Source organism: Tamandua tetradactyla, chromosome 2, assembly GCF_023851605.1.
Source record: "Tamandua tetradactyla isolate mTamTet1 chromosome 2, mTamTet1.pri, whole genome shotgun sequence".
In the NCBI taxonomy this organism is placed as follows: Eukaryota; Metazoa; Chordata; class Mammalia; order Pilosa; family Myrmecophagidae; genus Tamandua; species Tamandua tetradactyla.
The window spans coordinates 84,827,050-84,892,432 of record NC_135328.1 but is presented as its reverse complement, the minus strand read 5'-3'; the positions used below and the strand labels follow the sequence as shown (position 1 = coordinate 84,892,432).

Genomic DNA, 65,383 nt, shown 5'->3' with positions numbered 1-65,383 from the left:
GGATGGATTTTTTCATAACTTCTGTTTTTTATATATTAGTTGAACTTGAAAGGAAAGGGCCAGACAAATTATATCAGTTAGTTTTAAATTACTTTTCTTTGGTCATAAAGAATTACCGTAAATTTTAGATCCTAAAGTTTAGGATGTTTTTTATTTGACTTAAATGAAGAAATGAATTTTGCCTTTTTCTATCCCTCTCATTATTCACATTTTCCACACACACTACTAATACCAATCTCCACAGCCTCTTATTTTATTATTTCTAATAATGCCATGGAACTGATAACGTATTAAGCCCCTGTCCTAGTTTGCTAGCTGCCAGAATGCAATATGTCAGAATCAGAATGGCTTTTAAAAAGGGGAATTTAATAAGTTGCTAGTTTACAGTTCTAAGGCCGAGAAAATGTCCAATTAAAACAAGTCTATAGAAATGCCCAATCTAAGGTATCCAGGGAAAGATACCTTTGTTCAAGAAGGCTGATGAAGTTCAGGGTTTCTCTCTCAAATAGAAGAGCACATGGTGAACACAGTGTCATCTGCTAGCTTCTTCCTCTGGCTTCCTGCTTCATGAAGCTCCCTGGGGTTGTTTTCCTTCTTCATCTCCAAAAGTTGCTGACTAGTGGGCTCCCTGCTTCTTGTGGCTATGTCATTCTTCTCTGATTCTCTCTGAACCTCTTTCATTCTCCAAAATGTTTCCTCTTTTGTAGGACTCCAGAAGCTTATCAAGACCCACCCAAATGGGTGGAGACATGTCGTCACCTAATCCAGTTTAACAACCACTCTTGATTAAATCACATCTCCAGGGAGACAATCTGATTACAATTTCAACCATACAGTATGGAATAGGGATTATTGTGCCTTTATGAAATGGAATTTAGATTAAAATATGCTTTTCTAGGGTCCATATATCCTTTCAAACCAGCACATATATATATATTTAATAAAACATGGCTTTTCTAAGGGACATACATCCTTTCAAACCAGCACAGCCCCAAATGTACTAATAGGCAGACTATTCCTAATTTTCTGTCTAGTTTCCATTCATTAAAATGAATTGCTAAAGAAAGAAAAATAACCAAAACATTGAAAGAGATGGTTATGTAAGTCAGTCCTCTGCTGTTCCCTTCCACAAGAGCTAATGTATTTATAAATGCAGCTTTAATAAACCATGGGACACCGAGGCATGCATATCAAACACATTGGCTCCCACGATGTTAGACGTAGCCATATCTCCTTTCTCTGCAGAAGAAAAGCATGCTGTCAAAATGTACATAACGATACTGTATTTTATTAATAAGCTCTGTTAAGAATATATACTGAATCTTTTTTTTTGGTTATTCATTTTGGAAACTTGTTGTATTAGAGTAAAAATCTTATTCAATTTATACATTTAATCGTTGCTGGGTTAGTATTTAAAGTTTTAACATTTATTTATTCAATAATATCTTTATTTATAAATTTTTTTCAATAAGATACACAGATTTTCTTTAAAGTAAAGAACATTCATAAAAACTTGAAGGACTTCCTATTGGATTTCATGAACTTCAAAATGTTACAATACAGTCATCCTTATACATGAGATTTTCATACTCCTACATTAGATATAAAGTAAATTAAGAATGCAACTTGAGCAGGCAATGGTGGCTCAGCGGTAGAGCTCTTGTCTGCCATGCGAGAGACCCAGGTTTGAATCGCAGTGCCTGCCCATGTCAAAAAAAAAAAAAAAAAATACAACTTGGATAAAAAAAGTTTAGATTATTTTAGGTTTTGATCTAATTCTTTTATATACTAACCTATTTTTGTGAACTAAGTGATGGGTTGAGGAGATCCACAGAGTTATCTTGTGGCCTCCAGGAGCAAGCAACCTGCTCACTAATGCAGTTAGCTTTCCCCAACCTGTGCTCTTGAATATGTCATTTCTAGTTTCTTGCTAAGTCATCCTGAGCTGTTCCCTTTCTATTTGCATGTTCTTTCACATTACCCAAAACACATCAGAATTATCTGATGATCTTTATTGGTGAGTACAGTTTCTAACAATGTTTAGTTAAAAAATAAATTCCAGCTGTCTTTCAAATGGACAAAAAGGAGGTATTGGATCCAAAGCCCTAGGAGAGTTCTCTGATCAGAAGTATTTAATTTCTGGTAATGTCTATTTTATTGCAACTTAGTGAAGAAACTTCTAAAAATCAACAAAACAGTCTGTTCCATGTCTCAATGGAACAAACACAACATTTTGTAAGTCTTTTAATATTTGTCTCTGTATTATATGTGAAAAGGAGTTACAAATGCTCATCTAGGGGAAATGTGATTTTTACCAACATCTGAGAAAACCCATAATTCTCTGAGTCTCTTCCTTAGTGGAGGGTCATTAAGAGATAATAATTAGTTTCTTACAGTTGGACGTGCCCCTGTTTCTTTAGCCCATGTGATTCCTAAAGCAGTTATAGACTAGACTAGGACTTGAGTTTTACTGCATTTTTCAGTTGGCTTCCATTTGTCTTATGGGCCACTGAGATACCAAACCCTTCCTGTGCTTCTTCCTCAGTGAAGGCAGCAATCATGGTATTAGCTTGTCTTTAGTGATTAAACAGTCACACATAATACCCATTGCAATTATACATTCTAGTAACAGCAATAGAAACACAGAATATCTTCTTGTTATCATAGCAGCCACTGCAGTTCCCCTGCATCAATGCTGTTATCAGCCCTTTGGTAGCAATCCTGGCCATTTCCTCAACAGCCCTCTGAATGAGTCCAGGTGGACTCATTCTCTAAGACAGCTATCATTCTTTTCTCCCATCTTTTCATTTCTTTCCCCTTTATTCTACCTTTCCTAACATTACCTTTCTTTTGGATAACCCAAATCTTTTTCCCATTATTTAACCCTGTGCAAGATAACTAAACCAAAATCAGTGACTGCCTCCTGAATATTCTCTTGTCCATCCAGGAACAAAGTTGCAAAAGGTGTCCAAGTTTGGGGATCAACTCTCCCCACTCTCCCATAGCACAGAAGCTCTCATGGTGTATATAAACAGTGTTAAATTAGAAGTATCTCCCTGATCCTTACATAGGCAATCCAGAGTTATTTGCACCCATAATAGTCTTTTTTTTTATTGTACCTATAATACTCTGACTGTTGAGGAATGAGCATTTCAAAGTTGATCTTAGAGAGGGTGGTAGGTAGTAACCCCTCTAAGTTAGGACAACTCACTCTCATTGCACCAGTTAGTTGTCATAATGTCTGGAAGAGTTTGCTTATGGAAATTTGCATTACTCGAAGATCAGTCATCAACCCAAACAATCCTTCCCATTCAGCAGCAGCTAGCAGGGATTCGACAAGCTTCAGTTATGCTATGGAACATGTTCTACTGATCAATAAAATGGAAGGAATATGAGCCCTGTCACTTGGAGGAGGGTCACTACAATAAGAAACACCCACTTTGAACTTAAAACTACCAAGAGAAAATGATAATTAGGATGTATTCTAGATCTTTAACAGAATATCTCATAGATTTCATAATTACCTGGCCGTGACTCATAGTTACTGATAGGCTTTCAGGTAACCAATGGCAAGAAGTAATTTATTTTCTGAGTCAATGTAAGTCTGTCCAGATATCCACAGAAGGATAAGTAACTGAATATGATGTCTGATAACTGAACAAACTGATCCTACTTCTTTCTCCTCCACTATTATACAACCAACTCTTTGGAGATCAGATTTTCACCAGGTCTGCTAATAATGACAGAGTTTCTTTTTGTTTGTTTCTTTTGTTTTCTATTGTCTTCTACTCAGCAGTCTCTGCCTGATTAGCCAAAAGTCAATTTCCTCCTAATTAATATTGGTATGATTTGTCTTTCACAATCCGCTGTGGGTAGGGAGCCATTCCAATATCAAAGCTTCATCATGTTTTTCAACTCCCTTTCTTTTTTTGCCAAAAAGTTGCACAGCATTATGATTTGTGCATCTGAAAGTCAATGCCACCAATATATATTAATACGAGTTGATATGTCAAAACAGACTGGCTGAATCATAGATCTTCTCACCACCAATTTTTACAATGATTAGATTTATAGGCAAGAGCCAAACCTTGATGAAATAATCTTCCGCTAGAGGAGTCCAAATTACCAGATGCAGCTCCCAAAGTGTTCTTTCTCTTTCACATTAGAATGTATTTAGTGTCAGAATACCCAGTGAGTTTTTCAGCAATATATGCAGAAACATTGCTCAGTATAGCCTTTGGGTATTTCTAGTGTCATTTTTTACTCTAAGTACACTGACAGAAAATGCTCATGTAGGTAACCCCATTGTTCCACCACCCAGACTTCATAAATTCATAAAGTTCAGGTTACTTCAAATAAGCAGTATTGACTGACCAGTTATATCTTGCTAATAACATTTTACAGATAGTTGATCCCCTTTATTTTTTGCTACTAAAAGTCATTCATATATTTATGAAGAGATCTGATCAAGGTTTTTGTTATGTTTTCAAGGAGGTTTCTGGTTGAGGTCATTCATTCTAGGAGTCCTAAAGAGGAGGTAAAGGATTACAGGTTTTCTGTCAACTCTTTCATTTCTAAAATCCCAATGCCTTCTGGAACTAATGCATTTCCTATGATTCTCATAGAATTCTTAGATAAATGGTATTACACAATAGTTTTCTCTATGCTCTAACCTAAAAAAGAGCCCTGATCAGATATCAGTCTGCTGTGATCTTACTACCCTTCACCAAATTTCCATTTCCTTTGTAGCCATGGTTAGACACTTTAGCAAATATATTTTGAATAGAATCGTTTTACCTCCCCAGCTAGATATAAACTCATTGAAGTAGGGAGCCTGGCCCTACACTCTTTTTATGGGTGAGGCACTGACTGGTATTTTAGGAATTTTACCAATTAGATACATCCATTCATTTAGGAACTCTGTCGTAGACTACTTCCAAAGAGTGGCTCAAACATAGGTGAAAGGAAAAGGAATCAGGGACAAAACAATCACTAGTGAGATTCAAAGCAAAAGAACAGGATGAATTCTTCATTTGCAATATTTATCAATATATGTTTATAATTATTATGCTGGCCATTTGGGGGCTTTCAAAATAGCCTGTGGTTGGTGAATAGGACAGAGACTACTAAATAATCAACAAACCTATTTCTTCTTTTTTCTTGGTAAATTGCTAGACTACATTTCCCAACCTCCTTTGTAGTAAGGAGGGGCCAAATGATGACTTTCTAGTCATGACATTCTATAGACGTGGTATGGGCCATTTCCAGGTACGGTGCACAAAAATCTCCCACAAACTGATGCTCTGTATCCTTCTCCCTTCAGTATCTTGATGCAAATATGTATGGTGTCTTCAAAACCAGATGTTGCAGTAGAAGATCCATAAATGGAAGAGAAATATGAGTCTTCTCACTTGGAGAAGAAGTGCCTGACACACATTTTGGGTGTCACATGAGCAAGAAACTAATAATTAATGAATGTAAGAATGACAAGATTTACTCTAATATAGTCAGGCATCTTTCCAGTTTTTACAAGCTATCATGTTGTTCAAAGAAGAGAAGAAATAAATGTTGCCCCTCAACTCTGAACCTCAACTCATTCATGATATTAGACATATAATAAAGAAGCCATCATTCTCCCTTATGTCCTTAGGTAAGGTAGTGTCTCAAAATAAGCCTGAATATCTACTTTACATGGACATCAAATTAGAAACAGAGACTAGTTCTAGAGTCTAATTTATAAAAAAGATAAAGCGGTCACTTCTAAAACCTGTGTGCACATACATATAATTACATAATATATCTATGTAATATTAAATGCTTACATTATATATATGAATATATACAAATTAAAGCCACATCCCTTACATTAGATTTTTCACATGCTTAATGAGAAAAACCTTGGTTTACTATTCATTCTCTATACATTGATTATTTTTGACAATAGATTACTTGTGCCTTCTAAACACTTCTTTTGCAAGTAAAATCTATCACTAACCTTAATACATTGTATATTTTGAATATTAAAACAGACATTAAAGCATAAATAATGTCAACATTATTGATATAGATTATTGAGGTTGATATTTTGCTCTTTCCTACATATTCTCAACATATAATTTAAAAAGTAAAAAATTGTTAAAATGAGCAGTGTTAAATATATGTTACTACAATATTTTCTTTAAAAGGTCAAACGTGGAATTACCATATGATCCAGCAATTTCACTCCTAGGTCTATGCCAAGAGTATTGAAAACATAGATCCACTCAGAAGCTTGTACACATTGCTTATAGCAGCATTACTCATACTAGATATAAGGTAGAAAACCCAATAGTTGAGAAATTAGGATTTGACAAAGTATTATGACTACTGGCTCATTATATAGGTATTTATTTTTAGTTTCTAGTATATCCGAATAGCCAGAAGGAAATACCTGAAATTGGTTGAACTGTAATCCTGTAGACTTGATCTTTGATAATGATTGTACAACTATATAGCTTTTATCATAGGACCATGTAATTTTAAAAACATTGTGACTGACATTCCCTTTATCCAGTGCATGAGTAGATGAGTAATAAAATAGAAATGCATGAAAAAACTCAACAGTCCATCAAAATATGAAAGAATAATCAAAATGTGGGGTGTACATGCAGTGGTAAAAAGGAATATTATTCAGCCTTAAAAAGGAATGAAGTACAGATACATGCTATAACTTGGGTGGACTTCTGAATATTATACTAAATGAAAAAGCCCAGTCATAAGAGGACAAATATTGAATGAGGCCTTTTATATAGTGCATCTGGAATAAGGAAGTACAGAGACAGAAAGCAGATTGAGATTTGCCAGGTGACTGGGGGAGGGGAAAGTGTAGAATGATTAATTACTAAGTATTGGGGTGTTTTATGAGGTAATGACAAATTTTTGAAACTAGTGAGAGTTGGTGGCTGCATAAATTGTGAGTACATTAAACACCCCTGCATTTTGCACTTTAAAATGGTTATTTGGACAATATGTGAAATATCGTCAATATTTCAATAAAAAAATTCACCTTAAAAAAAAAAAAACGAGAAATGTAAGCCAATCTCCGTGTGTGTGTGTTTACCTAAATATCACTTCATAAATTCTAGGAGTATAGTGGCTGTTTCACCTATCTTTTCCAAAGCTAAGCAGCCCTGGTACAGGCCCTTGCATACAATAGATGCTAAATGAGTGGTCAATGACAATGATGAAATGATGTTATACAGATGTGTTGAGAAATACTAAAACTGAAACTTTGCCTGTTGCACATATTATAGTACAGACCTATTCTTTGGAAATGAACACAGTAATGTTAACTGCACAATAAATGCACTGCTGAATTCCACAACAAACACCAAGTATCTTTGATTATATTGACTTGCTTGATGCCTAACACATGCACAAATTCAGAAAGTCCTGCATAGGGAAATTTCACAATGTCATTTGCTAAAAAACAAGAAAGCAGAATTTAAGTCAACAGTGAAATAAAAATATTTGAAATACTTTATTCTTAATTAAGAAGCAAAGAATTTCACTGAACAGAAATCAAATTATTGTAACTGGCCTTTCACCAGCCTTTGCAATATTGTGTTGAGTTTTGAAAGCTCAGTTAGAATTTTGTGGCACATTTTTTTAAGAAACCTCAACTGCAAAATGTTCTGCCCTAAAATAAAAATATTATATTTGATCGAATCTCTGCTCAGTGACATGAAAACACAGGCCTTACATTCTTACTGTTTTCTTTCATTGAATTTAAGCTTCACCCTGAGGTAAAACACATGACTGGCATAACAGATGACTCTGAGTTGCCTTAATGCCTGTGGAATTCTAGCCACTAATCTAGGCTTAGTACAAATAGGGATATACTTTAATAGCATGTAATCCAATTAGATCATGAATATATTCAGTATCATTTGCCACAAATGTTCACTAAAAATATTAATATTCACTTACCATTTAACTGGAAAAGTAATGTAGGCATTTAAATACTCTTTTCCCTCTCTTCTCTCCAATTCCTGGTCTTTCTCATTTAGATTTTTTATTAATTCTTTTCTATATGACAATTATAAGACTTGGGAAAAAGGGGGCAATCAGTTCTTTTTCCTGAAACATAATTTTAACACCAACTATGAACACCAATGATGGTTACTAGTAAGGCTTGTTATGCTGTCAAGGTGTATATTTCTAAACAGCCCAGTTTATTTAAAAGTTGCTGAGTATTTTCAATCATTAACTGGTAATAAGAAAAATGATTCATTGTAGAGATGAATGTATTGTTTGGCTTGTGCTACAGACAGGTGTGTGTAAACAAATGCATTCAGATTTAGCACACTGTCCAATCATAAGGCAATATTGCTCTAGAAAACTTAATTTCCATGAATGAAATCTTTGAAAGGATATTTACAGTGGACTGAGGAATTTTACACAGGTATTTTAAACATTCATTTCTGACCTATGCTGTGAATAATTATAATAGATCGTGGCATTTTAACCACTACACGATATTCAGTCAAATTAATGATTTGTACACATCTCCTGCATTAAAAAAACTCGTCATAAGCTGAGGAATGATGTCAGTATGCGTGGTAGTTACTCTGCTGGTGGTCTTTTTCCAGGTTGTCATAATTAATAAAGGTCACCATCTCAGCATATTCTCTTTCTTCATTCTTTGAAGTTCTTGTTTCTCAGAACTACTCATAATGTTGTTTGGATATGTGATAAGGCAGAAACAATGAAGACATTTGTAAAATGCTTCCAGTCTAGTAAGATAGTGATGGATAAAGTATGAGCTTTAATATTTTTCATCTTCTTTAAAATTTCTAGCTCTCACTCATTTATTCATTCAACTAGTATTGCCTGGTTATATTGTTATGTATTTTCATATACACTTATTTATTTATGGTATTTTATAGTTAGAGGAACTGAGACTAAGAGAAATAGAAGCAATTTTCTTGTAGAGGCAAAGCAGGAATATTTTCTGACTCCAAACACAGCACCCTTTCCATTCCCCAGACTTCTCTTCTTAGAATGTGATATATATGACTCAAAGCAATGCTTGTAAAGGACAGACATCTTGGAACCAAAATAACTCAGGTTCAAATCTGATGGTAGAACTTTCAAATTACATGACTTTAGAAATGTTTTTTAACCTTCAGAAACTTCTGCTTCCTCATCTGTAGAACAGGAATAAAAGTAGTATTTTAATAAGATTTTGAAAGAATGAGAGCTACTATATGTATAGCAATTAAGAAAGAATAGGTCTCATCAACAGCAGCTAATAAAATATTGGAGGTAGGTGATATCTATTCTTGTTTGTAGTACTAGGTTATAAGATGGAAGAAAAATCATATTTATGAAACATTTTTGTTTGAGATAAAGTGTACAAATGAGTAATTGTTGGCTTATTTAATTTGGAAAGAGCCACCCCTTGCTACACCTCCAAATAAACACTGTTTTTTTCAGACTAGAACCCAGGTAATGACTTTCATTCCACTGTTCTTTACTGGACTGCACTACTAAAGACACCACCAGGTACTTTTTCCTTCCTGATCTATCATCATTGTAATTTAAGTAAAAACACTTATTCTACTATTATACATAGATGAATGATAATTATTTTATACACTCCTGAGCTCCAAAAAAAAGAAAAAACAAAGAGTTTTCCTCATCAGTCATTTTGTATAGCTCCAACACCACTGCCTTAATAGTTTCTCTAAATTAATCTTATGTAAATTTGGGGATATTCAAAATTAAATAAGTCTGATTAAGACAGAAATCTAAGAAGCATCCTGCATCCCCAATTCCATGCACTGGGAGTTCTGTTACGAGGTAGCAACCATCTGTCTCAGATACAGACACAGTTATATAACCCACAGGAGTTGAAGAATCTTCTACAGTACTTTATGACAAAAATAAGCACATTTGCTGACAATGACTGAATCAAAACTCTGAAATAAAGAAGCCATACTGTAAACAGTATAGATTATTAATACTAATATCTAATTTCTCCCTATTTCAAAAATTGGTGAAAATGATCAAGGGGCAAAACCAAAAACATAGTTTTGGTCATGGCCCAGATTCTACTTCTCTACATGATCACATGTTGAATGGTCTCTTTATTCTTGACTCATGACAGTAGAACTGAGGCTATAACATGGTCTCACAGCCCTCATAACTGGAGACAATCTCTACTCTTTGTGTAGGACCGCATTTGAAGCAATTTTCTTGTAGAGGCAAAGCAGGAATATTTTCTGACTCCAAACACAGCACCCTTTCCATTCCCCAGACTTCTTGTCTTAGAATGTGATATATATGACTCAAAGCAATGTTTGTAAAGGACAGACATCTTGGAACCAAAATAAGTCAGGTTCAAATTTCATGGTAGAACTTTCAAATTACATGACTTTAGAAATGTTTTTTAACCTTCAGAAACTTCTGCTTCCTCATCTGTAGAACAGGAATAAAAGCAGTATTTTAATAAGATTTTGAAAGGATGAGAGTTACTGTATGTATAGCAATTAAAAAAGAATGGGTCTCATCAACAGCAGCTAATAAATTATTGGAGGTAGGTAATATCTATTCCAAAAGCATAGACTTTTTGGAGACTTTTCTTTGGTCCAGTGTGTTCTATTAAAATGTTGGTTACATCCATGACTTGTTCTCTCATGTTCTTTTGTCTGTGTCCTTGATTGCAGCTATTTTCTCTAACTTTAGGGCTCAGTACTTGGGACTTTCTCTGGCAACTTAGATTTTTTTCTTATACTCTAAGAAGAATAAGATTAGTCTTCCCAGTTTGATGATAAGAGTTGCTTCCTTGGTATCACAACTGAAAAGCTATCCATGTAAAGCACAATTTCACTCAAAAATCCTCCTACCATCTTGAACACAACAGATCACTTTGTAAGCATCATAATACAATCAACATCTGTACTCGTGTGGTTTTGGTTCTGTGCCTTTTGGGGAGGACATTCCAATCCTCTCTGTGATAGTGAAGCATTTAACAGTTTCTGTGACATTAAATCACCTAAAAGACAGTCTGTAGCTAATTCTACTGTTTTGCCCTTTTATCCTCTTAAATCTTCACTTTCCCTTCAAGCATTAAATGGTTCAGTTTAGACAAGTCATTATAACAATATTATATGAAAGTAAAATTGTCAACTCAGTATAATAAGAATTATTAAGAGTAAATGTGCCAGATTTCTAGTTGTAATTTATTTCAAAATTAGCTTTATGACTCCCTGGACTTTATTTTTCTTATCTGCATTTTTACTGGAAAGATCAGGTTAGTATTGAAAAGAGACAACTCTTGCAGAGACCTGAATGAAATGTAAGGGCAAAGCATGCAAAGGGAAATAGTAAGTATAAGGCACTGAGGCTGAAATGAGCTTAACAGAGAACAAAGAGTAGCAGGGAAGACAGAGAGAGGATGGTGCGAGGTTGTCAAAGATAGTATGGGGCCAGATCATATAGGTTTCTGAAGAATGTGGATTGTTCTAGGCAGGAAGCTGTTGGGGGGTTTATCTGATCACTGATAATCTGTTATCTGCAATCAAAAACTCTCTCAGACTGCTGTACGGTTAAGCTTAGAAGGTAAGGGATAAATTAGGAGATTACTGCTGTGAACCAGGTCAGAGAAAATGATGGCTTGAAGTTAAAATCAGTTAGACCAACCGATGGATATAGGTTGCATATAACAAAAAGAAGAAAAGAAGACTCCTGTGTTACTTTCCCTTAAGCAATGGAGTGGAGAGATTCTATTTGCTGAGATGGGAAACACTGAGAAGCAAATTTTGTTAATGTCTTATGAGCTTGTTCAACATCTGTTTTAACTTGTCAATACTGCTGGAATGCAGTACACCAGAAATGGCCTGGCTTTTATAAGTTTAAATCTTGTAAATTTAGTTACAAATTTACAGTTCATTGAGGAAAGACAGCTGGCTTTTCTATGGTTTTCTCTGGAAAATGGGAAGACACACAGTGATGTCTGCTGGGTTTCCCTCAGGGCTTCTAGGTCCAAACAGCTTTCCCTGGGGTGATTTCTTTCTGCATATCCAAACATCTGAGTCTGTGTTGGCTCTGAGCTCTGATCTGAGTTGGGCTGGGCTGTGCTGAGCTCCTTCTCTCTTTCATGACCTTTCCTTTTCAGTCTCACTCATTGTGGAAGGCACTCCCCTTAGGCAACCACAGATGTAATCAGCCATAGACGAATTTCACATGCTGATGATTTAAGGCCACAAAGCAACAGAACTGGATACCATCACGTGGCCAAATTGACACCTGAACCTAACTACTACAAGTGTCCACCCCTTGTCAACTTGTCAACTATACGCAATCATCTTAAACCATACTTAATCTCTAAAAGAAAACAATAACAGACATTTTTTGCCTAACAATGTTCATCTGTCTTGTGTACCACACACTAAATCTTTTCATATACAAAATACATTCATTTCATTGCAATATCACAAAAGCCTTAAACCATTTCAGTAATGATACAAATAAAGTACCAACCCAAAAATAGTACACAATCTCAAAAGTCAGTTATAGGCATGGTCTGTCTGAAAGCAGTATTCACCTCTAGCTGTGGACCTGTGAACTTGGAGTAAGTTATCTGTTTCCCATATGCAAAGGAGGGACAATCATAGGATAAATGATCCATTTGCCAGAGGGAGAAATTTGAAGAACAACAGGAGTCACAAGACCTAAACAATTCTGAAAATCTGCAGGACAAACTCCTTTAGATTCAGAATCTGAGAGTTATTCATCCTCAGGGCTTTAGAAGGCAGCTGTCCCATCCTCTCCAAGGGCCCACACAGTGGCCCTGTTCTCTCTCTGAACACTAGGATGAGGGGTAAAAATTGGGGAACATTGGGAAGACCACCTTTTTCTCAGCCCCACCCGCCTCAAGCATCTGGATGGCACCCAGATTCTTTGCCATCTCTGAGGCACTAGCTCAATTCCTTCAGAACAATGGGGTGGCAGCCAGGCTCCACCAACTCCCCTGGAAATGTGCTCTACCCTCTCTGAGGTCTGGGACATGAGAACTCTTCTTGAACATTGAGGCAGAAGGCTGGCCCTCTGCCTCTGGGGAAAACTCACAACTCACCCTTTCTACATGCATAGGAGGATCCATTCTCCCAGCCCGAGGTTTCTTGGCTTCAGAACTTAGCTTCCATGGTTCTACCTCTGAGGTTATAATTCCTTCTATTTTCTGCCCACTCCAGTCCAGACTGGCAGTGTTTCTGTTCATACAGGCCTCATAAAGTATTTGGTGACTTGGAATGTATCATACAGGGATCAAAGTCATCAAATAATCCTTTCTGGATAACTCCATCTCCAATTCTGGCTTGTCCTGTATTGACCAACTGGCTCCATGTTTTTTAAAATCCTTATGTGGGGCACTATTCTCTTGGGTCTCACTTTCTGGAAGCCCAGAATTCTCCAGACTATCAATTTCTGGTTTCCTTTACCCAAGAGTTCAGTTCCTAGCTTATCCTTTTCTTGTCATATTTTACCTTAGGCTACAAGGAGAAACTAGGCTATATTTTCTATATTTTGCTTGGAAATTTCCTCAGCCAACTCTCTCAGATCATCATATTCAAATCCTCCCTCCCATCCAGCACCAGGAATTAATTTTGCCAAATTTTCTGCCACTTCAAAACAAGGGTTGCTCTCCTTCCAATCTGTAATGGAAGTATCTTTGGAGTCTTTATTTCTACCAACAGTCTCTTCAAAGCAATCCAGGCTTTCTCTATCAAGCCCCTCACAATTCTTCAGAATCTTCCCTTTATCCATTTAAAAAGCCATTTGAATATGTTTGTACTAGCAAATGCAGCAGCAAGCACCCCTTTCCACTGGTACCAAAGGCTGTTTTAGTTTGTCAATGCTGCTAGAATGCAATATACCAGAAATAGGCTGGCTTTTATAAAGGGAACTTATTTAGCTACAAATTTATAGTTCATCAGAGGAAAGGCAGCTGGTCTTCCTGTGATTTTCTCTGGAAAATGGGAAGGCACATGGTAATATTTCTTGGGTTTCCCTTCTGGTTTTTTGGGTTCAAAAAGCTTTCCCCAGGGAGATTCCTTTCTGCATATCCAAACATCTGGGTCTGTGTCAGCTCTGAGCTGAGCTCTGAGCTGAGTTGGGCCGGGCTGGGCTGGGTTGGGCTGGGCTGAGCTCCACTGAGCTCCCTTCTGAACACTCTTTTTAAGTCCCATTTCTTGTGGAAGGCACTTCTCTTAGCTGATAACAGATGTAATCGGCCATAGATGAGCTTCACAGGCTGATGATTTAAGACCAGAGCAATAAAACAACTGGGTGCCATAGCCTGGCCAACTTGACACCTGAATCTGATTACCACAACATCAAAGAGGAATTAGTGAGTAGGCACTTCAAAGCATAAGTCAGAACCTTGGAGGAGAAATTGTAATTAAAGTTATTATTTTGGGATTCATCAGCTAATTGATGAATTCAATGTGACTGGATAATATCACCCAGGATACTGGTCTCCAAGGGGGGATTCTCACAGCCTGTCAGTGCACAAAACAATCCTTTAGGGACCAGAAAGAAAATATCAGAACATCATTTTATATTTATTTTCAGGTTTAATTAATATTGTATGGTCTGACATTGCCCTCACGTGTCCCTTGCCAGTCATTCATGTATCAAACTGCATTCAGGATGACTAAGGTAATGATGGGACTATATGACAAAAAGGTGTCCGTGGGACAGGTCTCACTCTTGCTTGCTTTCAACATAATATGACCTAGTATAGTTTACTTGTCCATGTGCATATGGGTGGATTATTTAGTATTTTAATAGCTTTTTAAAATAAACTTTATTTTGGAATAAATTTAGATGTACAGAAAATGTGCAAAGATAATACACCTATATTCAGTTTCTATATATCCCTAATGTTGACATCTTACATTGCTTGGTACATTTGTAAAACTAAGAAATGGCATATAACTATTAACTTCAGTCAGAGAAAAAAATCTACAGTTATCTGCCAAGCAGATGGACTAAAAAACTCATGGCTACCAAGGAGGCTATTTAAATATTATTATTTCCATTATTTTTCACAATTGCCTTTACCCTAAATGGTTTAGAGCCTTGAAATATTGGTAAATGAATACATGTTACCTTTAGAATTAGCAAGACATTTTAAAAATTCAAGACAAATACAATATTTCAGCAACATTTAAATCTCTGTGATATTAATCTCAAACTTTATAAAAATTACTGAAGTTTATGCTTAGAATCTCTTTGATATAGTACAGCATATGTAACATAAATTTATAAATGTTTATGATCTTCCTGCTGTTTGTTTTAAAAAGTTCTTTTTATCATGGTTCACTTTAAGTTTCTTTATAACTTGATCAACTTTGAAACCTGATTTCAACCACTTTTAGAATGTGTTTGGTGACAAAAATAAATCAAAGTAAATTTACTTCCACTAAAAAACAGTAGGTTGTCTTCTGTTTTTCATATTTATATAGCAGCCTTCAGACAAAAGTCTCTGACAAAAACTTGAAGGTAAAATCTTATTTTCAAGATGAATCTTTTTACTCTGTTCTGAGTCCAGCAAACCCAACTACACTTTTAGATTTTTCTTATATTCATATCAACACATCATGATTGTCCAATGTTTAAACAAAATTAAAAGGTAAAAAATACATTTTAAAGGAAAAAGAATTATGCTAAGTTAATAGTACTAAATACCCAATTGTATATGCTTTCAAGAGTAAATACACATATAAATATATAAACAGGAGTACAGGGTGATTTTTTGATAGGTTTCAGAGAAAATAGATTCAGCTACATTTTGAAAACAAAGAGACACTTTGTGGAAACATATTTATAGCATCTTGTGGAAACATATTTATAGCATCCCATTAAGAAACACAAAAGAAAAATACTGAAATACTGACTGATTTTTATAGGAGAAAATCAGCCATATATTAAACATATATAATGCATTAAACATTAAACATAATAATGCATTAACAAACACAATTATATAATCTCAACAAATTTTTTAAAGACTGATGTAAACTTACAACATATGTTTCTAATAGTTTCAAGAAGGTAGAAAACTTCAATATCTCTTTCCAAAATAAGATATCTTACCTTAAAGCAGCCTAGTGTAGCCAGCTAACAGGTAAAGAGATCATCAGTCTGTGATAGTTAGTTTCAGGTGTCAATTTGGCCAGGGGATGATGCCCGATTGTCCCACTGCCATGGAATTAAATCATCAGCATGTGAAATTCACCTACGACTCGTTACAGCTGCAGTCAGCTAAGAGGACTGCCTTCCACAATGAATGAGGTTTAATTTAATTAGCTGGAGGCTTAAAAGAGATAGGCCATAAGAGAGTTCAGCAGCTCAGCATACCTGATCTCAGCACTCTGAGCTCAGACTCAGATATTTGGAGATGCAGAAAGGAATCACCACAAAGAAAGCTATTTGAACCCAAAACCCAGGAGGGAAGCCCAGCAGACATCAACTATGTGCCTTCCCATGTGACAGAGAAAACCAGCTGCCTTTCCTCTGAAGAGCTGTAAATTTGTAACTAAATAAATCCCCTTATTAAAAGTCAATCCACCTCTGGTGTGTTGCATTGTGGCAGCTTTAGTAAACAAAAAGAAGTCCAGTTACTCATTATTGACTATTTTATCTTTCCTATTCACCACAATAAATGCCACACAATGGGTAGGCACAGCAACAGGAATTAAGGCTCACAGTTTAAGGACCAGAAGGCTTGGTTTTTCCTGGGATGGGTAGCATTCTGGCTGGCAAGCAACATTTCTGTTCCTTGGCATTCCCATAACATGAAGACATTCTCTCGATGCTCATCCTGGTTTCATTAACTTCCTGCTTCTGGCTCCTCCTAGTGAAGTTCTTTTTTACCCCTTTAATTTAATGGGTTTTTTGTTTGTTTGTTTCTCTATTTTAGAGAAGTTGTAGGTTTACAGAAACATCATGCATAAAATAGAGTTCCCACATATTAACACACTTGCATTAGTGTGGTACATTTGTTGCACTTCATGAAAGCGCACTTATAATTGTACTAATAGTGATAGACCACTGTTTACTATAGGATTCACTGGGTTCTAAAAGTCTACACTTTTCATTTTCTTAAAATATTTATTCCAGTAATAGGATTAAGACCCATCCTGATTCAGTTGACCACATCTTAACTAAAAAGAGCATCTTCAAAAGGTGCTATTTTAAATAGTTCATACATATAGGAATGGATCAAGTTAAGAACACTTTTTCTGATCTTTAAAAAACTAACAGAGGAGACGAGGCAAGATGGCAGCATAGTGAGGTGTAAACGTTAGTTCATCCTTTAGAGCAGCTAGTAAATAGCCAGGAATAGTACAGAACAACTGCTGGGGGAGCATCAGTGACTGGACACACAATATACACAAGTCTGGACCAGGTGGACAAGCTGAGATTCCACACAGAACTGTAAATCCCCAAAGTCTTGGAGGCTGGTACCCCTCATGCATGGTTCCCTGAGGGAAAAAGGAAACAGAATTACCAGTAGCAAGGATTTAGCTCAACCAAGCCCCAATTGTGGTATTAATTACCAAATTCTGACTCCTCAAAACAGGCTCCCAGCACAGATAAACCTGGAATAAACACTGAAGGAATTAGGAGTTCTTCCCCAGCAGAGGGTGGTGGGGGGTCACTATGGAAAAAAAAGAAGCAGAAAGCTTGTGAGTTGGACAGCACAAAATACTGGGAAAAGGCTGGACCCCAAGAAAAGGGGGCACATAGAGCCTGAAGATTCATAGAGCCACACACCAACTCAAGCTCTTGGTTGGCAAACCTGAGGAGACAGCACGCAGTTCTGAAAAGGCTTTTTTGCTTCTTTGTATTTCTTAATAGGTCATTAGACAGAACCAACACCCTCAGTCTCCAGCATTGACTCAGGCAAGGGCAGAACTAAGGCATATCTGAGATACAAAGTGACTAGTCAGGTGAAAGGGGTAATTCCCTAAAGTGCATATCTTCCCCAAGAAAACGGGGATGGAGCCCACCTGAAGTGAAATTCCTACTTCAAGGAATTCAGTTCCTAGGGAGTGGTAAACAGAAACAATCAAAGCCCTCCTACTGCCTCACCTCTGTCTCAACCATGTCTGTGGCAGGGAGAGTGTGCTGAAATTAAAGGCATTGCATCACTTTAAGCTAGTGGGAAGCCACAGGTAGACAAGTGCCACAAGCTTTGCAGGATAGGAAAAACATAGAATCTAGAGGTTTCATAGGAAAGTTTGGCATTAGGTCATACCCTCAGGAAAAACTGATGCTGGTTACTCTCTTCTCCTGAGACATGTCTAGTCTGGGAAAATTTTAATGAGATCTATATTTGAGGAGCCCCTCAAAAAAAGGCTCCATGTAGGCAGGGCAAGAAGCAGAAAAACGAGAACTGAAAATTTTCAATCAGCTAAACAGAACCTATGCTAGAGGTCTAGAATAAGTTGAACTTAATGTCAAAGAACAGATAGAGAACAAAGCCATCCAGCAAGGAAACCCTAGATAAGAGATTTAAAAAAAAAAAAACTCTAGAACAAACTAATTAAGAAAATCAAATGCCTAGATGCCAGCAAAAATAATAATAATAATAATAATAATAATAATAATAATAATAATAATGAGTTATACCAGGAAAATTGAAGGTATGACCCAGTAAAGGAACCAGTAAAGGAAGAAGCTGACATTTCAAATGAGATACAGGAGTTGAAACAACTAATTCTGGATGTTAAAACTGCAAAATTTCATCAAAATCAAATCAACAAGTTGAGGGAGAACATAAAGAAGACATTGAGCTAACATAAAGAAGAACCTGAAAGTCTGAAAAAACAAATCACAGAATTTATGGGAATGAAAGGCACAGTAGGAGAGATGAAAATACAATGGAAACCTACAGCACTAGATTTGGAGAGAAAAAAGAAAGAATTAGTAAACTAGAGGACTGGACATCTGAAATGTGACACACAAGAAAATATAGGGAAAAGAATGCAAAAATATGAGCAGTGTCTTAGGGAATAGAATGACAAGATGAAGCACACAAATATATGTGCAGTGGCATCCCAGAACGAGAAGAGAAAAGAAAAATAGGAAAAAGAGTAATGGAGGAAATAATCACTGAAAATTTCCCATCTGTTCTGAAAGACATAAAATTACAGATCCAAAAAGTGCAGCACACCACAAACAGATCCAAATACATATCCTTCAAGACACTTACTAATCAGATTGTCAAATGTTAAAGACAAAAAGAGAATGTTGAAGGCAGCAAGAAAAAAACAATCCATCATATACGAGGGAAGCTTGCTAACACTATGTGTGGATTTCTCAGCAGAAAGCATGGAGGCAAGAAGGGAGTGGTATGATGTATTTAAGATTGTGAAAGAGAAAAACTGTCAATCAAGAATTCTATACCCAGCAAAACTGTCCTTCAAAAATGAGGGGAAGATTAAAATATTTTCAAACAATCACTGAGAAAATATGTGACTAAGAACCAGCTATAAAAGAAATACTAAAGGGAGCAGTTCAAGCAGATGGAAAATAGCAAGAGAAAGAGGTCTGGAGAAGAGTGTAGAAATTAAGATCATCAGTAAAAGTAAAAAGAAAAAAAATGGCTATGACATAAAAAATCCAAAAGACAAATGATAAAAGTACTGACTTTTTAGTAACAACATTTAATATAAATGGATTTAATGCCCCAATCAAAAGACACAGACTGGCAGAATGAATTAAAAAACAGGACCCATCTATGTTGTATACAAGAGACTCACTTTAGATGTAAGGACAAAAAGAGGTTGAAGGTGAAAGGTTGGGAAGGTATATTTCATTCAAACAACAACCAGAAAAGAGCAGGGGTAGCTATACTAATATCTGACAAATTAGAATTCAAATGTAAAATAATTAAAAGAGTCAAAGAAAAAGACACTGTATTAATAAAAGGAACAATTCCAAAAGAAGACACAACAATCATAAATATTTATACACCAAGCCACAATGCTCCAATATACATGAAGAAAATACTGACAACATTGAAGGGAGAAGTAGATACCTCTACCATAATGGTTGGAGACTTCAATTCCCTACTGTAATCAATGGATAGAACATCTAGACAGAGAATGAACAAGGAAACAAGATTTTGAATAGCATGATAAATGAACTAGATTAAATAGATATTTACAGAACATTACACCCCACAAAAGCAGGATACATATTTTTCTCAAGTGCTCATGGATCATTCTCAAGGTTAGACCATATGCTGGTTCACAAAGCAAGTCTCAATAATTTTTTTAAAAAATGAAATTATACAAAACACATTCTCAGATAATAATGGAATGAAATTGGAAATCAATAGCAGGAAATGGACCTGAAAATTCACAAATATACAGAAGGTGAACAACACACTCTGAAACAACCAGTGGGTCAAAGAAGAAATTGCAAGAGAAATCAGTAAATATCTTGAAGCAAATGAAGATGAAAACCTAACTTATCAAAATTTATGACATGCAGCAAAGGCAGTGCTGAAAGAGAAATTTATTGCCTTAAATGTCTATATTAAAAAAAGAGCAAAAATTAAGGAATTAATTGTTCACTTGTAAGAACTAGAGAAAGAACAGCAAACTAACTCCAAGCTAAACAAAAGAAAAGGAATTATGAAGATCAGAGCAGAAATAAATGAAATTGAAAACATGAAAACAACAGAGAAAATCAACAAAATCAGAAGTTGGTTCTTTGCAAAAATCAATAAAATTAATGGACTCTTAACTAGACTAACAAAAAATAAAAGAGAGGGGATACAAATAAATAAAATCAGAAATGTAAGAAGGGACATAACCACTGACCCCACAGATATAAAGGAGGTAATGATAAGATAGTATAAGTAACTATATGCTAATAAACTAGACAATGTAGATGAAATGGACAACTTTCTAGAAGGGCATGAACAACCAACATTGACTTGAGAAGAAATAGATGAGCTCAGCCAAACAATCACAAGTAAAGAGATTGACTCAGTCATCAAAGCTACCAATAAAGAAAAGTCCAGGGCCAGATGACTTCACATGTGAATTCTACTAAGCATTCAAGAAAGAGTTAGTACCAATCCTGATCAAATTCTTCAAGAACAATGAAGAGGAGGGAAACCTACCTAACTCATTCTATGAAGCCAACATGACCACAATACAAAACCAGACAAAGATATTACAAGAATAGAAAATTACAGACCAATCTCTTTAATGAATATAGATGCAAAAGTACTCAACAAAATACTTGCAAATCAAATTCAGGTTGATTACATTGGACTGCTCCCTTCATAGACAGGGCAGCGATTTGTTTGAACTGGAATAGACACATACTCTGGATCTGAGTTTGCTTTCCCTGCATGCAATGCTTCTGCCAAAACTACCATCTGTGGACTTACAGAATGCCTTATCCATCATCATGGTATTCCACACAGCACTGCTTTTGATCAAGGAACACACTTCACAGCAAATGAAGTGAGGGAATTGCGCATGCTCATGCAATTCTCTGGTCTTACCATGCTCCCCATCATCCAGAAGCAGCTGGATTGATAGACCGGTGGAATGGCTTTTTGAAAACTCAATTATGGTGCCAACTAGGTGGCGATACCTTAAAGGGCTGGGGTAATGTTCTGCAGGAAGTTGTATATGCTCTGAATCAGCATCCGCTGTATGGTGCTGTTTCTCCCATAGTCAGGATCCATGGGTCCAGGAACCAAGGGGTGGATGTTGTGGGGCACGCCAAAAGAGAGAGCACACAATTCAAAACTGCAAGCCAATTTGGAGTCTTTATTAGCTGGCTGACGACTGCCTCAGAAACTTCCAAGAAGAAAGATTCAGAGAGCAGCCCCCAGAGGTTTTCAAGGTATGCTTATAAAGGCTAAAATCATGTGGTTTTGCAGTTGCTAGCAAGAAGCATGATCATAGAAACAGAAAAATGCCATTAGCTGTTGCCAAAACACATCCCGTTCCCTCAGTTCCCTAACATTGGTTATTGTTTAACTCTTGGGGACATTCTGCCCCCATGTTGTTGGGACTTTCCCTGCTTGGGCCTGATTGATTGCTCCTGGCCCTCCACATTCCCCACTGGTTTTATGAGAGAATCAAATCATTGTTTCTTCATTTTGATTATAAATCTGTTGATATTGGGTTTTAAGGACTAATAATTTAACAGTTTGTATTATTATTTTTTTTTGCACGTATGAGGTTAGACAGTTGATCACACAGGGTCCAAACATTAAGCCTAATAATCTGAGAATTAGGGGCCCTGCTATGGCGATCAAGAGCATGGTTAGCCATGGATACCAGGAAAATAAGTTTTTGTACCAGTTGGTTTCAGTTTTTTGGCATTCTTCCTGCTCTTCTAACCTTCTTCGGACTAGGAATAGTCTATTTTTAATTATTTCAGAATGATTGGCGCAGAAGTAGCAGGTTTCTCCAAGGGCTATGCATAACCCCCCTTGTTTCAGAAATAGGAGATCTAAGCCTCTGCGGTTTTGGAGGATGGTTTTGGCCAGTGAATTTAGGGAGTTTTCCAAATGACTGACGGAGCTTTCTAATTCACTAAGATCCAGATCAATTTGTTTGCTAAGGGTTTTAAAATGTTGGTCCCCAGTGAGAAGGGCTGAAGTTCTGACTGCAGATGATCCTGCGATGCCCAGTCCGACAAGGAGGCGCGCTAAGATTGGGGCTTGCTTGGCCTGGTAAGTGGTTTCTAAATGTTCCCTACCTCCTTCCCCCAAATAACAATATACTTGGGAGATAATATGAATTAAAATACAAAATTCCTTTTCGACTGCCATTGTTGGGGGAGTTACACAGGGGGTGATGCTGGATGTGCAGGCAAACCAAGTACCATTAGGGGCTACAAGGAGGCAGTCCCTTCCACCTGCGGTTGAAGTTAAAATGTCCTTTAGTGACATGATGAGACCTCAGGAGTCACTATAGGGGGATTTGGCTAGATTAAAATTCTCAGAATAAGTACAGATTCCCTGCCCTTGGAGATCTCCTAGGGTGAGTTTCGGTTCCTGTCCCCACCTGCACAGGTGTTGACCTTGTGCTTCCTGGACTGAGAGGTTTCTGATATGGGTGTCTGTGAGGCCTAGGGAGATATAAGCTCCTATTCCTATGTAATAAGGGGGTTCAGGGGTTAAGCAAAGCCAACAGTTTTCAGTAAAAAGTGGATTGGTTTGATTCATAAACTGGAAAACTGAATTTAACAGTTTTTTAGGGGAGGGAGAGGAATTTATTTGGGAGTTTGGGGTAGCATAGGCTTTTGAGCTTGAGCCTACCAGAGGCAGGACCCTGAGTTTGGGGGGGCTGTGCCAGTTTTATGCCAGGGTTGAGAGCTCGATTAGGTCCTATGGGATTGTCCGCTTTATGGGGAAGGAACCTTTGAATTGTGAAAATGGTCCCTGGGTTGTAACTTGAGACATATAATCTTAATCCCCAAGTTTTTCCACTCACCCAGGTTTGGCTACTCCAGGAAGGGATAGTAATAATTATTGGGTTACAGGCGCCTCGGGTGCAACTGTTGGGGTTATGGGCTGGTGCCCTTGTTAAGGTTATGAACAGGTCTCAGTTAGTCCATTCTGCTATTGTTTCACAACCCCAGTTGACACAATAATATTGGCCTTTCCTTTGGCAGTTTAAATTTCCCTCTGCAGGACAGGCATAGTATTGGGTATGCCATAAGCCTCTTTCTTGGTGGGGGGGTAGCACACCCGTATCTGATCATGTTACCATAACTCCCCTTTCCTAGGTGTCCAAACAATTGGCAGAGATCAAAGTGGAGGGTTGGTTGGGAGGGAGTGGTGGTTGTAGCCACCAGTACTCCATCCACCATTTTTGTGAGTTCCCAGGTATAGTTTAAAACCTTGTGAGAGTTTTTTCCCGTGACCCCTACCAGAGATATTAAGAGGAACCAGAGGGATTTCTGGAAAGTCTTATTTTTAGTGGATCCTCAGTTTGCTGGATAGTCCATTTTTCAGGGATCTGGTCTGGGGAGGCCTTTTTTATCTGGGTGTGATGAATCTAGTGCCATTTTCCCACAACTTTCACTGCCATTGGAGATGAGAGGATCACTGCTGGGTCCCATCCACGGGCCCCCAAGGTGGCTGGCTGAAGCTTCTTTATCCAGACTAGGTCTCCAGGCTGCACCTGAAATAGATCTTTTTTAGGGGCAGGATTTGTTGGTCCTGGATGGGCTGCCTTCACCAGTTTCCGAGTTTGCTGGGTGGTAGATTGCAGGGCCTGTAATGATTTTAGAAGAGAATGGTTATTTAATTCAGCTATTTTTCCTTCCCCCAATTTAGGGATTAGTGGAGGTGGTCATCCAAACATGATTTCATATGGGGTAATTCCCTTAACATAGGGAGTACATCTAGTTTTTAGGAAGGCAAATGAAAGGAGACTCACCCAGTTTTCACCAGTCTCAAGCTTTAGTTTATTTAAAGTTTCCTTTATTGTTCTATTTATTCTTTCAACTTGCCCTGAACTCTGTGGCCTATAAATACAATGTAATTTCCATTTGATATTTAATGTTTTTGCTAACAATTGGGTAACTTGGGCGATGAACACCGGCCCATTGTAGGACCCCATTACAGTCAGGAGGCTGAATCGGGGGACAATTTCAGAAGCTAGTTTTTTTACTACTATTTGTGCTGCTTCGGTTCTGGTAGGAAATGCCTCAATCCATACAGAGAAGGTGTCGATGAAGACTAACCAGGTAATATTTCCATGAAGTCTATTTCCCATTGCTCCCCTGGGGCTTGTCCCCTCATCCTGGTTCCTTGGGGCAATTTTTTCCCTTGGCCGGAATTTACCTGGATGCAGATTTGGCATCAGGAAGATACCTGCCGGGCTTGTTGTTGCAATCAGGGAATGTAGTAATCTCTCTGTAAGAGTTCAGTTAGTTTCATACTGCCCCAATATGTACTTTGCTGAACCTGGGCAACCAAATTGTGCCCCAGGTTCTCTGGCACTAGGATTCTCCTGTCTGGGAGAATTTTCCAACCATCCAGATCTGTTCTAGTGCCCAGAGTTTCTCCCAGTCTAATTTCTTCCCCAGGATATTTTGGATGGCTCGGCAGCACTCACCCCAGTAAAACAGGAAGTATATGCAGCGTCCCCACTGGTTTTTGGGCAACCTCTTTTGCCATTTTATCAGCTTGGGCATTTCCTCTGGCAATTTGAGTTTTGGCAGTCTGATGTCCTTTGCAATGTATAACGGCTGCCCTTTTTGGTAACCAGATAGACTCTAGCAAGGTGAGTATTTCTGGTATATTTTTTATTTCTTTTCCTCCCCATGTCAAAAGTCCCCGCTCTTGATATAGTGCCCCGTGGACATGCGCAGTTGCGAAGGTGTATCTGCTGTCTGTGTAGATGTTGACAACCTTTCCTTTTCCCCACCTTAGAGCCTGGGTCAGAGCTATTAATTTAGCCTTCTGGGCCAAAGTCTCATGTCCTAGAGCCTGAGCCCAGATGACCTGGTCCACAGTTATCACTGCTGCCCCCGCATACCTGATTCCCTCTGAGATGTAACTGCTTCCGTCTGTATATAATTCTTCATCAGGATTTGGCCAGGGGTTGTCGGTGAGATCAGCCCTCAGGTTTGTGAAAGATTCCAAGATCTCATGACAGTCATGGATGGGCTCGGGCGGGTCATCATCCAGAAGCAAGGTGGCAGGGTTAAGAGCCACCGTTTTTAGGAAGCGGATTCTCGGGGGATCCAGTAGCAATACCTGATACTGGGTTATCCAGGCATTTAAGAGCCATCTCTCAGGCGGGCTCCTTAGTAATGTTTCTACTGAATGTAGGGCCACTATGTGTAAATCCTGTCCCAGAGTTAATTTAGATGCCTTTTTTACCAAAATGGCAGTGGCGGCAATGGCTCAGAGGCAGCTTGGCCACCAGCCGCCATATAGTCTAGTCTTTTAGACAGGTAGGCAACTGGCCTTTTCCATGGTCCTAGCATTTGGGTGAGGACTCCTTTTGCTATTCCTCAGGTTTCAGCGACATGTAGTTGAAAAGGTTTGGACAGGTCAGGCGAGGTTAAGGCAGAGGCACTTACAAGCACCTGTTTCAGTGTTTTAAAAGCTTTTTGCTCAGCCTCGGTCCAAGCTAGAGCTTCCTCCTTTCCCCTGTGCTAGTGTACAGGGGTTTTGCTATTTCTGCAAACCCAGAAATCCAGAGCCGGCAATATCCAACTGCTTCCAAAATCTCCCGTACCTGCCTTTCTGCTTTTGTTGGGGTATTTTTAGGACAGCTTCAATCCTATTAGAAGACAGAGCTCTTTCTTCCCCCTTCTAATTCATACCCTAAGTATGTTGCTGAGCTGGTACAGAGTTGGGCCTTTTTGGCTGAGACCCAATAGCCTAACTGGGCTAGTTCCTGTAACAAGTTTTTGGTTGCCTTTTTGCAGTTTGACAGATTATTAGCTGCCAGTAAGAGGTCATCCACATATTGTAGGAGGGTTATCTCTGGATGCTCTTGTTTAAAATGAGCCAGGTTCTGACGTAAGTCTCTATTGAACAGGGTGGGGGAATTTTTGAAACCCTGTGGCAACCGAGTCCAGGTTAATTGTCCCGAGAACCCCCACTCTGGGTCAGTCCATTCAAAAGCAAAGATGGGTTGATTTACCATGGCCAGGGGAAGCAAAAAGAAGGCATCCTTTTAGTCCAGAACAGTGTAGACTTACTGGCTGGGAGGTAACAGGCTTAAGAGTGTACATGGGTTAGGCACAGTGGCATGAATGGCTTCAATTTTTTTGTTTATCTCTCAGAGATCTTGTACTGGCTGGAAATCATCAGTCCCGGGTTTTTGGACCAGGAGAAGGGGGTGTTCCAGGCAGAATGGCAGGGGACTAGAATACCTGACTTCAGGAGTTTTTTGATGTGGACTGCAATGCTTCTCTTAGCCTTAAAGCTTATTGGGTATCGTCAGGCTTTAACTGGGGTGGTGGTGCTAGTTAGCTGGACAACAATGGGGGGCCAGTGGGTGGCTAGTCTCGGTAGGTTAGTTTCTGCCCACACACTTGGTTTTTTTTTTTTTTTTTTTAATTTCCACAAATATGGGCCTGGGGCTGGCAATGCCACTTCTGCAGTAAGTTAATACTCTTCTGATAAGGGGCAAGTGAGGAGGATTGCCGAGGGGTTTGTATTGAAGGAGAGCTCAGTCGAATCGTTTTTGAAAGAGATGGGGGCCTGTAATTTCTGGAGAAGGTCTCTCCCCAAAAGGGGGTATGGACACTCCAGCATTATGAGAAGCCAGTGGGTGACAGCTCCTTCCCCAAGGTCAGTGATCCTGGTCTTAGTCCATGGGTAGGACTTCGTCTTTCCCGTTGCTCCCTGCATGGGGATTTTTCCTTGGATACGGGCCCTTCTGCCTGCTGGAGGATGGAGAAAGTCGCCCCAGTAACCACAGGAAATTTTATAGGCTTGCCTCCGATTTCTAAGGTGACCTTGGGCTCCCGGGGGCTCAACAGAATGAAGCCCCAGCCCCGTCAATTTGGCTCTTCAACCAGAACAGGGGCCGGTTTCATTCCTTTAAGTTCTTTTCTAGGGCATTTATTTTTCCAATGTCTTTTTTTTTTTTTTTTTTTTTTTTGCAGTAGGCGCATTGGTTTGCACCTAGGTCCAACCTTTTTCCTTGGTTTCCCTTTCTTTTTTAATGGTTTTTTGTTTACATTTTTGTTTTTCCTGTTTAGCCATTGCGGATACTAAAATTTTGGCTATTTTTTTGGACTGCATGGTCACGGGTCATCTCTGTTATTAAAAGTCTTTTGGGCAATCTCTATCAGTTTGGACAGCACTTTACCCTCAAATCCTTCTAATTTCTGTAATTTTTTTCTTATATCTGGGACCAACTGGGTGACCAATGCTATATTTAAGGCTCGCCTATTTTCAGGTGCCTCTGGATCTATAGGGGTGTACAAGCGGTATGCCTCAAGGAGGTGCTCAAGGAAAGTAGCCAGAGATTCATCCGGCTTTCATACGGTCTCACTTACCCGAGATAAGTTGGTTGGCTTCTTGGCCATCACTCGTATCCCCCGGAGCAGAGTCTGGTGATACCAATTGAGAACCTTCTTACCTCTATCAGTGTTGGGGTCCCATCCGGGATGGGTGGAGGGGAACACAGCCTCTAATCAGGTTGTTTCAGTAGTAGGCTGTCCGTCAGGTCCAAGAGTTAACTTTCTCACCTCTCACCTGACTCGATCTCATTCCTCAGAGGTGAAAAGGGCCTGGAGGAGCTGTTGGCAGTTACCCCACGTGGGCTGGTGGGTAAAAAAGACAGTCTTCAAGAGGGAGATGAGCCTTGGGGCTCTTCAGAGAAAGAGGGATTCTGTTTTTTTCAATTATACAGATCGCTAGAGGAAAAGGGGACATAGACCATGAAAGGTGGGCGGTCGTCCCCCAGGGCAGGGCCAACCTGCCTCAAGCATAAAATTGGAACTCCGGAAGAATCGGTGATTGTGAACGAGAAGAGGGGTGGTAAGCAGAGCCCCTTCTGGTATGGGGGGAACTGAAGGGCACCTCCCAGCTATTAGAGGGGCTGGTTGCCGCCTCTTGGCTGTTTCTCCCCTCTGGCCTTAAAGGGGGCAGAGGGGCTGTTGGGTATGGGGGAGGGTCTATCAAGAGCAGATCCTCCAGTGGTCCTGTCAATACTGGGATCCCATTAGTTTTTTCTTTTTGAGAGGTTTTTATTAAGAGGGCCATTTTGGCTCTGGGAGGGGTGTCTTTCTTTTTGGGAGTCCAGGCAAGACCATAACCACTTGGGTTTTTCTGTTAAAATTTCAATCCAAATTAGCATATAGGGGATTTGGTCAGGGTGGCCTGGATCACCAAAAATCATCCTTTGGACTTTATAAGCTATTGATAGGTCTGTGGTTCCCTCAGGAGGCCACCCAGAATCAAAAGTTGGCCACTCCCTTGAGCAGAATTTTTCCAAGTCGAAGGCACTGACAGTGGTTCCGTAGTCTGAGGCCTTCTGCTGAAATTCCTGGAAATATTTCAAAAAACATTGAAGCGGAGTACAGACAGATGAACTTGACTGACCCATAGAAATTATGACAAAAACAACCCAGAGTGTGACGAGACCAACAATTGAGAGGAGGGACAAAATGAACCAAGACAAACAAAAGCCTTACCCCTAATTGATTCCTAACCAGAATCCTGGGCAACGTCTTGCTCCGGGACTGGACCTTGGAAGTAATGCTGCATCCAGCCTTCCAGAGGTCCTCACTGGATCCAGTAACAGACCTGTACTCACCGGTGAGGTTTCCAGAAACAGATGACACCACCAGATTTTGTATAATTTTGGAGGGTCTTGTTGAACCAGCCTGGTTCCTGGTCCTTGCCTGGGGCAGTGGAAGGTCTCTCTGAGGCCTTCCCCTATGCCGGACCTCAGTTCTGGGGGTGATCCCCAGGACCTGTGGTCACCAGATGTCCCGTTAGGGACGATCTTGCTGTGGCCTCCAAATGTTGCCAGGCGCACCAAAAGAGAGACCACACAATTCAAAACTGCAAGCCAATTTGGAGTCTTTATTAGCTGGCCTGTGACTGCCTCAGAAACTTCCAAGAAGGAAGATTCAAAGAGTAGCCCCCAGAGGTTTTCAAGATGTGTTTATAAAGGCTAAAATCATGTTGTGGTTTTGCAGTTGCTAGCAAGCAAGCATGATCATAGAAGCAGAAAAATGCCGTTAGCTGTTGCCAAAACACATCCCGGTCCCTCAGTTTCCTAACATTGGTTATTGTTTAACTCTTGAGAACATTCTGCCCCAATGTTGTGGGGACTTTCCCTGCTTGGGCCTGATTAATTACTCCTGGCCCTCCACAGTGGAAATGGGAGTAGCACCACTTACTATTGTCCCTAGTGATCCACCAGGAAAATTTCTGCTTCCTGTCCCTGTGCCCTGAGCCCTGCTGGTCTACAAGTTTTAGTTCCAAAAGGGGGAGAACTTCCACCAAGAGAAACAACAACGATTCCATTGAACTGGAATCTAAGACTGCCATCTGGTTACTGTGGGCTACTCATGCCCCTGAATCAACAAGCCAAGAAGGGAATTCCAGTATTGGCTGGGGTAATTGACCCTAACTATGAGGGGGAAATAGGACTTCAACTACACAATGGAGGTAAAGAAGAGTTTTCTTGGAATATAGGAGATCCCCTATGGCATCTTTTACTACTACCATGCCCTGTGATTCAAATCAATGGAAAACTGCAACAACACAATCCAGGCAGGACTACTAATGGCTCTGAAACTTCAGGGATGAAGGTTTGGGTCACCCTACCAGGCAAAGAACCATGGGGTGAAGTGCTTGCTGAGGGTAAAGGGAACATGGAATGGGTAGTGGAAGAAGGTAGTGATAAATATGAGCTATGACCACATGATCAGTTATAGATACAAGGACTGTAATGCTGTTTTGTTCATGTTATAATATTTTAAGTTGTTAGATATCAAGTTTGAGAATGAATATTACCCAAGGACTTGCATCCAATTCTGGAGAGATTTAATGTGTTTTTATGCAGGATAGTTGAGTATTGTTAGGTGAAAGAAAAATGTGTGTTTTACTGTTTTTTATTTAGAAATTAGGTATGTTTTAAGGTGATATGTATAGCTACCAAGTTGACAAGGGATGTACTATCATGGTTAGGTTCATGTGTCCACTTGGCCAAGTGGTGGTACATGTTTGTCTGGTTGGGCAAGTGCTGGCCTGTCTGTTGTGATGAGGACATTTCATAGAATTAAATCATGATCATGTCAACTGCATCCACAGCTGATTCCATTTGTAATCAGCCAAGGGGAGTGTCTTCTGCAATGAGTCATGCTTAATCTAATCACTGGAAGCCTTTTAAGGAGGATTCAGAAGAGACAGTCTCTTCTTCCTGCTTTGGCTGGTGAGCCTCTCCTGTGGAGCTTATCCAGACTCTCCATCAGAATCATCGGCTTCACAGCATGCCCTACGGATTTTGGACTCTGCGTTCCCACAGCTATGTGAGACATTTTGTGATGGTTTGGAAGGATATATGTTCCCTAGAAAAGCCATGTTTTAATCTAAATCCCATTTCATAAAGGCAAAATAATCCCTATTCAATACTGTATATTTGAAACTGTAATCAGATCACCTCCCTGGAGATGTGATTCAATCAAGAGTGGTTGTTAAGATGGATTAGGTGACAGCATGTCTCCACCCATTTGGGTGGGTCTTGTTAAAAGAGGAAACACAAAAAACAAAAAAAAAAACAAATAAATAAATAAATAAATAAAAGAGGAAACATTTTGGAGAATGAGAGAGATTCAGACAGAGCAGAGCAGAATGACATAGCCACGAGAAGCAGAAATCCACCAGCCAGTGACCTTTGGAGATGAAGAAGGAAAACACTTCCTGGGGCTTCATGAGACAGGAAGCCAGGAGAACAAGTTAGCATATGACACCATGTTTGCCATGTGCCCTTCCAGATGAAAGAGGAACCCTGACTGTGTTCACAACGTGCCTTTCCAGATGAGAGACTCTGACTGTATTTGCCTTGTGCCTTCTCACTTGAGAGAGAAATCCTGAACTTCATAAGCCTTCTTGAACCAAAGTATCTTTCCCTGGTACCTTAGATTGGACATTTCTATAGACTTGTTTTAATTGGGACATTTTCTCGGCCTTTGAGCTGCAAACTAGCATCTAATTAAATTCCCCTATTTAAAAGCCATTCCATTTCTGGTATATTGCATTCCAGCAGCTAGCAAACTAGAACACACTTCTATAAATTTTATATTTGTGAGTGTATATATTGTTGATTCTGTTTCTCTAGAGGACCCTAACTGATACACTGGCTATTAGGGAAATGCACATCAAAACCACAATGAGCTATCATCTGACACCCACTAGAATGGCCACTATCAAAAAAACAGTAAAAGACAAGTTCTGGAGAGGATGTGGAGAATGAGGCACACTTACCCACTTATAGTGGGAATGTGAAACGGTACAACCACTCTGGAAGGCAGTTTGGCAGTTCCTCAGGACGCTAAATATAGAATTGCCACATGATCCATTTTAATAATCCCATTATTAGATATATATTCAGAGGACCTGAGGGCAAGAACACAAAATACTTATAGCAGCATTATTTACTGATTGCCAAGAGAGGAAACACCTCAAATGTCCATTAATGGATGGGTGGCTAAACAAGCCGTGGTGTATACTATGGAATACTATGCAACTGTAAGACAGAATTAAGTCACGAAGCATGTAACAATATGGATGAATCTTGAGGACATTGTGAAAGTAGCTGAAAAAAGGACAAATACTGTATGGTCTCACTAATATGAAATAACATTAATGAGTGAACTTTGAAAGTTAACATTAAGAACACAGTTTATCAGGAGATAGAAAGAGGGTAGAGATACAGCATTTGGTACTGAAAGAAAACAATTTGTGCGACAGGTCTGATTGTAAAAATTCAGAAATGGATAGCACAATACTACCTGATGGTAGCACAATAATAGAAGTACAATTAATGAAGCTGAATGTGAGTATAATTGAGGGAGAATGGCTGGGGTTTCAAATGAAACCAGAAGGAAAAATAGAGGATAAAGACTGAGATAGTATACTTAGGAATGCCTAGAGTGCACAATAATGTTGATTAAATGTACAAATATAAAAAGGTTTTTGCATGCAAGAGAACAAATGAATGTCAACATTACAAAGGGTTGAAAATAGATGGTGTACAGGAAAAGGTACAATCAATGCAAGCTAGGGTCTACAGTCAACAGTAACATTGTAATATGCTTCCACTGAATATACAAAGGCATCATGACAAAACTAAATGTCAACAAGGTGGGGGTGGACATGGGGAAGGGTTTTGGATTCTATGTGGAAGAAAAGGAAATGTCTTCCCATAGATTATGTTGGTGAAGGCGTATCTATTTAGGTTGGATTATATGATATATGAATAAAACTGTTTGAAAATTAGCAGAGAGAAAAAGTGCAAGAAAAAATGTAGAGAAAGAGATATACCTATTCACTGTTGGTAGGGAAGCTGAAAGGTGCAGCCCCTCCAGATTGTCCTTCAGAGGACAGTGTGGTGGTTCCACAGGCAGCTAGGGGTAGGGTTGCCATATGATCCTGAAATCCAGTTGCTCAGTATATACCTGGAGGAACTGAGTGTGGGGAAACAAATGGACATTGGCACACTGGTGTCTATGGTGGTAGTGTGCACAATCCACAATGGATGAAGGCAGCCTAAGTGTACAACGACTAGGGAATGGAAGGTGGAACTATGGTGAATATATACAATAGACGACAGAGCAGCAGCAAGAAGGAATGAAGTTGTAAAGCATGCAACTTGGTGAATGAACCTTTAAGGACTGTATATTGAATGAAATGCCAGAAACAAAAAGACAAATATGCCTCACTCACATGGACTAACTATAATATAAACACTCAGTAAACAGAGTGTTCATTTAAACATTTAAATAAACCTAAAGTTGAGAGCATGGGTTATCAGTTGGAGTCTATTGTAAAGGGTCCTAGATTGTAAGCTCTTATAGCAGTCACATGCATTCATGACTTGTAACTGATATTTCTAAATTCTGAGATATTGAGCTGTTTGTTTATAACCTAGTCATTCCCAGAAATTTCAGGCATTTATATGTCACCTGTTACTCAGAATTAGAGCTCTGAACTTATGAAAGTCAGCAGTACCCCATACAGGAACTGTTTAAAAAGTTGAAAAAGGGATCTGAGTTCAAGTAGAGACATGAATGAAGCTGATCTGGTTAGGACTGGGGCAGATCAGAATACAGGGTAAAGGATGATATTGTCCATATTTTAAAACTCCAACCTTTGTGTGAGACCAAAGGGAGAGATGTTTAGTTGATGCAAAATTTAAATTTTAGTAAGTACATTTCCTAATTTAATTTGTATGGTCAGTTTAGTTGAACACTATAAGGACGTGGAATCTTGAATAAGATGTGAGATTTTGTTGGCTTCTCCAGGTTAGTATAAAGCCTTGATAAATCCCAGAGTCACCTGGGCAGTGAATAAAGAAGCATTTTCAAGGTCCTCTTGGGATTGGAGAGAAAAGAAGAAATATTCAACTTCCCCATTTGGAGAAATTCTGATAGTCTCACATGCAGTGGAGACTACCAAATCAATAGGCCAAGCCCTCTAACTTAGGTTTCATCCCTATGAAATTTATTACAGCAAAGGATAGGCTAAGCCTACTTAAAACTAGCCTAAGAGTCACCCCCAGAGAACCTCTTTTGTTACTCAGCTGTGGCTTCTCCCTCTCTAAGTCAATGCAGCAAGTGAACTCACTGCCCTCCCCACCGCTACATGGGACATGACTCCCAGGGGTGTAAATCTTCCTTTCAATGTAGGACAGAAATCTCAGGTTGAGCTGGGACCTGGCATCAAGGGATTGAGAAAAGCCTTCTTGGCCAAAAGAGGGAAGAGAGAAATGAGACTAAATAAAGTGTCAGTGGCTCAGAGATTTCAGAGTCAAGATGTTATCCTGCAGGTTATTCTTATGCTTTATATAGATATCCCTTTTTAGTTTGTGGTATATGGGAGTGGCTAGGGGTAAGTACCTGAAACTGTTGAGCTGTGTTCCAGTAGCCTTGATTCTTGAAGATGATTGTATAATGATACAGCTTTTGCAATGTGACTGTATGGTTGTGAAAATCTTGTATCTGATGCTCCTTTTATCTACAGTATGGACAGATGACTAAAAAATATGGATAAACAATAAATAATGGGGGACAAAGGTTAAAACAAATTTGGTAGATGGTCAATGAGAAGGAGCAGGTAAAGTGTTTGGTATGTATCAGTTTTTTCTTTTTCCTTTTTTTTTTCTCCTGGAGTAATGCGAATGTTCTAAAAAATGATCATGGTGATGAATACACAACTATGTGATGATGTCATGATTGATTGTACACCATGTACAGAATGTTTGTATGATAAGATTTATCAATAAAAATATTTTTAAAAGAACATAACTGCAAACTCCTAAACAGTATGTTAGCCTCCTAATATCAGAAGATACTGTGGAAGTTGAAGAACAATCTAAGAAAACTTTCCTTATCTATCAGAGTAAGATCTTTTATGAATGCTAATAATCAAAAATGTATAGTATTGACACAGGGATAGTTAAATTCACCAATAGAACAGAATATTAACTCTGGAAATGAATCCTTTCTGTGCTGGTTTGAAACTATTATGTATCCCAGAGAAGCCGTGTTTTAATATTGATCCAATCTTGTGAGGCAAGACCTATTGTTTAGGGTGGGAAACTGTAACTAGATTGCTTCCATGGAGATGTATCACACCCAGTTGTGAGTGTGACCTTCTAGTTAGAGTACTTCCATGGAGATAAGACACACCCAATTGTTGGTATGGTGTTTTGATTAGATGGATAAGTGACCCCACCCATTCAAGGTGGGTCTGGATTATTTTACTAGAGTCCTTAAAAGAGGAAACATTTTGGAGAAAGCTCAAATGCAGATGCTTGGGGAACAGTTGCTTCAGAGCTGACAGACACATGACTACTTGGAGATGCTTAGAGTGCCAACAGAGAGAGCAGACACCTAGACACCAGCAGAGGCCAGCAGACATTGCCACGTGCCTTCCCAATGAGATGCTAAGAAAGCCAGAACCTGGAGAGAAACGAAGGAAGCCAAGAGATAAAACTCAGCTCTGGAGAAGCCAAATGAGGAACCCCCATGGGAAACAGAGGCTGAAAGGGAGCAAGGGGCTAACAGATGCCAGCCACATGTCTCCCCAGCTGACAGAGGTGCTCTGGATAGCATCAGCCTTTCTTAAGTGAAGGTAACCTCTTGTTGGTACCTTAATTTGGACATTTTTGTGGCCTTAGAACTGTGAACTTATAATTCAATAAATTCCCTTTATAAAAGCTATTCCATTTCTGGTATACTGCATCCCAGCAGCTTTCTCAAACTAAAACACTTCCCTATGTGAAAACTTGAAAGTGTGACATTGCAGATGAGGGAAAAGAATGTAGCTCTCTGCAAATGGTACTGGAACAATTGACTGTGACATGGAATAAAAAGTATCGTGGTGTTGACTAGACACAGTCCCTGTTGTTTCTTTGCTTGTATTTCTGCCACTTGTCACAGGGGCGATGTTCTCTCCTTCTCTTCTGGGTTTCCACTGATTTGGGGCTTCTTTTTGTGGCTTTCTTTTTATAAAGTCTCTTGTAATCTGGATTAAGGCCCATCCTACTTCAGTTGACCACAATTTAACTAAAAACATCTTCAAAAGATCCTATTTCCAATTAAGTTCACACCCACAGGGAGGTGGATTAAGATTAAGAACATGTCTAAATTAGGATACACAATTCAACCTACCACACCCAGACACGACAACCACTAACTGTAAAATAAAAAGTTGATATAATGGCATTTTGTATTCATCAAAAGACTGTACAAAGAACGTGAAAATTAAACCACAAACTGGAATAAGATGTTTTCAGTACACTTATATGAGATTAGCATTCAGACTATATGAAGAAATCCTATATATCAAGAAGAAAAGCAACAAAATAAAAAAATAGGTAACTGGAAATGTCTTACTATAAGGTAAGCAGGAATAGTATTAAACCATAAAAGTGTTCAAAGTAAATGCAATACCAGGTGTGACGTTAGAATTGTAAATAACTTGACTAATCACTTTAATTTGCTGAAACTTCCATTTTTACTAAGGAAACTACAAAGAAGAAACAAAAAGCAACTGAGGCAGGCTGACATACCAACAATCCTTTGCAGAGCTAATTAAGATCCCTGCCTCCATGGGAAAGGAGGAACTGTGATGAACAGTCAGGCTGAAATTAGTGAGTCTGTCTCTCTTCACCAGATAAGTCCACTCCTACACAAGCATTCTGCCTGGGCAGCTTTTGCAGATTTATGGTATCCAAAGACACTTTGCCCCAGTCAACTCATAGCTCACATCCTCCTCGGCTCCCCCTCCCCGTTCCCCCCCATACCCTTTCTTTGTTCTAAGCAGGTATATAAACTGCTTCCCCACCACTTTTCTGTGAGCAGTAACTTTCTTTTAGTTCTGTTTCCATGCGTGTCACTTAGCTCAATAAACTTATTCTGCACCTTGCTTTTCAGAGATTGTTTTAAACTTAGCACATGCTACATACATATGATGGGCAAAAATAAAAAAGCCTGTTACACCAAGTGTTAGCAAACAGGTGATCAATAAGAAGTTTTGAGCACTGCCAGTGGGAATTTAAACTGATACAAGCACTTAGGAAAATTGCCTAGAACTATCTTGTAAATATTTACAAACCCTATGACTAATTCTTATATATAAATTCACCAGAAGACACTTAAAAGAATGTTTATAGCAACATTGTTCATAAGAGCCAAAACAATTCCAGGAAATAATTGAAATATTACTAAAAGGAGAATGGATAAATATATTATAATATATTCTTACAATGATCTATCAAACTGCCATAAAAAACATTTGAAATACTGCTACATGCAGCAAACTGGATAAATTTTAAAGACATAGGATTAGTGGAAAAAAGATCAAGTCACTAAAGTCTACTTACATAGTAATGATACCATTTTTGTGATTCTAATTAATACACAAACCTAAGTGTAGAGATCCAAGGGGAGAAAAGAAAAAGGAAGTTTTGCCTATGTATATATGGGACCAGTCATAATCAGAATTTTTTTCTTTTTTTAAAATCATTTTAGGGAATATACTAATGTATATTAATGGATCACTGTTTACAAAACAGACCAAAAAATAGAATAAAAGAAAAATTTTAGATCCACAGACACATATTTTAATAATCGTGGTTTGATATGGTTTTAATAAACGTGTTGATGGCATAGGCATTGGGCTTACATACAGGAGATTTTTTTTTTATTCTTTCTGTTATCTTAGCTTTTTCATTTCTCAACCCTTCCTTTCTATATTTTTTTGCACAATTTTATAGCTGAGAATCAAATAGGAGAGCTAACCCTGATCATGAATTCTGATAGCCTTTGTGTAGGAGTTTTGTATTTCAAACTATAGCTTAGATTTGAAGATGAACTTCATAGACGGGGATTCTCAACTCCAGAAGAAACTTCCTTTTGAAATATTTGATTCCCTTATGCTCGGTTCTTTTTGGTTTAAAACTTCTTACAAAGGAAATAGGAAGTAAGAAGCCATTTAGTGGGGAGCTTCTAAACAATAGAAGCACAGGGAGACTGTGATGTTTTGTCGCAGATAAGAGACCAGCCCGGAGGGAGAAGATAGAGTTGGAGTACCCAATGTGTCAAACTCAGCAGGCACCACGGCAACCAATGCCATGTGACTTGCTGTAACTATAGCTGATGTCTTTTCTATGGTAATTATTCTCTCTAGAAATTATAAGAATGACAAAAAAAAATCTGTTTTTGAAACAGCACAATCCAAAAACTAACATCAGGTGCAAGTATTCTCCTGGTCCTCTTATCACGAAGGAAAATTAATTATTCTCATTTCATCCTCTAAAGATGTGCTGCTAATGGGAAAATAAATAAAATCTCTAAAATGAAAACAAAAGCCCTCTCAGTCCCCTTGAATGTGTTCCAAATTAGTGCCTCTGACCTTTTCTTAAAACATTAAGCATCACAAGGAAAGCAGCGGGAAAGGAATCATGTGCTGAACAAGTACTTAGAGGGCAGAAACACTCACTGAAGTGAAAGGGAATTAGTAAAGGATGGAGAAGACCAGCCCCTCCCAGTTTGGGTGAGCAGATTTGGGATTAAATATCAAGCAGAATGTCACATGCAATTAATAGCTCTGACAACAGCGGACAAGCAAGTATAAAACACTCGGCTCTAAGAGCGGCTCACAGAGAAGCCCCTCAGGATTTTAAGGTACTGGTGAGAAGCCCTAGGGTGGGACGGGTGAACTCCCACCAAAACTACTAGGATGGGGGACTTTAAATCATAGAAGTTATTAACTTAACTTGCTGGAAATCTGCTCCCAAGTCTTCTTACAGCTCCATGGTTAAATGTAAGGAATGATGGTAACCTGCTACTGAATGCTATTAATAAAATCCAGGATAAGTTTAAATAAAGAAAATTCAGTGAGTGGAATAGTGGAATTAATTGTGTAGGTCTTATACATGTCAGTTTTTTAAAGGTAAATTTCTAATTTTAGTGATTGTTTGAAATGCCCTTTCACAGATACTTGAAAGTGTTTTGAAGGTAAGTTGGGAAGGGGTCGTGCCATTTATGAGGCTCTGTATAATTCCATCTTGCTTTTCCTTTTTTCAGCTGGATTTTTATATATGCACCTCTGTCTTCTCTACCCAAAGGGCTGGAAACTAGAGATTTATCTTGCACTCTTCCTTCAAGCAAAATGAAAGCTCAAAAACTCCTCTCTCCAGGTTACGCTTTCTTCCCCTTACTGCTTCTTCAGCAGGCGTCTTCTCAGTTCCCAAGAGAGTGTGCCACCGCTGAGGCTTTAAGAAGTGGTGTGTGTTGCCCAGACCTGTCCCTGCAGTCTGGCGCTGGGACAGACCGCTGTGGCGCGTCACTGGGGAGGGGCAGGTGCGACGCCGTGACCGCCGACTCCCGACCCCATAGTCCGCAGTACCCACATGACGGCGCAGACGACAGGGAGGGCTGGCCCACGCGCTTCTTCAATAGGACGTGCCACTGCAACGGCAATTTCTCAGGACACAACTGTGGGACTTGCCGTCCTGGGTGGACAGGAGCTGCTTGTGACCAAAGGGTCCTCACTGGTAAGTGGGAATGTGAACTGGGAACAGAGTTCTGCCTGAGGCTTGATGCTTTTAGTAGAATCCTAAGTCATTGGAGCTGCGGGAAGCACTGGAAATCACAGAGCTGAATCCTCTCTTTTCACAGTGGCGGAAACTGAGGTTTAGACAGGTTAAGAAGAGTTTTTTCATGTTTAAAGGGTTGGGTTGGAACTCAGCTCTTCTGACTAATATTTCCTTCCACAAACCTTCATGGAACAACCGCCATATGCTGGGCGCTGTGCTAGGTGTTTGTGACTAATCCTTACAATAAAACTCCTCAAGGGAGTTGTTTTAAATGCCACAGATGAGGTTTGCAATGTTCAAATCCATGCTGCTTGTAGGTGATAAACCTGCAATTTACACTGAGATCTGTCTACATCTAGTACTCGAGCTTCTTCCACTACTCTTGCTGATCCACAAAGGAATTTCCCATTGCGGTGATCAAAGAATTTTAGATGATGAGCCTGGCTTGGCGCTATCTAAATAGTACTAGTGTTAAAGCATTAAATAACAACAGTGAAAAATACTTGTTTTTTTTCTAGGTACCAAACGTTAGACCAAGGGTTTCACAGAACATTTGAGTGTTTTTTGTGAGCCATTTCCTAATCTAATAGCTTTTTATTGTCTGTGTCTTCTTTAATCTTTACAGCTCCTCTATAAAGCAGGTATTGTTTTTATCCAAACTTTACACAGATGAAAACCTGACGCTTAGAGGAATATATCCAAAGTCTTAGCAACTATTCTAAAACAAAAGCCTCCTTTGTTTTCACAAGTTTTATGATATTAGAAAGTAAGAATATCCCAAGAGGAATGCTGCTATTGCATAGAAATAAATATAACAGCATCTAAAATCATAAAAACCACAAGTGAAATTAAAGAAAGTTAAGAGAAATTCTAGAATAAATTGGAGGGAGTGGGGTGAGAGAAGAAACAAGAGAAAGCAGGCCTGGAGAAAGGATTTTAGCAAGGAATATTTTAAAGCGTGTAAAGTAATTTAAAACATTAGAATATATATGCAGATAATCATTAATGGGTAAATTGAATATGGTATGTTATAAGATGATTGCACTCATCCATCCCAGCAAGGCAGGTGTTCTCGTGTTTGAATTTTGCTTTCTCTAAAGTCAGGAGAAACCTTCTGGACTTAAGTACAGAAGAAAAGAACCTCTTTGTCCAGGCCCTGGATATGGCAAAGCGCACGACTCACCCTCGGTTTGTCATTGCCACCAGAAGAGCAGAAGAAATATTGGGACCAGATGGCAACACTCCACAATTTGAAAACATTTCCATCTATAACTACTTTGTTTGGGCACACTATTATTCAGTCAAAAAGACTTTCCTTGGGGCAGGGCAAGAGAGCTTTGAAGAAGTGGATTTCTCTCATGAAGGACCAGCTTTTCTGACATGGCACAGGTACCACCTACTTCAGCTGGAGAAAGACATGCAGGTATGCATGTAGCATTTCAATTTTCAGGTCCCTGATAGAAAAGGTGTCTTATTTTTAAGTTATTTTAATACACTGTTGTTAACCAATAAGGAGAACATGTGATGACAAAGCACTTTAGTTGTTTATTCTGCCAGTGACATTCACTCAAACTTTCTCCCTGTACTAATTGCATACTTAATTAATTAATCCTTATCTCAGGTAAAGTGTAAAGGAAGTAATATCAAGTATAAGGAGGCCAACTGAGACATTTATAGGTGTGAATTAAAGCTTTGGGAATATTCTACAGCTTTGTAACTGAAAAATGACTCTCATGAGTTTTGAAACAAAAGACTCTCATTTGACAAGTCTTCGTCCCTCCCGGTCAGGTGAAGCAAATGTGCGTCCACTTCTCAATCTTCCCACCCCAGAAGCATTCCTCATCGTTGCAGTTGGTGACTCTTTCCAATGTGGAATAGGGTTTCAATGCTGTAAAAAGTTCCTTTCCCTTTGGATAGCAATATTTTCATTGAGCTCCATTTTTTTTTCCATGCCCCCTAACACGTTAGGGCTTAAAGAAGCAATCTCTTTAAAATGACACATCAGTCAGACATTATTTTTAATTAAAAAGCACCAGATTTCTCTATCATAAAATGATTCTCAACACAAGCACAGTTATTTCTTGCCTATTTTTTTAAGCAGAGAGACTCAGAACACCTTAAAGAGTTTTGTTAGCATAACTACATTATTGATGCTTCTTTTACCAATTTCTCACCTTCTCGAGAAAAGGATTGAAACTTTAAAAGGCATTGTAAATTATTAGATTTCAACTAGAAAATCCACAAATTAAAGCTGTTTCCTCTGTAAAATTAACAGCAATGAATCCTTCCCCTCAGAAAGATAAAATTTTCAAATTAATCTGGAATTCCTAAAGGCAGAAAATATGATTAGATTCATTTATTGATTGGTAGGATGCTTGAGCCCAGCATAATTCCAAGAAAAAAAATGAATGGGTGGTGGAGAATGAATACACTAAAATATGGAATAAACTATTCTTATGAACGTTATGAATGTGGTGTATTCATATTCAGTTTGATAGTGATTAAACAAATTAACCTGATGGCTCGAACTTCAAATTTTATAGCTCTGATTACAAGTGAGGCATTTAGTAAATTATGAGTAGATATATCTGTCATTTGTAATTGACTTCAGGTCTTCATGCCTTCAAGTTACTCTCCCATGAGCACACCAAAAGGAAAGGGCAGGTGGAAAATATCTAAAGCTTCAATTCTGCCTGTGTAAACTTCAACCCTGATAACTTCTATAACCCTGTGGCACTGAGATCCAAAACATTACAATCTAAATGTAATGCACAGAATTGAAATGCCACATGAATCTGCTTTGGGTCCCGAATGTTAGTTGTTGAACCACAAACCTATTCTTAACGATCCCCCGGAAGCTGTCACTAATTTTTTTTGAACATAGGCAATGATTTCTAAATGAGGATTCGAAACCCCTGGAGATCAATAATCGGGAATGCCTCTGAAAGCTTTTGGCCCCCTCAAAGTTTCTGAGGATAAGGAAATACTTCCTAGAATGGGATATAAAGTGGAAAAGCAATAATGTACTAAGACTTTTGGAGGCGAGATGAAACTATAGCAATTCCTACATTTAAATCCAGCAATCAAAAATAACTCCCCAAGGGCCAAAAGAAATGAGAAATCACTGTAAATATGTTTTAAAGAACCCAATAAAATAAGCATATGATCTTAAGCTCAGCAGTTTTTAAAAATGTGAGCTCAGCTCTAAATGGAAACTGGGACTCTAGTTTAAAGAAAAATATGCACAAAAAAATATGCTGCTTCTGTTTAGCATTTCCTATATGTATGAGTTTCAGGCAGACACCTGAGCCCTGTTTGTTTAGACTCTGAATCAGCGGTCTCAAAACAAAGCACTGTAGTGTCCAGGAAGATAATGTTAAGTGTGGAAGAGCCCACAGAGCCTGTGTCCAAACCAGACTCTACATGCATGAAGTTGTTCAAATTAAATTCAAAAACAAAATGAAACAAAAATCACAGTCCACAAAGCAGATTTCAAAGCTGAATCCGACCCCCAGGCTAAGAGTTATTGACACTGGAATTGCAGATAGGGAAACCAGAGGGCGGTGGAAATGTCAAGGGGTGGAAGTTTTTACTAATAGTTTTTGATATAACCAATGGAAATGTTATTGTATACCTAAAAAAGAAAAGGACGTTTTTTTCAAAATAATTTTTAGAAAACTTCTGTATAATGAACTGAGTTTCATTCCCTCTAATGGCTAGATGATTTGTTATAGTAAATTAGAATCTTCGTTAAAATTAGTATTTAGCTCCCCCAAGCCCCTTAGACATCCCTGATACACTAACTGGTCCCTAAGTGGGTGAAGAAAGCTAATAGAAACGGTTGTCAGGGAGTAAACCAAGCAAGAGGAGAATTTTAACCAAACAGAGAATGCTAACAGAGTTTCCATGATGTAGGAAATGTTGCAGGACCCCTCTTTCTCCCTTCCTTACTGGAATTTTGCGACTGGGAAGAACATCTGTGATATCTGCACCGATGACTTGATGGGATCGAGAAGCAACTTTGACTCCACTCTTATAAGCCCGAACTCTGTGTTTTCTCAATGGCGAGTGATCTGTGAATCCCTGGAGGATTATGATACCCTCGGAACCCTTTGTAACAGTAAGTTCCAAATAACATCTGGGAGGCAAAATCCCTTAACCGATAAAGAGGTTTAAAATGGCTGGCTGGAAGGCCTTTCTTTCTACTAGGGACCTCAGACTAAAATCTACTTTTATTATGGCAAATCAGTGTACAGATATTCCTTGAAACTAGGGGATAGTGAAGGCAGTTTTCCAGCAGAGACACGGAATGCCTTTATGTTTTTACATTGCTTTTCTTAAAGAATTCGGTATGTTTTTACATTGCTTTTCTTGAGGAATTTGGTCAGCACATTGTTAATTTCCTTATTTTGCAAATGTCTGGTTGTAGAAACTAATCCTCTTAAAACATTCAGCACTACCAAGTAGTCATGTGTCTTCTCTTGGAATTTCTGAGAAAATATTTCTGTAGGAAACCTGAAATATGCAAAAAGAGTTGAAAGGGCTCTGGGAGTTAAAAAATATGTATATTGATTATGCATACTGCAGTCAGAAAGTTAAAAAACTAAAAGGTTATATGGGCACTATCTTTAAGAAAAGGAAGATATTGTAGAGAATACAGATGCTTTATCTACCAGCTAATGTTTTCCAACTCTCCCAAAGTGAAAATAAAAGAAAATATCCCACCAATTGTCCTCATATCCTTTCTCCAGTGATCTGTGTGCCTTCCCTGCCATAGGCCAAGTGTCTGCTGTATGCAAGTCTATTCTTGAGTTTCCTGTTCTCTTCCTCAGACCATATTGTCTGTCTCTGTGCTAATAACACAAGATCTTAATTATTAGAGTCTCCCTATCCCATCTTATTTTTCTTCTAGTGTGTCATGGCTAGAAGATTTTGAACCTCTGTGCTTCACTATAAAAACTGGAATTATGGGGATCCATTTTATTATTATATTCGTATGTTACATGTATTCTGCGTGTATCTTTTATGTGTCAAATATTGAATTATTTTTTAAAACTTAGAAAAATATTATTTTAAATGCAGCAAAAGCCATTAGGAAGATTTCCCCTCTTTGAGATTATTTAGTTGTATAGAAGAATAAGCGAAAAAATAGAGTACGAAATTTCCCTCTATAGACATTTTTTAATTAGAATACATTTTTACTTTTTTGGCACGCTGAATGAATGGTCCCCCCTTGTAGTGGAGAAATGAAATTGAGGGTCAAGATATCTTCAAACACTATAACATTCATTTCTAACTTGACTATTATATTTTGGCCTGGGAATTTTCCTGACACTTGATCCGGATGATGGATACTAAAGTGTCGCATAATTTAAAGAGATAAATAAAATCATAGCATAGGAGGGAAGAAAGGGGAGAAAATCTTCTCTTTTCATCAGAGTTTTTCTTGTCAATTAATATAACAAGTCGTAACACAGACATGTAGTTTCAAGGCAAATTGAAAAGTATATATTTTAAGTTAACAAATTTCAAGATAATCATTTGTCTCAGTTCAAGAGATAAACACCAAATATTCTGTTTATTAGACAAAAGAAAGAAGAAAGGAATTAACATTTTACTGAACATGAATTATGGGTCTGCTATAATGCCAAATGCTTTAAAATGATACCTTATTTAATCCTCATAACAATTATTTTCTTTGTCTACACTTCTACTTGGATAAGATCCAACAGGTCTTTTACAAAAGACCATACATGTGCATCTTTCATTCAAAACTTCCTTAGACATTCCGTACCTATATTTGCATATGTTTGTTTCACAGTAGCTCCCTAATTTTCCATTAATGCAACAAACTTGGTATACTGAAAAAGTGAATTATTCACACCTAAAATTCTTCTGGTCAGTAAAACATCATCTTTGATTCATCATATGAAAAGCTGTATTACCTCACAATATTTCACAAATCCGTATTTTCCTTTAAACACTTGGAATCTTTCATTCTGATCAACATTTCCTACACAGAAATTCCACAACGAGTTTCTTCACTACCAGAATTCTTCATTATGAAGTCCTAGTTAGGATGCAATATTTTCAAACTCCAGGTGATCAATATATTTTTCCTGGAATTTACTGATAGTTCCCTGAACAGTAATCCCTATCATCAGCTTGAATAGCTAGTTTAGCCAGTGGTCTCTGAAAGTTTATGATATTATATACACCTAAAAGTTTCACATGCACTTCCCAGTCTCAGTATAGGTAAATGTTTTGTTTATTTGTTATACAAATAAAATTCATTATGCTAATTCATATGACAAGTCATTATGTTAAATATAAAGCATACAAAATAGGAAGCCTTATGAAATAAAATAAATATGAGCAGAAGTTTCTCACATTTACATAGTTCCTTTCCCACCCCAGTGGATAATTTTGAACGTCCCCTCTAGGGCGTGCCTGCTCCTCTCAGGAGACACTGGGATAAATTAATGCAAAATACTCCTAACCAATCTTCTCTTTTCCTGTCCAAGGCTTCAATTTCTTCCCACTTCCTAATGAATTAAAATATAACTTTCTCATTCTAGTATTTGTTTTCTATGTGACTCTGGTCTAGCTCCCATCTTTTTCACCACCCAACTACTCCACTGCCTTGTCATGTACTCCAGTTAAGCTGTGCCCCAAACACGTCCCGTTTAACAGCCGACATGATCTTTCTCATATCAATATGCACTAAACAGCTATTGAACAACTGTTATATGCCACATACAGTGCCAAGAGTGTGTAGACTCTGTTGGGCTTAACCTAATTATATCTTATTACCTTGGCCTTAAATGTTTGACTTGTAAAATTTCTCCTATTTCACCTAAGGAAACTCTCTTCAATCATCTTGGCAAATCTGTCTTCATCACAAAACCTTTATGTAACCACCCAAATGGATGATCTTTCTCACTCTTAAACTCTCACTCTTTCTCTTTCTCTCTCTGACCGCCTTAAAGCACCTATCATTTTCTCCTTGGCACTATGGTTCCTTTTTACTTTTGTTCCCTACAAATAATTAATAACTTAATTCTCAAATTAATCACTAAACAACCATGTGTACCACCTCCCAAAGAGATTTCTTAAGCCCCACCACTTCATTTCTATCAAGTGCTTAAGAGAGACAGCATTTGGTAACAAACTCTTTGATGCTGAACTTTTATGTTTTGCTCTAATACTTTGTTACTGAGGACACTACTTTAAAACTATGTTTCTACTAAACGCTTTTGAAAACATTGTGAAAAAAAATCTCAGTATTTAAAGGCATTGTGGATCTGCGCAATTCAGTATGAAATTTAGGTCTACAATGTTACATAGCAAAATTCAATTTTTGTGGAATTTTCCTTTTAAGACACAATTTCATGGAAGATGCATATGTTGACTTAACTGTATGTATTAGTGTGATCATTTATTTTTTTCCTGAAATGATTTTATGTATCACTTATCTATTAGACTTCCAAAGAAGGAACTGGTATTTGAGACTTCCTCACTTTAATTCCACTAAATTTGCATTTTCAGTTTTCTCTTCTACCAAGGAGAACTCTTTCAGTGCTTGTGCCATATATAAGCAATTTCAAAGAGCAGAGAAGATAAACCTTGCGTAACTGTTTGCATGCCTGATCTTTTCTGCAGGCACAGAGGGTGGGCCCATTAGGAGGAACCCTGCTGGGAACGTGGCTAGGCCTATGGTGCAGCGTCTTCCAGAACCACAGGACGTTGCCAAGTGCTTGGAAGTGGCCTCGTTCGACACACCTCCTTTTTATTCCAATTCTACTAACAGTTTCCGAAATGCAGTGGAAGGTGAGTAAACAAAATTGATGCTTCAAATTGATCCAGTTTTCAGAGACAACAAAAGTATTGCAATTCAGGTCTTTTTGAAAGGCATTGAATGCCACATTGATGCTGTGAGTTTATGTGATGGGTTCCTATTATGATTTAATCACAATTCTCTGCTCAAAATTTTTTTTGCTTAAAGAAAAGTATCAGACCATGAAATGCTTTTTAATTATCATAGAAGTCTTGGAAATTATTTTCTGTTCTCTTAACTACCAAAAACTCATTTAAATCCAAATTTCTGGTTAGCTGGATGGCCAATGTGTCTAATGCTACCATATTCTAGCAGCGGGAAATAATATTCAAGACTTTGAGGGCTTATTAAAAACTTTTCTTTTACAATAAAGGGTAAAAACAAAAATTTCTAAACAACCAGATGTACAAATCTTGTCATTGTTTTCAATGATTTTCCTATTTATCATCAAAATTACATGCATTCTTTATCTTTATGGTTATTTTAATAGCTATAAGAAAGCACTGATTTGGAGATTATTCAATAAATAAAGAATATATTTGGTTATGAGTATTGATTTCTAAAATAATGCACAGATGTTGTCTTATTGATGCTCATTCAAAAGGCAAATTATGTCAGATTCCTTACAAAATGCTTAGAAAGACTAGTGCCTTGCTACATGCTGTATACTTTATAGACAGTCTTTAAAAGGTTTTTTTAATTTAAAAAATGATGGAATAAATGTGAATAAATAAATTAATGCATAAGTGTCAATAACTATCCAATTAGCCTTAGATTAAGAGAAAACATGCTAACATAGTTTAAATTCTAATTTTATGATATGCAATTTTCCCCTGCTCTCCTGCCTCTGGTCCTGCAAGCCACGTTTATAACTCTATCCCACATTTACTGAGCATGGACCCTGCCTTTCAATTTGTGAACTGTCCTGACCTTATCTTCATCTCCTACCTACCCTGGGTCCTCTGAAGACAGAGTGCCACTAGTCACTTGGCAGGTGCTTCTTCTTTGAAATGAAATGGTATTTTTTAGAAAAGACTATTTAACATAAATCATCAAGTATTTTGCCAGTTTCCTAACGCTCATCTAAAACATCTTAGAAGCTGAGAAAAAATGGTTATAGATATATATTCACACATATTTAGCCTCTTTATAAATAATACATATGAAATGTATATTTTAACCACTTTATATAAAATAGATAATGAAGATAATTATAAAACTTCATTAATGTTTTGGCAGTCAGTTTTCCAGATGGTTAAAACTAGTACAGAGATCATGGAACAGCTCTAAGAAACTGCAAGGTCCCCACACCATAAGGTAGTTTTTCAAAAATAAGCATGCAGGCAGTCAGGTAGGAGACTAAAGTAACATCTGGCAACTTAGTTTCCGGGGTAATCAGAGTGGAGTTCTCCCTACTGTGTCAGCAGTATTTAGCAGAAGCTGGAGGTTGCCACTGTCTTTATTTCTACACAGATTGATGTCTGCCTTGTCAAAAGAGAATGTTCTATTATTTTGACTGGTATCTTTTGCGGGTCATTATTTTCAACCTCCAGGCTACATTCAGAATATCATGCCACTAGCTTAAAAATAACCTAGCTCGGGGTATAGCAAGCAAAGGTCACTTAACATACGAACATAGAGGCAATACTACTATGAAGGCAAAAAGTGGCCTGACAAGCCTTAGAACAATTGCTTGCCAATACAGTCACTGCTGTTGAGTTTAAAAGTCAGACATTTGCAATGTTTTTTCATTTTCTCATCCTTATGTTTATATCTAGGTTACAGTGATCCCACAGGAAGGTACGACCCTGCCGTTCGAAGCCTTCACAATTTGGCTCATCTATTTCTGAATGGAACAGGAGGACAAACCCATTTATCTCCAAATGATCCCATTTTTGTCTTGCTGCATACATTCACCGATGCAGTCTTTGATGAATGGCTGAGAAGACATAATGCTGGTGAGACACTTTCACATTTTTTGCAGGCTCAGCAAAGGAGATTGTTTAGATGGCAAGGTTACCACTTTAGGCTAACTGTTCGACATGCAGGAAGAACACTTCAAAATAAGAGCAAAGTGGCCATAATTTCCAGGACTTTCAAAATATTCAAAACCTCTTTGGAAATGTAGTCAAGAAGTCTCTCAGAAAAGTTATTAAGATGGCATTTATTATCATTTGCTAGGACTAAACAGGTTACACATTCTCATTTTTACTATGAAAAGATGACTTACCATGTTCCCCAATTTTTCTTCCCCATATCTTCCAGGGAACATTTTTTATTCTCGAAAACAATGTGTGGGAAAGCCTTACGATCCTCTTCCTTGATACCCCCAAAGCACTTAAAAAATACTAATACTTTGGGCAGGCCACGTTGGCTCAGCAGGTAGAGTTCTTCCCTGCCATGTCAGAGACCCAGGTTTGATTCCCAGTGTCTGCCCATGCAAAAAAAAAAAAAAAAGAAAAAAAGAAAATACTAATACTCCACAGTGCTAAGTTTTTATTATTTTATGAATTCTCACAAATGGAAATTTTATTGAAAATGAAAAGATAATGGTTTTTATATCACGACACAAGAAATTGTTTAAATCCATTTTAAATGCATTCTTTAAAATATTATTTAAAAGTAATTTTTTTCTTCACTCCTGCTCACCTCTCAGGCTTGTATTACTTTTCGAACAATGAAAAGCTTCTACTGGTTAAGGTAGTATAAATTTTCATATTTTGAAGCATTCTAGATTTTGACATCAATGTACTTATTCGTCGTGCACACGAGCAAAATACTGGAGAGGAACTGTCTATCTATCTATCCAGCCACCTAGCCATTGAGTGTGGTTCTTATTTCCCTCTGTGTGTGTATGTGTGTACAGTAGAAGCCTGCAATCCAACTAGATTAGGGCCATTGATTGATGGATTGGCTAAAATAGTTTGTTCCACCAGAAAATCATTTAAGACAGAAAGAAATTACACATGACTATGTATTCACCTGTTAATCGGTTTGTTAATGCAACACCAAGGACTAATCTATGAGCATGAATTTACTGATTGGAATTGCACCTCATTTTTCATGTTTATTTACATATATGCACATAACTATGATGAATTATCTACAGTTCCAGTATCTGTTTCTTTAAAATGAAACAAGAAATTAACCCTTCTTATGATGCAGTATTAGTCTAGATTTTTATATTTCCCTAACCCTTTACATTAATTTTACCCACTCCTAATTCAATAACATTATATCAGTCAGCCGCCTTTAACAAATCTTCCCAGAACATTCAACATAGTCATTATAGAAACAACGTCTGTCTCTTTTTGCAATTATAATTTATCATTCTGAGTATGTTTGATTCAGTATAATAATAAGTACAATTAGAAGTAACAAGTTTAGAACAAACAAAAGCCAACTTTGGATAAACATACACTTCTGGGCACTAGGAAGTAGTATATGAGCTATAGTCATTCAGCCATTCACAACGCCTAGTAGTATGTTTTTCAGAGAAAATGGAAAATGTTAGGTAATCTTGCCAGTGTTTTAAGTGAAATTTTCTTTAAAACATTTCAACTGTGAAAATACGTATCCTTTATTTTGATATCTTTATTTAAAATATAATTTTTTCACATTCATAGCAGTTTACTAATGCGCTCTACATTTTAATCTAAAGGTCATTAATGAACCAGAAAATATCTGTTTCTTAGCTATTCCCCTCCAGCTCCATTTGTTTATGCTATCTGAAAATAATAGAAGGTCTTTCAGTTACCTGAATGGTAAAGGGGAGAGGAGAAGTATCATAAATGAAAAAGTAGAGAGCTAACTTGGAGTATATTTATGATAAAATATAGCCACAAAATTATAGGTGGATCTGTGGTAGAACACTTACCTGCCATGCGGGAGAAATGGGTTTGATTCCCAGCCTGTGGACCAAAAAAAAAAAAAAAAAAATGTAAGACAAGTCAATGTAAACACATAAAACTGAATGAAAACCAAACTCAAATGATAAACCTCTTTAAATATCCTACATGTGTGCAAGTATGCTTTGGAAAACCATTTTACAGAGGAACTATGTTAGGGAAAAAGGCAAATGAAGATGGGAAGAAATTCTAAAGCTCTACACAAAGCAGAAGTCTTGTTGAAAATAAGTCTGGGAGTGAGAATAGAATAATTTTTCAAAATGTATATAAAGGTTTTATAGATATAAAATTCTTTTCAGAAATTATACTATTATAGAATTATTAGTATTAGAATGGAACAAAAACCGTATTTTGAATCTGAAAGAAATTTCATTCACCTCCTAATGTCCTTTACAGAATCCTTTCATTAAACATAAGAGACAGTACAATATAGAGCATTCTAGCTGCCACAGTGTTCATTTCTATTCACTAACATTTTGGATCTATATACACATTTAATTCAATTCCCTTTTTTTGCAACTAAGTCATGTGAGTAAAGTTTTAAATATAGTGCCGTGCTACTTGTGCATTTTGCAAAAGAAGCAGGTTACACATTTCCCATACTGAGCACTACAGTACTCATTAGGCCCTTGAAGAAATGAAGCAATCACTCACAAATGCATGTGCATGTATGCTCACATGCACACACATACACACACACTTCAATCCTTTCAACAAATATAATTTTATGCACTTACTATTTCCTGGACAGAATTCCAGGTACTGGACACATAGCGGCATCCAAAGCATGCAAAAATATCTTCCCTTCTGGAACTTTCCTCACAGTTGATGGGTCTGACAATATGTGAATAAATATATAGTATGTTATATGGTGAAAAGTCCATTGTAGAAAGATAAAACCAGGAAAGGGTATAGCGACTTCTGTGTAGATATCTAAGACAAAGGAACAGAAAAGTGTGCACCTGGTGGAAGCAGAGTAAAGGGTGGGGAGACAATGGGGGTAGACAGCAAAATGAGAGATAGCAGGGAGCAGATTTGAAAAGACCTTGGAATTAGCTGTGAGATGGGGAGTCGCTGGAGGGTCTTATATAGAAAAATGACATGACAATACCACTTGTTGTTGCTTTTGCCAGCATCCCCATCCACTCATCTTTTTGGGGTGGGGGGTGCATGGTCCGGGAATTGAACCCGCGTCTCCCGCATGGAAGGTGAGCATTCTACCACTGAACCACCCGTGCACCCCCATCCACTCATTCTTAAGAACGTAACTTTCTCATGCCGCTGAAGCTGAACTAAGTCAAGCCTAATCTAGCAAGGTGAATTGGGAAGTCAAAATTTTAACTAAATTATTAACTTTAATATTTAACTTTAATAAATAATTAATGATGATAAACCAGAATGTGAGTTTCTGAAGGCGAGAATTGTGTCTGCTTTATTCAATGCTAAACCCCAGTTGGCAGCTGTACCTAAAAGATTTAAATACATTTTTAACCAGTCTTAGGACCTAATAGGCCTAAAGGCACAAATATGAACACTATCTGCCATTTCCGTGATCAGTTGTTCCTCAAAATATAGGTAAAAACACCCTTCTCTGCTTCAGAGGAGCAAGTGACCCTTTGGATAATGCACCTCCTGCGAGCAGAAATTCTCACACCTCGCTGGCCCTCTCACGCGTTCCAATTGCTCTAAATTTATTACCATTAATACCCTGCCCAAGCCCACTTGCAACCCTTGTTTTGTGACATCCCATTTTGGATTTGTACTAACATGAATTTAGAATAAAAAATGTCTTTTGCCATGAAGTGCACATCACCCTTTTTTTCCCTAACAGAAACTCACTAATAATACAAATCCCATGGCTCTAGGTGCACCTCTTCCAGGTAACAGGATGCCAACGGAATTACAGGCCCTAATTCCAAGCTTTAAGCATTTTTTGGTAAGAGAGTAAAACTCTGAAAATAAAGTTAATATTTAGATCACTATACAAAGCAACAGAAAAAATGAAAAACGCTAAACAGAAATATTCACAGTCAAGGACAAACCTCCAGGAGTTGCACCAACTCGCTGATTTAAATTACAGATGATGTTTTACAAGCTACCAGTCTATCTTTTCTTTGACTTTGAAAAATAAGTTTAATGGCTTTTATTCAAATTAGTTTCTGTAATTAAAAGTAAAACAATTGAGGATCATCATAGATAATAAAATGTTAAAACTTCCCTGTCTTTAAACTTTCTTGTTCTCCTGGGTGATGTGTTGACACCATATTCAGAGTATTTGAACTTTCTTTCATGTAATTCCCTGTCCTCTTCTAGTGAAAACACTTTTTATGTCTTTATGCATGGTAAAATATGGAAAAATTTTTTTCATGTTCTCCTTGAATATTTCTGGATAAATTCAGACTATAATAATGACAATAATTTTCATTTTATTTTGCCTGTTAACAAATTGTATTTGACCCATTTTAGATATGTCCATATTTCCATTGGAAAATGCCCCTATTGGACATAATAGGCAATACAACATGGTGCCATTCTGGCCTCCAGTTACCAACACAGAAATGTTTGTTACTGCTGCAGACAACCTGGGATATGCTTATGAAGTTCAATGGCCAAGTGAGTATTGAAAATTTATTTTCACTATGGAAATTTCCAAAGCAAATGTATTATATTTTAAGTGAAGTAATCCCAAGACTGACAGAGCTTTTATTTTTCTTAAATTAGAGAAGTTGTAAATTTATGGAAAAATCATGCAGAAGATACAGAGTTCCCAGATATCCCAATTCACACTCATCATTTTTCCAATTATTAATATTTTGTATGATTGTGATACCTTTGTGCAATTGAGGAAACACTGTTAATATAATTATACTATTAAATATAGTCCAGAGCTTGCCTTAGGGTTTACTGCTTGTGTTAGACAGTTCTATGGTTTTAAAACTTTTATTCCGATAACATACATGCAAGCTAAAATTTCCCCCTTTTAACCACTGTCAAACATATAATTCAGTGATGTTAATTAGATTCACAATATCATGCTACTGTCACCATGATCCATTTTTATCAAAGGTTTTCCACCACTCCAAACAAAGACTCTACCAATTAACATAAACTCCCCACTCCCTATCCCCACCCTGGCCCCTGGTAACCGGTATTTTATCAGTGAATTTGCTTATTCTAATTATTTCATATCAGAGATATAATACCACATTTATACTTTTGTGTCTGGTTTATTTTGCTCAACATGATGTCTTCATGGTTCATCCATGTAGTCATATATATCAGAACTTCATTCCTTCTTGTGGTTAAATAATATTCCATTGTATGGATAGGTCACAGTCCGTTTATGTATTGATCTGTTGATGGACATGGGTTGCTAACATCTTTTGGCAATTATGAGCAATGCTGCCTTGAACATCACTGTACAAATATCTGTTGAGTCCATGCTTTCAATTCTTCAGGATATATAACAAAAAGTGGGATTGCTACTTCATAATTATAGTTCTGCACTTGAGGAACCACCAAATCACCTTCCTCAGTGATTGTGTCATTTTAAATTCCCACCAACAATGAATAAGTGATCCTATTTATCCATATGCTCTCCAACACTTGAGATTTTCTGCTTTTTCAAAAATAGTAGCTGAGTCTTAGATTTTTCCACTGGAATTTAGAAGCTGTCATTGAGATTTTTATTTGGGGATAGAAAGGGAATTTACTAAGCCCAGTCTGTCCTCGTATTGAGTTGGTTATATGGCATGCCATCTCATTTAATTCTTACAATACTTTAAGCTAAATATTATTGTCCTCATTTTACAAGTAAGGAAACTGAAGCTTACAGAGATTAGTTGTCAAAGATCACATTTCTAGTGATACCAAAGGTGCTGAGCTCTCTACTTGATGGCTCAAATGACCAATTCCTGAGACACTGGGGTTTCAAAAAGAGAAAGAGTTTATTGCTAAGCACGAAGCAGGAGACCAGATGGCCTATCAGCCCAAAACTCTGTCTCCCCAATTTTAGGGGGTTCAAGGTTTTTATGGATTGAAACAAGAGGAGATGGAGTTGTGACCATTGCAATAGTAAGTATACTCAGGACTGAGAGTAGATCATAACTAACCACTACATTATAAGTACAAACAAGGGTAAGACTAGTAATTCCAGGTAATAACTTTTTCTATAATACAGAAAGAAAAAGCACCTATGTAATGATTCAGCAACCATATTATCCCTTAAATCTTAATTTCTTAGTTTTGTTACTAAGGAGAGAGCATGAGTTTTGGGCTCAGACCTATGTAACATGCCCCAGTTTTCCTGCTACACAATGCCACCTCCATTTATTTCTTCTAAATGAAGAGAGAATGAGAAATTCTGAGCTATTTTTTCCCTGAGATTTTGAAATCTAGAACTTTCTTTTTTAATTCTAATCTCTTTTTTTAATGAAGGCAGTAGGGCATAGTGGAAGAACACAAGATTAGGACTGTGACAGACCTGGACTCCAAAACAACTCTACTGCCTACTAGCCAAGTGACACTGGACAAATGACTTAAAACTGAGCCCTAATTTCCTTGCCTTTCAAATGGAAATACTAACAGCTGCTCCATTAAGATTCATTCATTAAAAGAAATAAAGGAAATACCTTTGAGGTGGCAGCTGCTGTCTGTGAAAAGCAGTGTTCTCTGATAAAAATTAAATGGGCAAAAACTTAAATGGACATTTCTCCAAAGAAGATATATAAATGATCAACAATCACATGGAAAGATGCTCAATACCATTAGCCATTAGGGATATGCAAATGAAACTCATAATGAGATACCACTTCACACCCTCTAGGATGGCTATTATTTTTTAAAAAGATAGATAAAAAGGGTTAGAGAGGATGTGAAGAAATTGGAACTCTGGTGCATTGCTGTTGGGAATGTAAAACAATGCAGTAACTGTGGAAAACAGTTTGAGGGTTCCTCAAAAAGTTAAACATGGATTTACCATATGAGCCAACAATTCCACTCTTAGAGATATACCCCAGAGAATTGAAAGAGAGATTCAAAAAGACACATGCACACCAGTGTTTATAGCAGCATTATTCTCAATAGTCAAACAGTGGAAACAATACAATGACATGAATGGATAAACATGTGAGATATACATACTATGGAGGACTATTTAGCCATGAAAAGGCAATGAAGTTTTGATACATGAACTTTGTAAACATTATGCTAAGTGAAATAAGACAGAAACAGAGGGCAGATAGTGTATGATTTTTACTAATATGAAATGACTAGGGTAAGCAGATTCATAGAGACAGGAAGCAGATCAGAATTTACCAAGGGCTGAAAAGAGAGGAAGTTGGGGAGCTTACTGTATAGAGAGTGCAGAGTTTCTGCTTTGGCAGCTGAAAAAATTTTGGTGATGGATGGTGTTGATTCGAGCACAGAATTGTAAATTTAATTGATGCCACTGAATTGTTTACTTGAAAAATATAAAAATGGCAAAATTTGTAGTATGTTTATGTTTTCTCAATAAACAATAATACATTTATTAAGCAAACTAAATGTCAAGGTTTCTTCAAAGTACATGGGGCCGTTCTTAAATTTGAGGTGTCCAATTTTCCATGGAAAGCATTTGGTTATTTACTTTTTATCATAATTTTCCTTTTCAAATAGGTCGGATTTTTAGTATTTCAGAGATAGTTGCCATTGCAGTCGTTGCTGCTTTAATACTGGTTGCAGTCATTTTTGCGGGTGCTTCTTTTCTGATCCGTGCCAGAAGCAACATGGATGAAGCAAATCAGCCTCTGCTCACTGATCAATATCGACACTATGCTGAGGAGTATGAACAAATCCAGAATCCTAACCAGTCTGTGGTCTGAAGATTAGTGCCCACCTCTCTTATAGCTTTGTACAGCAACCGATTAGTATCACAAAACCACCTGGTTGAAACGAATATATTGTCACTATCTGTATTTTATTTTTCTCTATTACTTTCTTATGCATGGGTATGTTGAATTAAAGCTCCAGAAATTACTTGCCAGAATTGGGAAAAGTCTTTCACCTGCTTTTCAATGAGTCCTATTTTTCAGCTTTATTTAAAGTGGTGGTTTGCATCAACTCCATATTTAAGCAAATGGTGCAAAGACATTGACACACTTTAAAGGCTGATTACATGATGATTTTAAAAAACACCTGATCTTTTATGTATAAAGGAAAATTTTGATTAAGTCCCAGATTAAAATACAAGAATAGACATTCTTTTAATGTTAAAATGTAAATACATTTCCGTTCAATGGCACTGGTCAACAGAAATAAGGTAAGGCACATGTATTAAACTATTTGGCGTTGTAAATGAGATCCTGGTTAATAACACTTTCGGATTGGTCTTCTCATTTTGGCATCAGCATATATTGCTAAATTTAAATGTCAAGGCCACAACAAAACCACATTTTGTCACACTTGGTACAGGTGACAGCTTCACTTTGGTTAAGAAGCCTGATTATGTTTGCCACTGTGTTCCAGTATCTCTCAATTCACTGAAAAAGGTCCACAAAAAGCCATGCCTCATAGAAATCTACAAATACCATTTAGTCCGTTGTGTTTAATATATATAACTTTCTCATCATTTACCAGCCTTTTATGTATTCACATATAAAATAACTTACCTTGTTTCATCTTAACTCCATAGGTTCTCTTGGAATGCATTTAATTTATTAAAATTTGAAGTACCAAATTCTGGTACTTCAAAAGCTCAATTATAAAATTATAGGATAGAAAAAGACAGGAACTAACAGGATTCTTTACAAGATTATTTGGAGAGTTTAACAGATTTCAAGTTCATATGAGCCAACAGTGTAATGCAACGGATAAAGGGAGAAAAAACACCAAGAAAATGATAAAAGAGAATAAATGCTGATGTACTGGGACTCATAAATTCAGCAACAGAAATCTGTGCTCGTCAAGTATTATCTGAGGTATTTAAGGCCACAGTTGAAAGAAGCATTGGCAAATTAGAATGTGCCCTCTTCATCTTTTCCTCTCATTTCAGGGGTTTAAGTGATATAATGATGCAATGACAAATACAATAGAGAGACTTAGAAGTCACTCTTGAATTCTGCCATGTCTCAATATATATATCCAGTTAGATAATAATTTTGTTAATACAGTCAATATTTATTGAGCAAATACTGTTTTCTAAGCACTGAACCTATCGTCTAAGTCAGTCATTCTCAACTGGGGGGTAGGGAGGACTTTACCCCACAGGGGATATTTGGCAATGTCTGGCAACATTTCTGTTTGTCACAGTAGGAAGTGGGGGTGCTACTAACATGTAGCAGGAAGAGGCCAGGGATGCTGCTAAGCATTTTACAATGCACAGGACAGCCCCCTAAAACAAAGAATAATCTGGTACAAATGTCAGTATTAATTCCATTTGTTTACTACTGAATAAAATAAAAATCTAATAGTAAGGAGATGGGGGAAATGAACTTGGGAACATGGCCACTAGAAGTTTTGCCGCAACAAGTAAACAAACAAACATGACAAAAAATAAATAAGGAAAACAAATAACTAATAATTTAAGTGATATGAAGGAAACACCCAGGGTGCTGACATAAAAAGTATCTGTTGAGGGTGGGCCAAGAGTTCTTGCCTGCCATGTGGGAGACCCAGGTTCAATTCTCGGCACCTGCCTGTGCAAAAAAAAAAAAAAAAAAAAAGGTTATCTGTTGGGGGAGTCTATTTTAGATAGGTGCTTAGGGAAGATTAGCTGAAAAAGTGACAACTAAGCTGAAAGTTAGAGAATGAGACTCCACTAGAAAAAATTGGCAAAACATAGCAAGGATTACAGCATCCAGGATAGCTCTGATTTGAAAATGAAGTGCTTTTTTGTTTTGTTTTCTATTTTGTTTTGTCTTATAGAAATGATTTGGAATATTCAAATAAATGATAGAAGGTCAGTGTGACTTGTGCCAGTTTAAATCTGTTCTTTACCCCGGAAAAGCCATGTTTTAATCCTGATCCAATCTTGCAGCAGCAGCCTTTTCTCTTAATCTTAATTCAACACTGTAGGTTAGAAACTTTTGATTAGATTATCTCCCACAGAGATGTGACATGCCCAATTGAGGGTTGTGATCTTTGATTAGATGAAGATGGGACTCTACCCTTTTCAAGTGGGCCTTGATTATTTTACTGAAGTCTTTCAAAAGAGGAAACATTTTCGAGTCAGAAATGACAGTGCTGACAGAGAGAGAGCTGACTCAGATGCTGACACTTGGAGAACAGAGACACAGATATTTGGAGATGCTTGGAGCCCATCACATGTCACTATGAGATGTTAAGCAAGCCAGAATGTGGAGAGAGCTGAAGGTAACCAATAGAGGAAAACCAGCACCAGAGAAGCAAAGTGAGGAACCCCCACAGGAACAGAAGCTGAAAACAACAGACCCCAGGAGCAAGGACCAGCAGATCCCAGCCATGTGACTTCCCAGCTGACAGAGGTGTTCCAGACCCATTGACCTTCCTTGAATTCAGGTATCTTTTCCTGGGTACTTAGTTTGGACAATTTTATAGGTTGAGTTCATATACTTGTAACTTATTTAAATTGTCTTTTTAAAAAGCTATTCCAGTTCTGGTGTATCGCATTTCAGCAGCTTGGAAACTAAGACATGATTGGAGATCGGTCAGCAAGTAAAAGGCCAGGCGATCACTTTGGAGAGGTGGTCAGTTCATGCAGGGACTTGAAAAAAACAGGGTACGGAGGTGGATTTCTCTTCCAAGTGCCATGGGAAGCCAAATGAATAGTTTTAAAAAGGCAGTGGCACAAATATCACATATATGAAAAGTACATTATGGCTGCTCTGTGGAGAATGAATTGGATGAGTACAGATAAGGGAAAGAACAAGAAAGCCAGTTAAATATTGTTCTTGCCACTCTTAAAATCTTTTTCTTGGCATCTTCAGGATAAAATAAAAACTCTTTAATAGAGCATACAGGATCTTCAGGATCTGGTCTGCTCCAGACTCACCGGGATTCTTCCTTTAGATGTCCTAATTCTTATCCATTCCATCATCCATTCATTTATTCATTCATTCATTCAATAAATAATTATTGTATAACACATGATAATGCCCTATGCTACACTAAAGAATCAGTGGTGTGAAAAAAGCTAGTCATCTATTTTCAATAATTTTCTTTTCTATTTTAAATGATTTTATTTAATTTGGACTCAATTAAACATAATTAAAAGCAAATACAATTCTACTCAGTGCCATGGTGGCCCAGGATAGGGTTGATAACTCTCACTCTAGCCAGATCATTCTTATAATTCCCAGAAAATGCCATTTGCTAATATTTCCACAGTTTGCATGTGCTCTATCTATAAAATCATTTCCATTGTCCCCCATGTAATACCTGCTTCTCCTCAATATCTTGAATAACATCACCTGAAGCTTTCCTGAAAATTTTCAAAGCTGAAATAAGTACTTTTCCTCTGAATGTTCCCCAAACTCCATTACACATCCAAAAAAAAAATGGATGCTTGTAAATTTTACTTTTCTTTTGATCCATCCTACTTGGCTACAGGCACCTTGACAGTGGAAATGTATTGCTCATCTTTATGTCCCAGTGCTTAGCATTGTGCTTGCACAGAGCTGCCAGTAAATTTTTGTTCTTGGAATAAATACATGAATGAAGATATCCAAAGGCATTACTAGGATGGTGAGCACTTTGAAAATTATTTCATATGGGAAATTTTAAGGAACTGAGGGTACTTAACTACTGAAAGAGAAGACTACAGAGAGATGTGGTAACTCCTGTTAAATATTTGAGTGGATTGAACTACAGATTTTTTAAAAATTTATTTTGTATTATCAAACCAAAACAACATACGAACATGAACGGTCTTAATATACAAACATTCTGGGTATGGAGTACACTCAGTGGCTCACAATAACATCACAGAGTAGTATATTCATCACCAGGATCATTTTTTAGAACATTTGCATCACTCCAGAAGAAAAAAGAAAAAGAAAAAGAAAACTCACACATACCACACTCCTTACTTCTCCTTCTCATTGACCACTAGTATTTTTCTCTATTCAATAGAATTTTTTTTATTTCTATCTATTCAATAGAATATTTTTTCTATTTTTCTCTGTAACCCTTACTACTCCTTTTCATTGTTCACTAGTATTTCAATCTTATCAATTTATTTTAGCATTTGTTCCCATTATTTATTTATTTTTAATTCCTATTTTTATTCATCTGTCAATATCATAGATAAAAGGAGAATCAGACACAAAGTTTTCACAATCACATAGTCACATTGCAAAAGCTATATCATTATACATTAATCTTCAAGAAACATGGCTACTGGAAGATAGCTGTACAATTTCAGGCACTTCCCTCTAGCCTCTCTCATACACCTTAAACTAAAAAGGGGCTATCTATAAAATGCTTAAAGAATAACCTCTGGGATAACCTCTTGACTCTGTCTGAAATCTCTCAGTCACTGACATTTTATTTTGTCTCATTTCTCCCTTCTCCCTTTCGGTCAAGGTTTTCCCAATCCCTTGATGCTGAGTCCCAGCTCATTCTGGGGTTTCTGTCCCACGTTGCCAGGGAATTTACACCCCTGGGAGTCATGTCCCATGTAGAGAGGGAGAGGGCGGTGAGTTTGCTTGTCATGTTGGCTGAGAGAGAGATAGGCCACATCTAAGCAACAAAAGAGGTTCTTTGGGAGTGACTCTTTGGCCTAATTTTAAGTTTCATATGAACAAACCCCAAGATTGAGGGTTTGGCTTATTGATTTGGTTGGCTCCACTGCTCGCAAGAATATCAGGGATTCTCCAAATGGGAAAGTAGAATTTCCCCCCATTCCCCCAAGGGGACTTTGCATATACTTTTTTATTCACAGTTCAAATCACTATGGGATTTATTGGGAGATCACTCTGGACAGACCTACAAAATCTCATGACCTATTCAAGGTTCCATGTACTTATGATGTTCTCTTAAACTGTTCATATAAGTTGTATTAAGAAATGCACTGGTCAAAATAAAAATTTTATCCCAAATAAACATTTTTTGCTTTAGTCTCATACATAAGTTAAAGTTTTAAAACATGAATTGCCATCTATTTTCAACAACCTGCAATATTGACATTCATTTATTTTTCCTCACGCAAAAACATTTTTTAATTTGTACATTTAGTCACTTTCACTGTATACTCTAGGCATTCCTAGATTATACCATCTCAGTCTTTATGGTCTATCTTTCCTTCTGAATTCATTTGTGCCCCCAGCCCTCCTCCCTCTATCATTCTGATATTCAGCTTCATTCAATGTACCAACATTATTGTGTTACAATTTTTAGTATTGTGCTATCCATTTCTGAATTTTTACAATCAGCCCTGTTGCACAATCTGAATCCCTTCAGCTCCAATTACCCAAAATCTACCCTATTTCTATCTCTTGCTAGCCTCTGTTCTTAACTCAAATTCTCCAAGTTCATTCATTAATGTCAGTTCATATCAGTGACACCTTACAGCATTTGTCCTTTTGTTTCTGGCTAATTTCACCCAGCATAATGTCCTCAAAGTCCATCCATGTTGTCACATGCTTCATGACTTTATTCTGCCTTACAGCTGCATAATATTCCATCATATGTATACATCACAGCTTGATTAGCCTAGTAATGGGATTGTTGGATCATATGACAATTCTATACTTAGCTTCCTGAGGAACCACCAAACCACCCTCCACAGCAGTTGTACAATTTTGCTTTCCCACCAACGGTGGATAAATGTGCCTCTTTCTCCACATCCTTTCCAGCACTTGTCATTTTCTGTTTTATTGATAATGGCCATTCTGGTGGGTGTGAGATGATATTTCATTGTGGTTTTGATTTGCATTTCTGTAATAGCCAAGGAAATTAAGTATCTTTCCATGTGCCTTTTAGTCATCTGTATTTCCTCTTCCGAGACGTGTTTGTTCATGTCTTTTGCCCATTTTGTAATTGGGTTGTTTGTCCTTTTGTTATTGAATTGAACAATCTCTTTATATATTCTGGATACTAGACCCTTATCTGATGTATTATTTCCAAATATTGTGTAGGTTGTCTTCTTACTTTCTTGACAAAATTCTTTGATGCAAAAAGTGTTTAATTTTGAGGAGTTCCCACTTCTCTATTTCTTTCTTCAATGCTCATGCATTGGGTGTAAGATCTAGGAAACTGCCTCCTATTCTAAGATTTATAAGATATTTCCCAACATTTTCTTCTATAAGTTTTATAGTCTTAGATCTAATGCTTAGGTCTTTGATCCATTTTGAGTTAATTTTTGTATAGGGTGTGAGATATGGATATTCTTTCACTCTTTTACATGTGGCTATCCAGTTCTCCAGGCATCATTTAATGAAGAAACTATTCTGTCCCGTGTGAGTTGGCTTGATGGTCTTATCAAAGATCCATTGTCCATAGATGAGAGGGTCTATATCTAAACACTCTATGTGATTCCACTGGTCAATATATCTATCCCTATGCCAGTACTGTTTTGACCACTGTAGCTTTGTAATACAACCTAAAGTTAGGTAGTGTGAGACCTCTGGCTTCATTTTTCTTTCTCAGGATATTTTTAGCTATTTGGGGCACACTGCCATTCCAGATAAATTTAGCTATTTCTATTTCTGCAAAGTAAGTTTTTGGGATTTGAATTGATATTGCATTGAATCTGTAAATCAGTTTAGGTAGACTTGACATCTTAACTATATTTAGTCTTCCAATTCATGAAAACAGTATGCCTTTCCATTTATTTAGGTCTTCTGTGATTTCTTTTAGCAATTTCTTGTAGTTTTCTTTGTATAGGCCTTTTGTATCCTTAGTTAAATTTATTCCTAAATATTTTAGTCTTTTGGTTGCAATTGTAAAGAGAATTTTTGTTGATTTCCCCCTCTGATTGCTCATTACTAGTGTATAGAAACACTGAAGATTTTTAAGTGTTGACCTTGTAACCTACCACTTTGCTAGACTCATTATTAGCTATAGTAGTTTTGCTGTGGATTTTTTGAGGTTTTCGACATATAGTATCATAGCATCTGCAAAAAGTGAGAGTTTTACTTCTTCCTTTCAATTTTGATGCTTTGTATTTCTTTTTCTTGTCTAATTGCTCTGGCTAGAACTTCCAACACAATGTTGAATAACAATGGTGACAGTGAACATCCTTGACTTTTTCCTAATCTTAGGAGTAAAGTTTTCTGTTTTTTCCCATTAAGGATGATGTTAGCTGTGGGTTTTTTTTATATTCCTTTTATCATGTTGAGGAAGTTCCCTTCTATTCCTGTCCTTTGGAGTGTTTTCAACAAAAAATGATGTTGAATTTTGTCAAATGCCTTTTCTGCATCAATAGAGATGATCATGTAGTTTTTCTGCCTTGATTTGTTAATATAATGTGTTACATTAATTGATTGTCTATGTTGAACCACCCTTGCATACCTGGGATGAATCCTACTTGGTCATGGTGTATAATTATTTTAATATGCTCCTGGATTCAATTTGCAAGAATTTTGTTAAGAATCTTTGCATCTATATTCATTAGAGAGACTGGCCTATAAATTTACTTTCTTGTAGTATCTTTGTCTGGCTCTGGTATGAGGGTGATGTTGGCTTCATAGAATGAGTTGGGTGGCTTTCCCGCCTCTTCAATGTTTTTGAAGAGTTTGAGTAGGATTAGTACTAATTCTTTCTTGAATGTTTGGTAGAATTCATATGTGAAGCCATCAGGTCTTGGATTTTTCTTTTTTGGGAGCTTCATA

At 37.6% G+C, this 65,383-nt stretch overlaps 1 protein-coding gene across 2 annotated transcripts; it reads left to right on the top strand.

The window, feature by feature from the left end:
• Window positions 1-22,661: 22,661 nt before the first annotated feature.
• On the top strand, window positions 22,662-57,611 carry TYRP1 (tyrosinase related protein 1). Of its 2 annotated transcripts, none has more exons than XM_077148189.1 (8): window positions 22,662-22,765; window positions 39,340-39,809; window positions 40,952-41,274; window positions 43,767-43,971; window positions 47,514-47,681; window positions 49,467-49,646; window positions 54,063-54,209; window positions 57,252-57,611. In XM_077148189.1, the coding sequence occupies exons 1-8, from the start codon at window positions 22,716-22,718 to the stop codon at window positions 57,455-57,457; spliced, it is 1,749 nt and encodes a 582-aa protein (XP_077004304.1). In that variant the 5' UTR covers window positions 22,662-22,715; the 3' UTR covers window positions 57,458-57,611. The 2 variants fall into 2 exon arrangements, with proteins under 2 accessions (XP_077004304.1, XP_077004305.1); XM_077148190.1 differs by lacking the exon at window positions 22,662-22,765 and adding an exon at window positions 38,758-38,937.
• The last annotated feature ends 7,772 nt before the right edge of the window (window positions 57,612-65,383 follow it).

Excerpts from the sequence above, each read along its gene's own strand:
- TYRP1 (XM_077148189.1), top strand. The coding sequence starts at position 22,716 with ATGCCCAGTCCGACAAGGAGGCGCGCTAAGATTGGGGCTTGCTTGGCC. Across the intron at positions 43,972-47,513 it reads CCTCGGAACCCTTTGTAACA|GCACAGAGGGTGGGCCCATT; the intron begins GTAAGTTCCAAA and ends TCTTTTCTGCAG. Across the intron at positions 54,210-57,251 it reads TTATGAAGTTCAATGGCCAA|GTCGGATTTTTAGTATTTCA; the intron begins GTGAGTATTGAA and ends CTTTTCAAATAG.